This window comes from Sciurus vulgaris (genome assembly GCF_902686455.1).
Source record: "Sciurus vulgaris genome assembly, chromosome: 3".
Lineage (NCBI taxonomy): Eukaryota > Metazoa > Chordata > Mammalia > Rodentia > Sciuridae > Sciurus > Sciurus vulgaris.
In genome coordinates, this window is record NC_136463.1 from 174,066,553 (window position 1) to 174,138,641 (window position 72,089).

The 72,089-nt window shown below is 42.3% G+C and overlaps 1 protein-coding gene across 1 annotated transcript; it reads left to right on the top strand.

The window, feature by feature from the left end:
* The first annotated feature begins 1,670 nt into the window (after positions 1-1,670).
* MOGAT1 (monoacylglycerol O-acyltransferase 1) lies at positions 1,671-43,050 on the top strand. Its single transcript, XM_079131911.1, has 6 exons — positions 1,671-2,280; positions 20,453-20,631; positions 21,289-21,493; positions 25,942-26,116; positions 26,607-26,806; positions 42,878-43,050. The coding sequence occupies exons 1-6, from the start codon at positions 2,187-2,189 to the stop codon at positions 43,030-43,032; spliced, it is 1,008 nt and encodes a 335-aa protein (XP_078988037.1). The 5' UTR covers positions 1,671-2,186; the 3' UTR covers positions 43,033-43,050.
* The last annotated feature ends 29,039 nt before the right edge of the window (positions 43,051-72,089 follow it).

Below are 72,089 nucleotides of genomic sequence, written 5' to 3' on the forward strand. Positions count from 1 at the left end.
TACCACAGTTTCTCTATCCATTCATCCATTGAAGGGGATCTAGGTTGGTTCCACAGTTTAGCTCTTGTGAATTAAGCTGCTATAAACATTGATGTAGTTGCATCACTGTAACATGCTGATTTTAAGTTCCCTGGGCATAGAGCGAGGAGTGGGATAACTGGGTCAAACAGTGGTTGCATTCCAAGTGTTCTAAAGTATCTCCATACTGCTTTCCAGAGTGGTTGCACCAATTTGCAGTCCCACCAGCAATGTATGAGTGTTCCTTTCCCTCCACATCCTTGCCAAAACTTACTATTGCTAGTATTCTTGATAATTGCCATTCTGACTAGAGTGAGATGAAATCTTAAGAGTAGTTTTGATTTGCATTTCTCTAATTAGAGATGTTGAACATTTTTTCATGTATTTGTTGATTGATTTTATATCTTCTGTGAAGTGTCTGTTCAGTTCCTTAGCCCATGTATTGATTGGGTTATTTGGTTTTTTGGTGTTAAGTTTTTTGAATTCTTTATGTATCCTGGAGATTAGTGCTCTATCAGATGTGTGTGTGGTAAAGATTTTGTCCCATTCTGTAGGCTCTCTCTTCATGTTACTGATTGTTTCCTTTGCTGAGAAGAAGCTTTTTAGCTTGAATCCATCCCATTTATTGATTCTTGATTTTAAAGAAAGTGACTCTTTAAAGGAAAAAAATCCCCAAACTTAAGATTTGTATATAAAAAGTTACAAACACCCCCAACCTGGTTTTTGGAGGACCTTTGCAAAAGTTAACATGGTAACATAATACCTTGTTAAACCTCAAGTTAAGGGAACTTCTTCAGGCACTTCTCTAACCCTCCAGTCTAGGTTTCTAGAATCTTCTAGTCAACCATGGTAGGGTCATGCTTACACTTACACATCCAGTTGTATAGTTACTTTACTTATATCTGTCTTTCCCCATGAGACATTGAGAAAAAGACAATGAATGACTCTGTGATCTGAAGTTCTTTGAAGAAGCCGCAATTATGTTAAAAATTCTGCAGACTGCTTGACCTGGCTGTGGGGATTGTAGAAAGAAGGAAGGTTTGTAGATCCAAAGCCAAAATTATCTTGGGCTATTTTAGACCCTTTAATACTCATTTACCTTAACTGTTGTTGACCTGACATTCTAGTAACTAATGGATAAACTTCCAGATAAACTTTTCAGAATGTATCACTAAGTTTAGCAGACATCTTTATTCAACCTAAGGCTAAGAATGCTAAAAGGTAACATTTGAAACCTACAGGAAAGCCTTCTCTGCTTTGCTGAAGCCGCTGCCTATTTGATTTCCCCACCAGTATAACAGGTAATGTATTTATGACTTTGTTTTGTTCTGTGACTCTAAAAGTTCATGTAACGTCTTCCGCCATAGAACATGTCACTTGGGTAACTTGAATCCCTGTGTTCCAAGGTCATGGTCATTCATATTTGGCCTTGGTAGATTTAACAGAGTTGTTATTTTACGTGGGCGCTTGGTTATCCAGCACATCCCCAACACCCAGAATGGCTCCTGGCACGTGGTAATTTCACAGTAAATGCGAACTGAATGCATGAACACATGAAAAGAGTCCAGAAACTTTGCAGGGATCTGAGGACACAAAAGTGAGAAGGCAGCTCCTGTCCTTCCCCCACGGAGTTTGGGACTATGGTGGGGACACGGACCAATAAAACTTAAGACCCTCCACTTTCCCCAGCTTCCCTGCGATTCCTTGAGCTACCATTCATTCATCCCGGAGGAAGGGGTGGGTTTAAGGGCGGATGCTGAAGCAAGCGCTCGGGGGTCGATCAGCAGAACAATGGTCAGATGCGGGTGGAGCTGCTAGGTCCTCGCCAGGTCTGCAGGAGCCCGCGCTGCTGAGTTCGGCCCGCCAGCCTCTGTCCCCTCCTGCGGTGCCCTGTGCCTACTCGCGCTCTCACCGAGACCGGTGCGCGCCGGCCAATGTAGCCGCAGCGCTGCGGCTGCTGCGGCCCGAGCTTGCGGGGGCGCGAGTGATTGGCAGCCCCTAACCTCAGCCCCGGTGCGTCCCCCAACCCAGGGCCAATATCTGTCCCCGCCCGCTCCTCTCCGCCCAGTTGGTGCCCCGCGCGAGGCCAGATCCCACCCCACACTTCCCGCCGGCGCCGGGGAGGTACCAGTGGCAGCGACAGGCGCGGTCCTCGCGGGAGAGGGAGCATGAAGATCGAGTTCGCGCCGCTCAACATCCCGCTGGAGCGGCGCCTGCAGACGGCGGCCACGCTGCAGTGGGTGGTCAGCTTTCTGCTGCTGGGTAAGACGACCGGGTGCTCTGCGCCGCGGTGCCTGGGCGCGTCACCTCACCCAGGCAGTCCCCGTCCGAGCCCTTGCTTCGAAGCTTCCCACTCTACTTGCCTGTCCCTTCTAAGCAGGCAGGTCAGAAGGGGGCGTTGGGAGCTAATGTGGGTCTCTCCTTCGGCTTTTTTCTCCTAGGAGAACCTCGTAGGAAATAACTTGTTTACCAAAAAAAAAAAAAAATTGTTTTTGAAGTGAGGTGTGTCATACCCTCATAGAATAAAAGTCACAGACTATAAATATACAGATGGGTGAATTTTTGCAACTATGTCCCGCTGAAAGTAGCCATGACCCATCAAGCTGTAGAGCATGGCACTTCAGCTCCTCAAAAGTTGGAAAACTCCTTTCTCGAACTGTCGATTCTTAAATGCGAAAATAATGCCTAGGCATTGAATCCTGTCTTCCCACCTTTAGGACAAATTAGCATTGTTAACTTTTCCGTGTTTATTATCTTCTGGGGACAGAAAAGTCCCTTTCTACAAGGAAATCACCACATATTGGGTTGAATTGTGTGGCTCCTCTCTGAAAATCATCTGACCCAGGAGTGTGTTCCAGGTGATTTCCCAAGTTAAGCCCACATATGCTGTTAAAGCTCACAAGCCAAACCCCTGGATGGCTCAGGGAGGCTTACCTGAGTGCTTCTTAATGTTTATTGTGCTCTTGGAGAAAAAGGGGGTGGGGTGGCAGCAAGAGGAATTATTGGGAACCCCCCTGTATGCAAACTTAAACTCTTCTGAAAGCAGAAAATCATCTGTGTGGTCTAAGATCATGACTTGCACACTGTTGGGACTGAATAATAAGCTCATTGCATTATAGACTTTTACACTTTCGAAATTTCATTTACATTTTGAATGTCTGGATCAGTGATTCTCAACCCTGGCTGCTGGTGAGAATCACTGAAGGAGCTTCTGAAAATAGAGACACTCAAGCTCCATCCCTAAAATTTCTAATTTATTCATTTCAAAACGAAGCTTGTGCATCAGGATTTAAAAACAAAACAAAACAAACAAAAAACTCTGCAGGTGGCTCTGGTGTGCAGTGAGGGCTTATGGAAAAGGTAATTTAAAACATTTACTCATTAGGCCCTTACAGGGCTGGTAGCATTATACTCCATTTAGCTCTGGCTCAAAGGACCAACGAGATAATAAGACAAACTTATTTAAAAAAACTTATTTAGTGCACAGTATGTACTTGGTGCTGTTTCAAGCACCTTCCACTATTATCCCTGTCATCCTCAAGGACAACCTATGAGGTAAGGACTATTCCTACACTCATTGTACAGATGAGGGAATTAAGAGGTCACGTAAATTGTTCAAGGTCAACAGTTAGTAGCAGGTGGAAGAGCGGGATGTAAGTCAAGTATTCTTCCCCAGGTCCCTGTTTCAGCCACTGTGTGCCTGCTTTCATGCAGTGACTTGACAGGGTAGCCTGACTTCCTCACTGATCATGCAGCAAATCTCTCAGAATTCACTGTCTTTCATGGTGCTTATCATTGATTGTGTTTTTATGTTATTGATCGTATTTGTATGTCATTGATTGTGTTTGTCTCTGTGGTTCTGTGAGAAAGGTCTGTCTGGGCGTTCGAGTCTACAAGCTCGGGAAGGAGCACCCAGCAGCAGAAGTTTTGCAAGAAGTTCTTGGTACGACTGTTTGCACTCTGTTGCCCAGGATAGGAGCTACCCACACTAGGAGTTCTAACTCACATAATCCTCGTAGTGACCTTGTGAGGTAGGGACTACCTTTTCCTTACGTTGCAAGGAAGAATCTAGAAGAGAAGTAGATCACACAAAGGCACAGGGCTCAGTAGTCGATGACTGAGCCCCACATGCCATATGTGACTAGATTAGTGACCAGAATGTGACAGGTGCTCAGGAAGCCATGCCAAATTTGAATCAAACTACAATGACTCTGCAGAGAATTCGTTTAAATGGTTTCATATCATACATTTGACATTCATATTACTAGGAACTTGTTGTTTAGTATATTTTGGAAGTTGTATTATGGAATTCATTAGAAAAGTAGAGACAAGGACATGAGTTCTAATAGACTCATTACCTTTGTTTATAATGACTTAATAATTTGCCCTATTTTATCTGTTCTTTTGCAAAAATATTTAAGAATGTATTACATTGTGATTTTTTAAGTCTTAAACACTTTAGTATGTATAGTTGAAAAAGTATTTTATATGTAACCATAATACTGTTGTCACATGTAGCATAGTTAACAAGTCCTGCTCAAAATCATCTAAGCCAAGTTCATATTCAGATATCCTATGTTGTGTCAAAATACATCTTTACTGGCAATTTGAACCTGGATCCAAACAAGACCCACCTGTTGCATTTGGTTTTATATCTCTTCATATAGAACAGTGCTAATCCATTTGCTTTCTTGTCAGGAATGCATTGAAGAAGCCAAGTCATGTATTCTGCAGAAAGATCACTTTGTGGATCTGTCTGATTGCTTCTTTGTAGTGTTACTTGTTCCTCCATCCCCCATATTTCTTTTAAAATGGAAGATGTAGCTGACAGAGAGGTATGTGCCTGTAATCCCAGCGGCTTGGGAGGCTGAGTCAGGAGGATAGAGAGTTCAGAGCCAGCCTCTGCAAAATTGAGGCTCTGAGTTACTCAGTGAAACCCTGTCTCTAAATAAAATACAAAATAGGACTGGGGGTGTGTGACTTAGTGGTCCAGTGCCCCTGAGTTTGATCTCTGGTACCCTCCCCCACCAAAAAACAAAAAAAAAAAAAAAAGGAAGATGGAGCTAAATGTTTGATTAGATTTAGATGAAACCCTTTTGGCAGGACTTCTAAGATGCTGCTGTGTGTTTCACATTCTGTCTCATCAGGATGCACATGGTGTCTGGGTGTCCCATTATTAGTGTCTGAGGTGGGTCAGTGGGTCCAAGAATGAAGCGATTTGAGAGGTGATAATGCTGTGAAGGAACCCTCCCCACTGGCCGTTGACCTTTCCCTTAGTGATTTTCATGATCCTTCTTGAATTGTTTTGATACTACAAAATGACAGTTTGCTTATTCTATCATTCTTTCTTCATCTATTAGCTAGAATTTCTGCAAGGATAATTTTTTTCCCTCCTCATATGGGGCCATTTGACTACATTTCAGTTCTTACAGGAAAGATAAATGCCAACTTCTTTCCATTTAATTGTGAATTTCAAAGTAAGGACCTGACAAAATAGTTATTTCCAGTCACAACAAGCAGTCTTTTGTTAACTATATATTAAGATCCTAGTTCAAATCCTTGAGTGCATCTTTCTTGCCACCATCCGAAAAGCAAATAGTTTTAAGCTGTTAGCACTTGGGATTTATTTTAAAAGAGTCAAATGTTTCATTTAGTCATGAAATCAGATACTGTTGCCTTGAGAGAAATGTTAAATACCTGTTATCCAATCTTAATATCCAAGAAATTGAAACATTGCTTATTAGTTTGTGAACCATTAAACCATTAAATTACAAAGTGGAAAACTGAAACATTTTTGTCCTTCTTCTACCTACAACCCCATGGCAAGTATTATTTTACTTATTTATTTTTTTATTTTTACAGCCTGCATTTTGATTCATTGTATACAAATGGGGTACATCTTTTCATTTCTACGGTTGTGCACACATATTTGTTTTTTTAGAAAAAACTAAAACTCAAGAAGTTTAAGACCACATATAAGTGGTGAAACCAAGATCTTTTACTGAGTGGGTTTGCTTACTTATTTAAGCAGCTTTATTGAGATATAATTGACATACACATTGCACATATTTAAAGCATATAATTTGGTAAGAAATCATCACCACAATATCACCATCATCCTCCAGAGATTTCCATACCCTTTTTTCCTGGGCCCCCATCCCAGGCAACCACTGATTTGCTTTCTGTCACTACAGATTAGTTTGTATTTATGGAGTTTTATGTAAATGGAATCTCATGGTTTCGTTTTTTTAATTGGACTTCTTTCAATTCAGCATCATGATTTTGACACTCATTCTTGTTGCTGTGTATTTCAATAGCTCATTGCCTTTTGTTTCTAAATAGTACTATATTGAAGGAATATATTTGTATTTGTCCATTCATCTCTTGGTGAATATTTAGATTGCAGCTTTCATGAATTATACTGCTTGTGAATTGTACCACCATTGCCCCTGGCCCCTGGATTTTTAGTCTGCACCAGTGATTTATCTGGATGTCAGTAGCATGCTGTTTTGCTAACTATAGCTTTGTAATTTCTGAAATCAGGTGGTATTAATCCTCAAACATCTGTGCTTTTTTTCTGGAGTTGATTTGATTATTCTAGGGCCTTACAATTTCCATATGCATTTAGTATCATCTCAGTTTGCACGTACACACACACACACACACACACATACACACACACAAAGCCTGCTAGGATTTTGATTAGAATTAAATTTTTGGTTGGAATCAGTCTATAGATTAATTTGAAAGAACTGACATCTCAATGATGTGACTTTTCTACTATATGGTTTTATTTATATTGAGTTTTCAAATTTCAGAGCACATTTAAGAATCACCTACGGATTTTTGTCAAAGTGTACATTCACAGATGTTTTGATTCTGTGGATCTCAGGGAGAGCCATTAATTTTTTAAACCTTTTAGTTTGAAATAATTTCAGAAATAATAATTACATAAAATAAAAATAATACTGTTACAAAAATTCCCATAATGTTTAATCCAATTCCCTAAATGCTCACATTTTGCAATGTTGCCCTGTCCCCTGCTCTTGCTCTCTGTTCCTGTCTCTTATCCCTTTCCTCCTCTCTCCATATCCTTATTTTCTGAACTCTTTGGAGTAAATTGCAGACGTGGTTTCCCTTACCTCTAAGTTCTTCAGTATGTATTTCCTAAAGTCAAGGACGTCCCTTACCTAGCCACAATACAAACAGCCTGATCAGGAAGGTAGCCCAGCTGCAGACCTGACCTTGTTCATGTGCCAGCAGTTGCCCCACTAATGTCCTGTTACAGCAAAGGAATCCACTCGCTGTAGTGCATCATCATGCCTTTCAGTCTCCTTTAATCTGGATAATTTGGGGGGGCATTGTAACATTCCCTTGAGTTATAATAGAGTCCTAGACTTGGGTGCACTCTCACGTGCCCCTGTGTTGTGGACTGTCTCCATGGCTTTCAGGTGGTGGCTATACTTATTCCATCGTTAAGCTTGGAAGCTTTCTGAAATACTCAGACCATGGGACCAGTTTTAACTGTATCTTTGTTAGGATGTATGTGCCTTTTTTAAGGCAAAGAAGTGGGTCAAATGCTGGATTTGCTGTAAAACAAGAGAAATGCTATTCCCTCTAAGTAATGCTTTTTAAACATTGTGTGGATTAGGCCCACCTGTTAGGAAGATGAGGCTGCAGAATTCTGCAAAGGGATTTGAAGTCTGTCTTTTAGCGCCATCTGGACAGACGCGGGGCTGGGTGCAGTGTGCACACCTGTAATTCTGCCTACGCAGGAGACTGAGGCAGGAGGCTTGTCTCAAAAAGGAGGTGGTGGGATGGTGGGTTGGTGGTACTGGGTATTTAGCTATTTGGTTCAGCGATGAAGGGCCCCTGGATCAATCCCCAGTACCACCCCCTTATACACACAAACATACAAACATACACACACACACACACACACACACACACACACACATAAAAAGAAAGAAAAAGCAACTCTAGAAGATAAATTCTCTTAAAATAAGAATTTTAAAAATCAGAAGAATGTTACATTTTTGTATTCAACAGATGGTATTAATTAGTGTTTTGGAGTATAATGCTTCTAGGAATAAGAATGAAAAGAAGTGCTAATGGGTTTTACTTGCTTCTGCATTCCATTTACTTTCTGTGTTTTATGTTAAATGGTTAAAGGAACTGTAGGAACAATTTTTAAAACTCCTTGGATGAGAATCGGAAGGATAACTATATGAATTACATATTTTATTATTATTATTGTTGTTGTTGATACTGGGCTTGAACCAGGGGTGCTTTACCACTGAGCTACATCCCTAACCTTTTTATTTTTCATTTTGAGACAAGATTTTGCTAAATTGCTGAGGTTGATCTCTAACTTGAGATCTTTGAGCCTTAACCTTCTGACCCCTGGCCTTACAGGTGTAAGTCACTGTGCCCAGCACCAGATAAATATTTTAAATTATTTCTTAATATTGGTCACTATTTAATGGAAACAAATGAACTTTTAACAGTTTTCATAATGCTTTTCCATGATGCAGGCTGCTCATGGGAATTTAATAGAATCATTTTAAAGATATGAATATTCTTATATAAGTAGACTTGTTCTGCAAGGTTGGTTTGGTTTTTTTCTCTTTGTAGAATCATTTTATTTCTTTTTAAAAAATTTTTTCTATTATATAATAATAATAATAATTCATGCTATCTATTAGAAAAATTGAAAAATATGTAAGAGTTTTTAAGTGAGACAGTTACAGGGTTGGGGCCTTCCAGGAAATTGAAGCAGCATGAAGGCCCCCCCTTCAAACCCCATTTCTTGATATCAAATCAGAAATATTTCAGACATGTCTTTCAGAATAACAGGCATGAATTTATTGAAGGAATAGGAAAAGGGAAAGGGGACACTCTTCAAGGGAGAGAGTGGGTCCTCTCAGAGAGGAGAAGGATGGTGTGCCTCTTTGCACTCCAGTTTTGTTAAGGGTCCCAGAGAAGTTTCCAGAGAGTTCCACCCAGGTCCACCTCTTGACTTTTGACTGACAGCAAGATGACATCAGACTTTGAAATCCCCACTGTCATGACCATGCTGTGAGTAGTTCTGATTGGATTCTTAACCATAAATTCTTGCAGATTTTATCATTATGAGGAATTATCCTTATTTCCCTGAGTTCCAGAATCTGGTCTGTGAAAAGGGTCACAAAAATCTCTCCCATTAGGGTAATTTGGTCTCCCTTTATCAACATTATTTGGACCTGCATTTCTCTTGCAGATAACAGGTATCTTGCTGAGGAATGTGACATATTCTGTCACTTAAGCCAGGCAGGGCTGCAGGTAAATTGCTTCTTGGGAAAGAAAGCCTGTGGGGTCAGCATGGTGGGCTTAGTTTACAGAATTATTCCCTCAACCTCTTGTTCCCACCAGGCTCATCTCTCTGTTCCCTATCAAGACTAGAAAAATTTCATACTCTAGAACTAACCATAGTTAAAATTGTGGTATATTCCTTTCCTTCTGTTTCCCTTTTTTTTTTAAATTTTATTTTTATCCAAATAATGTGTGTACCTGAGAAGAAATCAGATAACACACTGGGTTGACCCATATGAAACTGGTGTTTAAAAAAGTCTCAAGTAGCCAGGTGTGGTGGCACAGGCCTGCAATCCCAGAAGCTTGGGAGGCTGAAGCAGGAGGATCATGAGTTCAAAGCCAACCTCAAAAAAAAGTGAGGCACAAAGCAAGTAAATAAAATACAAAATAAGGCTGGCTCATGGTTGAGTGATCTTGAGTTCAATCCCCGGTACCAAAAAAAAAAAAAAAGGAAAAAAAAAAAAAAAAGTCTCAAGTAGTCACTGGCAGCTAACTAATAACTAACATTTATTAAATCTTTTCAATAAGCCATAATTATTCTAAAGACTTTCTGGGTATTTCATTTGTATTTAACCAATTATTTTTTCATGTTTTAAATACCATTGGTTAAAAATTCTTTCATTTTTTTTTAAATTGTAAACAAATGGGACACATGTTGTTTCTCTATTTGTACATAGACTCAAGGCATACCATTTGTGTAATCATAAATTACATAGGGTAATTGTTGTTTGATTCATTAAAAATTCTTTAATATTTTTAAAGCAGTTTTACGTTCACAGCAACATTGAGAAGAAGGTACAGAGATTCCCACCCATCCCCCACAGAGCTGGCTTCCCTCACTGTCAGCATCTTCAGTTAGAGTGGTACGTTTGTTATAGTTGCCAGATCCATGATGGCACATCATTACCACCCCAGATCCATGGTTTACGTTAGAATTTGTTACCAGGGGAGTTCCTGGAGAGGAGGATGTGACTTGGGACCAATGGGGTCCTTGGTACACTTGATGTAGAAGAGTTTCAGCAGGGATTAGTTACAGGCACAGATTTATTTAGGAAAGCAGATACACATCCAAGGGAGAATGTGGGCTCTCAAGGGAAAGATGTTTTGGAGGCTAGAGTAAGACATACACACTGGAGGGAGAACGCCCGCCATCTTGGGAATGTGAAGGAGCATGTTGGCTACCCACAGATTGAGAAGCCTTTGGGATAAAGCAGGGAATACACGTTGAAGGGAGAATGCTAGCCGTCTGCAGAGGGGGAGACAGTAACCCCTTGGTGGGGTGTTGGTATTTATAGGGGGACAATTGCTCAGGGCTGGACCAAAGTGGCATCAGGCAGAGTATACAGTTTCATGCCAGTTTTCTCTGTGCTTGTTTGAGCATTGCTTATGTTCCTTTTTGCAGGCAAGGACATGGGTCAAGAGCAGGGGCTAAGGACTTGGGTTGGGCTGCTCACTGATGCTTTTTTATTGCATTTCAAAAATTCATGGACATGTGCATTCCAATGGCTCATGGATGCTTCTCTTTCAAGGCAGCCTGTCTCCCTAGGTTCCTATCTCAGGTTCATTTGCTGTTGTACATTCTGTGAGTCTGAGTAACAGATAATGAGAGTACCCTTGAGCACAATACACCGTAGCGTCACTGCTCTAAAAACCCTCTGTGCTTTACCTATTTATCCTTCCCTCTTCCCTAACCTCTGCTAACCACTGCCCTTATTAGTGTTAGGGGTTGCTGGCTCGCAGGTAGCTCCCAGAGAAATGCTCCGCAGACATGAGAACTCACGCAAAAGACTATTTATGGGGACGGATAAGGTCCGCTCGGGGTGGAAAAAAGAAAAAAGAAGAAGGAAATGGCGTATGGCTTCTCCCAGATATTGGAATTTTGGGGGCTGGGAGGAACCAATGGCGGTGGTGAATTCTTGCAGACTGACTGATGGACCAATAACATGTTAGGACCTACGGTGGGAGGCAGGAAGGTGATGGCAGCATAAACCAGAAATTCCTATAATGTAAGAGGCAGGCAGAACTCAGACTGACAGGTGATGGGGAGGTGGGAAATTCCTGTAACGGAAGAGAAGGATGGCTTTATACCTTACGATTAGTGTCTCCATAGTCTCACACTCTCCAGAATGTCATGTAATTGGTGTCATACGGTATGAAGCCTTTTCCACATGGCTTCGTTTACTTAGTAATATGCACTTAAGTTTTTTTTATGTCTTTTCATGGTTGATAGCTCACTTTGTTTTAATGGTGAAAATATTCTAATGTCTGAATGTAACAGTTTGTTTATCCACTCACCTACCTTTGCAGAGCAATGCTTTTAAATTTTTGAGCAAGTCCGGCTTCTTGTCAGTTCTTTCTCATGGATTGTTGCCTTTAGTTTCATATCTAAAAACTCATTGCCAAACTCAAGGTCACTTAGATTTTATCCTATGTTATCTTCTAGGAGTTTTATGGTTTTGCATTTTATATTTAGATTTGTCATCCATTTTGAGTTGATTTTTGAGAGCCAGGTAAGCACCCCTGCCCCAGCCTTTCTTCAGTTCTCCATATATCAACAGGACATCTACAGTTCAATTCTGGCTCTCTTTCCGGAGTTAGCAATAGATCCTATAAGCTGAGAGCTCAGTCCACTAGGTTGCACCTGCTTCCTGTGTCAGTCTCAAGTTCAGGTAATGACCTGTGCTTCTGACTGGCTACAGACTGGGGGTTCAACAACTCTCTCCTTGAACTCAGTCATTTTCAACGATGGTTCACAGAACTCAGGAAAACACTCAACTTTTGCCAGTTAATTACAATGGATGTGGAGCTGGGCCATGCCACTGTGTTAGCCTGTGTGCTGGATGCATTCACCAACCTGGAAGCCCTCTAAACCCAGCACTCTGGGAAATTTTCTGGAGACTCCATCATTTAGGTACAATTGGTTACTCACTCCATTTCCAGCCCTTCTCCCCTTACTGGAGGATGGGAGTGGGGCTGAAGTTTCCAAGATTTTAATCCTGGCTTGGTTTTTCTGATAACCAACTCCACCCAGCAATTCACCAAGAGGTGCCTCTTTAGAATAAAGACATTGCTATCACCAAGAAATTCCGGGCATTAGGAGCTCTGTGTCAGGAACCCAGGTCAGAGTACAAATATTAGAACAAAAGATGCACCTGACACCCCTCTTGATCAGGAAATTGCAAAAGTTTAAAGAGCTCTATGGCAGGAACTGGAAAGAAAACTAAATATATATTTTTATTATATCACAAATCCCATGCTGTAGTTACCAACAGGGAATTATACACTTATAAATTTGTCAAAAGGTAGATCTCGTGTTAAGTCCTCTGATGATAATAAAATAAAAAATTAAAAAACATGCTTGTGGCTGGACACAGTGGCGCATGCCTGTAATCCCAGTAGCTGGGGAGGCTGAGGCACGAAGGATCGTGAATTCAGAGCCAGCCTCAGCAAAAGCGAGGTGCTAAACAATTTAGCGAGAACCTATCTCTAAATAAAAATATAAAAAGGCCTGGAAACGTTGCTCAGTGGTTAATTATCCTTGGGTTTAATCCCAAGTGCCAAAACAAACAAACCTTCTTGTTGATCGAAACTCACCAACATTTTGTTATTTTCTTTCCTTGTCCCTCTCTCCTCTCTCCTTCTCTCCTTCCTCTTTCTCTCCACACATATAAGACTTGCAATGCTGATGAAAGTAAGAAATTTGAAAGTAAGGAATTAAATTGTAATCACTGGGCACCATGGCACATGCCTGTAATTCCAGCGGCTTGGGAGGCTGAGGCAGGAGGATCGTGAGTTCAAAGGCAGCCTCAGGGGCTGGGGAGATAGCTCAGCTGGTAGAGTGCTTGCCTTGCAAGCACGAGGCCCTGAGTTTGATCCCCAGTACCACAAAAAAAGATCAAAGGCAGCCTCAGCAACTTAGTGAGGCCCTAAGCAACTCAGTGAGGCCCTGTCTCTAAATAAAATATTTGAAAAAGGGCTGGGGATGTGAGTCAGAGGTTAAATCCCCCGGCCTGACTGGGTTCAATCCCTGGTACCAAAATAAAAAAAAAAAAAAAAAGGAAAGAAATTAAGTTGTAATCATCATGACATTTCATCTCTAAATTCTGTAATATGTCTCTTGAAAACAAGAATTTTCTACACAAATCTAAATCATTTGGGCTGAGTATGTAGCTTGGTGGTACAGCAGGTACTTAGCATGTGCAAAGCCCTCAGTTTGATCCCCTTACACTTTTTGGTTTTAATCTTTTACAACATTGCTTTCCTTTTTTTTTTTTTTTTTTTGGTACCCGGTATTAAACCCAAGGGCACTTAACCACTGAGCCATACCCCAGCCCTTTTTATTTTTGATTTTTTATTTTGAGACAAGTTCTCACTAAGTTGCTTAGGGCCCCACTAAGTTGCTGAGTCTGGTATTGAACTTCTGATCCTCCTGCCCCGAGCTGCTAGGATCACAGACCTACACCAAGGTTGCTTTCCTTAAACCGCCTCAACCAATTACCTTGTAGAAAGACCCATCTCTGCCTCAGGCATGGTGGCACACACCTGTAAACCCAGCTCTCAGGAGGCTGAGACAGGAGAATGGAAGATTCAAGGCCAGACTGGGCAACGTAGCATGACCCTGTCTCAAAAGTAGCTTAGTAGTAAAGTGCTTGCATTTGATTCCCAGTATGGCAAGCAAAAAAAAAAAAAAAAGAAAAAGGAGAGAGAGTAATCCATACCTGACTAGATGATGGGGTATATTTTCCATTACATCATGTCAGGAGGCATCATATAATTTTGTCTCTTTGTTGGTGATGCCAAATTTAAGGATGGCATGTAGACTTTGGCTGAGCCTTATTTGTTTTGTACTTTTGCACTGTTACAGTGATTGGGACATTGCAGCACTATTCAGAATAGCCCAACTATAGGAACAACCCAAATGTCCACCAACAATGTATGAATGAACCCGCAAACTGGTATGTTCATACACGGGAACATTGTTCAGCCATACAAGGGAATAAGGTACTGATACACACTACATCCTGGGTGAGCCTCAAAACTTGATATAAAGTGAAAGTTTAAAAAGTCACACAATACACGCCATATATGAAATCCATGTATGTGAAATATCCAAAATAGGTAAATCCATTGGATTTTCTTCAGAGTGGTTAATTTTATGCTATGTGAGTGACACCTCAATAGAAATTAAGTGAGGCAGAATCTACAGGAGTTAAGTGGCATACAAGTGATTAAGAGTCTGATTTATGATTTTTTCATCCAGAATATATTAAGTCAAGCTAGCTAAAATTCAAGCCTTCATTTCAACTTGGCTTGTGAATCTGACTGATTTAGAAAGGTATCAACTGGAGGATTTGAAGAGTATTGATTTCACGCTAAGTGAAATAAGCCAGACTCAGAAAATCAAGGGTCAAATGTTTTGCTCTGTGGAAGCTAGAGCAAAATAAAGGGGGAGAAAGGCAGAGGGATTGAATACCATAAAGATACAGGGAAGATCAGCGGAGTAGAAGAAGGAGGTTGAGAGGGAGGGAGGAGGGAATGGGAGTAAGGCACCAGGGCCTGCAGCGGAGTAGGTCCAAGTCCATGCACGTGTGACTGACGAAATGAACCCAACTCTTAGGTATGCCTGTAGTGCTCTAATTAAAAAGCCAAAAGAGGTATCAAGCTCAGTGTTTAGAATTATTTTTTATTAATGTGTTATAGTTAGACATAATAGTGGAATTCCTTGTTACGTGTTTATACATGCACATGACCTGATTTGGTCTATTGCAACCCCCAGTGCCTCCCCTTTTCAGCCCCCTTCCCTCCTCCAGACCTCTTCCTCTACCCTATTGCTCCCCCTTCTGTTTTCATGAAATTCACTCCTCTTTCTTTTCTATTTTTATACCTTTATTTTATTCATTGTGTTTATTTATGTGGTGCTGAGGATCGAACCCAGTTCCCCACACATGTGAGGCAAAATGTTCTACCTCTGAGCCCCAGTCCCAGCCCCTTCCTTTTCTTTCCTTTCCTTTTCTTTTCTTTTCCTTTTCCCCCCCTCTGGAGCTTCCTTAATTTGAGAGAAAATATATGACCCTTGACTTTCTGAGTCTGGTTTTTATCTTACTTAACATATTGCTCTCAAGTCCAATCCATATTCCTTCAAATGACATAATTTTGTTCTTTATGGCTGAATAAAACTCCATTATGTATGTGTGCTGTATTTAAAAACCCATTCATTCATTAACGGACACCTCATCTGGCTCCATAACTTGGCTATTGTGAATTGTGCTGCTGTAGACACGGGCATGCATGTATCACTGCAGTAGGATGACCTTAACTCTTCAGGATGAATACAGAGGAGTGGGAAGCTGGATCAGATGATGTTTCCATGCCTAATCTTTTGAGGAACCTCCATACTGATTTCTATAATGTTTTGGAGTTGACTTCTTCACCTTCTCTTTGACTTCCAATTGAGAAGAATCCTGTTACCTTGAATTGCTTAAAGATAAAAATAGGAAATAGAGGTTATCAAATTATCTAGTTTTTATAACATTTTCTTCTTTCAATCCAATTTAGAATTAAGGAATTACAAAAACTTATGCAGGTTCTGTTTCTGTTATGCAATATGAAGGAATAAAGCAATATGTGGAGCAGGAGTTTATTAGGAAAATTCTAGATACTAGACTCTCAAAGCATATCAAGTGACAAAGAATTTTCTACTCACTGATCCAGCATTTATTTTTTATCCCATGGAGGTATACCAAACTGTGAGGAAACTTTATTTGGGATGTCATTTATGAAGCTCATTCATTAGATGCTCAGATAGTAATAATTCAAAACTAAGAGAATGGTTGAATTATCTCTGATAATCATTGGAATGTTGATCAGTCATTAAAAATAAAATTTAAGGAAAGATTATAATACCAGATTTATAATACCAAACAGCTAATGTGAGATTACGATAATTGATAAAATGCCAAATGAAAAATAATGTTTGATCTGCTATGGTAAAAAAAAAAAAAACAAAAAAAAACATAATTTGTTCATAAGAAAAAAAAAAAAAAACCAAAAGGAAAAATTTAACATTTCTTTCTGCTGGATGACAGGAATCTGGCTAATAGTCTGTCTTCTTCTACTTTTGTGCATTTTTCAAATGTACAATAGTAAACACGATTTTTGTAATAGTGGCCCCAATTTTGGGGCACTAGCTATGTGCCAGGCACTGTGCAGCCTTAGGTCATTTACTGTCTTGGCAGGCTTTGGAGACATGCTGTGATCAGGTAAAGGAATGAAGGTGGAGAGCTAAAAAGAAGTTGCCCCAGGCAAATTCTATAAGAGGTGAATTGTTATGGTTTATAAGTGAGGTGTCCCCCAAAAGTTCATGTGTGAGACAATGCAAGAGAATTCAGAGGTGAAATGATTGGGTTATGAGAGCTTTAATCTAATCAGCATATTAATTCACTGGCAGGGATTAACTGAGTGGCAACTGTAGGCAGGTAGGATGCTACCACATTAGCTGTTTGGTATTATAAATCTGGTATTATAATCTTTCCTTAAATTTTATTTTTAATGACTGATCAACATTCCAATGATTATCAGAGATAATTCAACCATTCTCTTAGTTTGGAGGAAGTGGATCTTTGGGTGTGTGCCTTTGTGTTTATATTTTGTCCCTGGTGAGCAAAGACTCTCTGCTTCCTGGTGGCCATGTCCAGAGCTGCTTTCCTCCTCCACACCCTTCTGCCATGATGAGTTGACCATCTATGGACTGAGACCTCCGAAACCGTGATCCCCAAATAAACTTTTCCTCCTCTAAAATTGATCTTGTCCGATCTGGTGGTCACAGTGGCAATAAATAAATAAATAAATGAATGAATAAATAAATAAATAAAATAAAACTGACTAAAACAGTAGTCCAGTTCCAGATCCACATTGTAACTATGACAAATGTAAATCATATAATGAACATTCCAGAGATATACAATGTATATTCAACTAGTATTTGTGTGGTTGGCTTAACACAGTATTGGATTCATTCTTGTCTCTGTGATTGAAATTAAGTCAATTTTCTTTGGGTCTCAGTTTATTCATCTTCATGGTAAGGAAAAGATTAATCTCCCATTTGTCTGACTCTTTATGCTCTGAACCTGCTTATGTACTTGCAATAAATACTTTCATGTAGGGGTGGGTACTGGGGAATGAACCCAGGGCCTCACACATACTAGGCAAGTGTTCTACCACTGAGCCATGCCCCCAGCCATTTTTATTTTATTTTGAAACAGTCTCACTGAATTACCCAGGCTGGCTCCAACCTTGTAATTCTCTTGCCTCAGCCTCCTGAGTAGCTGGGATTATAGGCATGTGCCACCCTGCACTAAAATAAATACTGGCAAGTCCACAATGTTTTTATAGGTGGGATAGTGTGTTTTTGTTTGTTTGTTTGTTTGTTTGTTTGTTTGTTTTTTGTTTTTTTAAAGATGAAGTATTTGGATTTAGGCATTAGGCAGATCCAGGTTCAAATCCTTTGGATACTTGAATTCCCTGAACCTCAGTTTCCACAGCTATAAAACAGGGGCAGTGATTTGTACCTTGAGGGTTGTGAGGAGCAGATAGGAGTCCCCAGGTAAAACGACAGGAGGTGGTCACCACTCAATAGCTGGCCTTTCCCTCCTCGGTTCTACCTTGGCTCACCCGATATAACTTTAAGTACAGAAGACTGAAGTGTGTATATGTTTCTTGTAAATTCTTGGCATATGTCCCTAAAGTAGACAGAAGACCAACCATCACTGGTAAATCGTCCACACTCAGACCTGGGCAAAGGGAAGCCAGTCAAGAAAATGGAATGATCCTCCTAGGAATGCCAGCAGAGGTCACTCTTTCAGCCTTGCTTCTGGGCTCATGGAAACTTTCTTGGAAGTTCCAGAATGCAATAAACACCCCACAGAGGTATGGAGGACATGTACTTCCTTGACCTTCCACCCATTCTGTGAACCTTTAACACACGGTGGATAGAGTAGTCAGTCTCCTGACGAGGTTCACTTATATATTTTGGTTAAATCCAAACTGAAATATTTTGACTTTTATGTATTGAGAATCATAAATACATGTTCTATTTTGGGTATCTACCTATCTATTCATAGGTAGATAGATAGACATACATATATGCCCAAAACACACACACACATACACACACACACACACACACACATATACACATTATAAATATAGATTAGTTCCTTCTTATTCACAGTTTTTGCTTTTCATGGTTTCAGTTACTTATGGTTAACTGCAGTCCAAAAATATTAAATGGAAAATTCCAGAAAGAAACAATATGTTTTTAAATAACTATTATAATATTTGATCTAATTATCCTAGCTTATTAATCTTTGTTAATCTCTTACTGTGCCTAATGTATATATTTAACCTTATCATGGGTGTGTATATATACAGGAAAAAGCATTGTATATGTAGGGTCAGTACTAACTGCGGTTTCAAGGTGCTGTTACTTAGCTACTTGATGGGTCATTTGAGAACAGAGGAGACAGGGAGTGGGTAGGATCTGGGAACAGAAGCCAACACTAGATTGGCCACTGCAGTGCATAACAGAAGACATAGCTGAAATGGCACGCTTTAAAATCGTAGTTCAGTGAGCACTTGCAATATACCTGGCTTTGTGTCTTCGTGTCCTTTCTCTCTTTCACTGATACATTTCCTTCTACAAACATTTTCAATTGTAATACATAACACAGACATTTTTTAAAAGGTGCAGCTTAACCTAGTGGGTGACTTTAAGTGGACATTCTTGTCACTACTACCCAGGTCAAGTTTTGTCAGTTTTTGCTCCATGTATTTTTATTGCTGTTCCTGCAGTACTGGGGATTGTACCCAGGGGGACTTTACCACTGAGCTGCATCACCAGCCCCCTTTTTCATGTTTATGTTGAGGCAGAGGCTCCCTAAGTTGCTTAGAGCCTCACTAAGATGCTGAGGCTACCGTGGAGCTTGTGATCCTCTTGCCTCAGCCTCGTGAGCTGCTGGGACTATGCAGCCTGCGCCACTGGGCCCGGTACGCTGTGTATTTTGAAGCTATGATATTAAGTGAGAAAAAAAAAGTTAGAATTGCTCTTTCATTATAAAAGTGGAAAGAAGTCATATATGTTGATATCTAAAGAGTTCTTCATATGCTATTTTTGTCTATGACAATAGAATTCCTGAAAATGAAGTTTGTCGCTATCATGTGCCATCAAAGAGAGAATGAAGGTGGGACAACAGTATTTTTTTTTTTTTTTTTTTTTTTTGTTACCAGGGATTGAACTCAGGGGCACTTAACCCCTGAGCCAATCCCCAGCCCTTTTTATATTGTTTTGAAATAGGTTCTTGCTGAGTTGCTCAGGGCCTCACTAGGTTGCTGAGGCTGCCTTTGAACTCATGATCCTCCTGCCTCAGCTTCTTGAGCTGCTGGGATTATAGGTATACCCCAACACGCCTGGTCAGAGGACAGGATTTCTTGTGTAGGAAGTCCTCTGCACACCTCCATTGTTCATTGGGGTGGTGATACAGGACCATGGCGGGGGGCATGGACCTTGAATTCAGACAGATCAACCTCTTGTATGTTGTGTGACTTGGGCAACTCACTTCACCTCTCTAAGCCTCTATTTTCCTTTCTGTAGAAAGAACAGTAAAGTTATTATGGCCAGGTACAGTGATGCACAGCTGTAATCCCAATGGCTCAGGAGGCTGTGACAGGAGGATTACAAGTTCCAGGCCAGCCTCGGTAACATAGGAAGACCCCGTCTCACAGTGAAAAAGGCCTGGGATGTAGCTCAGTGGTAAAGCATCCTTGGATTTGATCCCCAGGACCAAAAGTATTTCGAAAGTACTATGACTACTTTGTTGGTGCTGTGACTTTGTGAGGATTAAGTGAAAATATCCAGAGTTCCTACTTGGCATAGAGTAAACATCAAACAGATGTTAAACAATACTGCATCACTGCTGTCTTGTTATTAGCACACCTGAACCAAGGCTCAGTTTGATGTACCTGGTTGCAGTACAGGGAACAGGTACTAACTGATCCTGATTCTGTGAGCCTTTTCTCTTTCTTACAGCTCAGATGTGTGTTGGAATCTTCGTGCTACTGATCATATACAACTATTGGTTTCTTTACATCCCTTATTTGACATGGCTTTTCTTTGACTGGCAAACTCCAGAGCAAGGAGGCAGGAGATCCAACTGGGTCAGTAACTGGACTGTTTGGAGGTACTTTAAGGACTATTTTCCAATTCATGTGAGTAGCATTGTTTTTATAAACTGCTATATTGAGTTTGGAGAAGAGTGGAAATTTGTTCATCACCTATATCTCAAGTTTTTCCTTTTCAGCAGGAGTGCCTGAGTTCATTTTGTGCTTCTATAATGGAATACCAGAGACTGGGAACTTTAAAGAGAAAAGAAATTTATTTTTCACAGCTCAGGATTTTGGGACATCCACTATCAAGGGGCCAGCATCTGGCAGGGGCCTTCTTGCTCCATCATTCTGTGACAGATGCAGAAGGCTGAGAGGGCAAGAGAGAGTCAGGGGAGTCTCATCCCCTGACCACATGGCCGTGCCTCCAGCACTGCTGCACCGGGGTTAGGTTCCCCACACACGTGCTTTTGGGGGCACACGTTGAAACCTAAGGAGGGAGAAAGTCTGCTGTTGGGCCCAAGTTGCTAAATGAACTTTAAGGTGCAGTGACACAACTTGAAGGCTGTATATGAAGGGACCTGGGTTCAGAGGATATTTTAGAAAATCTGAAACAGTTCTAACCCAGGGAACGAAAATGAGCAACGTTCTCCATTTCCTCTTGACACAAAAATGAATCATGTGTTCTTTTTTTTTTTTTTTCCTCAATGGAAACTAATCCGGGGTGTCGTATGTCTTTATCTCCATGTGAATGTGTTGTAGCTCAGGAAAACTTGGGATTTGGATCCCAGTCACAACTACATATTTGGGTTTCACCCCCATGGAATACTTGTGACTGGAGCCTTTGGAAATTTTTGTGCCAACTACGCGGACTTCAAGGAGCTGTTTCCTGGCCTCACTGTGTATGTTCACATGCTCCCGTGCTGGTTCCGCTGTCCTCTCTTCCGAGAATATCTGATGAGTAGCGGTAAGTAGTGGCAGGTCACTGGTCCTCTAGTGCGCCGCGGTGGCAGAAGCACACAGAACGCTCACTTGGGTTCACTTGTTCTTAGAGTAAAATCCTGTGTTCTTATCCCCATCTGGCACCTCACATGCTGCCTGCATGTCCCTCACCTCTGCTGGACTGTAGGTGCCAGGGACATAAAGCCCATCTTCTGTTCCCTCACAAGTATCTAGCATGGTGACAGAAACACAGGAACGTTGGATAAATATTAATCCAATGAAAGAATAAATTAATGAATGCATTTTGTATATCCAGATGTGGGGAAAAAACAAATCACAAAGTGAATAAGTCATACCCTTGGAAAGGCACTTGATGTACTTTAATGAATATTAAAAATGGACATTGTCCTCCACTGTGTCTTGAAGTAATGGCAGTGATATAAACTAAACGTACTCAAGGTGCTTCTTTGTTTTCCTGGATTAAATGTAACTTGGCTCAGAAATAAGAGCCCTGGGGCTGGGGGTACAGCTCAGAGGTGGAGCATTTGCCTGGCATACTCAAGGGGCCTGGGTTTTATCTCCAGCACTGTGAGAAAAGACAGGAAAGAAGGAAGGAAGGAAGGCATTCTACTCTGCTACTCTGAACCAGTAGAATGTGCCTTGATCATTGAAACCATAATCCTACCAGTTCTGAGAATAAAATAAATCTGAAATGTCATAAAGATACTGTATAAGTCCACGCAGAAGCCTAAGGTTGTGTTGCTAGGTCTCAGTTCAAATTCTTTGTTTTTCCAACTTTAGGAACCTGTTGACCAACCATGAACGACAGTAACAAAGTGTTTTATGTTTGTGGACATTGTATAGGATAATTATTATTGTCTTTGTAGTTCCTGGATTTAAAGAAAAATGGGCAGTTTTTTTGAAAAATTATTTCAGGATCAAGAAGTGGCATGTTTAAGGATATAATTTTCCATGACCTTCCAGATTTTCCAAGTTAATGTTGTCTTTATCTGGTAGGAAATTAGTTCAAGTTGTTTCTCTTTATGAGTTTGTAAGCAGAACAGTGTCCATCGTAGGCTATTGAGTGCACTAGGGGGCGCACCAACCCCTCAAGCTACCAAGTGATCTGATCTCTGGTCTCTAGGGGGCGCACTCACCCCGCCCAAACCACCACAGGGGCTGGGTGCCTTTGCTCCTTGTTTGGCAAGCATTTGGTTAGAGTTTTAAAACAGGAAGAAAATTTAAAAGACATTTTTAAAATTTCAAAAAAGCACAGAAACGAATTTGCAGTATACTGTTTGCCCATTCGAAGTATAACCACAGGCGAATTTGAGTCGTGTAGTTGAGAGCAGGTTTGGGAAATTCCTGGCACCAGAGAGACAGGTGCAACCCACTCTATGGCAGTGTCAGACACAAATAGTCAAACTCAGAGTCTCTCCATAAGGTGACCCGCAGCCTCTGCTATTTACTAAAATGAATGACTGAGATGAAACCTGTCTGCTGTCCTGGTCTATATTGTGACATCTTCCTTTTTGCTACAATGTTCAATCTCTCAAGTCAGTGGAGATTTAGGCTGTCCTTGTCTCTGAGTAGATGGTCCTCAATACTGCCTCCCAGCACTGGCTTCTTAAGACAGTGCAGGGCCTGAAAAGAGCTTCCTTCTCTCAACCTGTCTTGGTGACTGCCCTGTATGGTTGGTGAAAGATAGACAGACGTGTGCACCAGACTTCATGTCACAAGGAACCCATGGGGCTTCAGAGGTCCTCACTCAAGGTGTCTTAATCAAGAAGTTTCTGTGGCTATAAGTCCTTTTCAATTCCACATCCAACCCTTTCCTCTTGGCCCATCTTGGTGTGTCAACACTCACTTGTGTGTTTCAAAGTTTGTGTATGTTTGGTCTACCCCATTAAGTCTGGGCAGGTCGCTGGGATCTGATCAACAACAGCCATATATGTCATGGAGAGGATTTTAGATTTTATCTTGTAGGTAAGCCACCAGGAACTTGTCAGGGATTTTGAACAAAAGAGGGACCTGGTTGAAGTTTGTGATACAAAGATCATTCAGACTGTAGCTGGTAGATAGGTCCGAGGGCCTGAGCCTGCAGACTGTAATGAGAGAGGCCTACTGTGTGAAGAAGGGGAGCTGATAAGGGCCAAACCATGACTCTGACTGGAAGTACAGGAGAGGAGGTCAATATGAAAAATATTTGATAGTCGCCAAGAATTTTGTGATCATTGTCAGCATTTGGCATGGCACCGGGCCTGTAGCAGGTGTTTGATAAATGCTTTTGAATGAGTGAATGAGCCATCACTTTAAGTGGGAACTGTAGTGCTCAGTGGGCTGCCCAGCGAGTGGATGCGGCGCAGCAAGTCTGCAGCTGCCGAGGCAGCACTCTGCCCACGGGAACCCGCCGCCGGGTGTGGCCTGGCGGTGGCAGGCAGCAGGCAGGCGCTGGGTTTGCCCTGCAGTCTGGCTCTCACCTCCAGCCTCGGGCTGCCTGCGACCTCGTGGGGTTCCTTCCTGGGTGGCCAGGTGTCGGACAGGCCTGCCAGGAAAGGCAAGAAGGCATGACAACACCCCCAGCTGTCAGTCTGCCATCCTAGCCAGCCATTGATCCACCTCTCAACTTGTGCTCGGCAGCCATTGGCTTAATCCCTAGTCGGAGAATTTTAACTGCTCCGATTGGCCGATGGTCCTTCGCCTGGGAAATTCAACTACTTAAGCGAAGCTCCCCACGATGCTCTCTAGCGCGCACACACTCTCTCTCTCTCTGTCTCTCTCTCTCTCTCTCTGTCTCTCTCTCTCTCTCTCTCTCTCTGTCTCTCTGTCTCTCTCTCTCTCTCTCTCTCTCTCTCTCTCTCTCTCTCTCTCTCTCTCTCTGTCTCTCTCTCTCTCTCTCTCGGCAGGGCGGACTCTGTTCGTCTGGCTAATAAAATCTCCTGTGTGAGTTTCCGCGTCTGTAGTGGTTTGTCTGGGCGCCTTTTCACTTTTCAGGAGCCAGTATGGGAGGAGCTGCATTTCTGACCCAGGCTCTGGATAGAAAGGCCCCATTCACCTTGATTGGTGATGCTGGGAGAGGAACCACGTGGAGGGAGAATTTAATGCTTGGGTGTGCAGGCTTGGAGGAGAAGGAGTCTTGCAGTTGACAAGGCGGAGATATCCATTGGAGATGTGGGCCTAGAGGCCAGGAGGGCTGTCTCCCAGGAGATGGATTTGGGAGAACTCAGCACACCCTTGGTCGTTGAGTCCATGGGTGTAGATGAAGGTAGAAGACACGAGAGACAGCGAGAGAGCTCTCAGATAGCAGCCTTGAAAATTAGCCTGAAGACAGGGAGCCTGTCAGGTCCTGAGTGTGTCCAGAGCACGCTAGGAGCCTCCTGTCTGGGAATCCAGAGGCCCTGTTTGCAGTGGAAGAAATGCCTCAGTTGCCACTCAGGCCACACAGAGCAGATGGCACACTTTGAACTCACTGAGAGCTCAGCACACCAGGACAGGTCGGGTTGATTCCTCTGACCTGTCACCCTCTGCCTCTGTCATAGTTTTACACCCACCAAAAAGAACCACAGTAAAATGAGTACATAATTTCCTTTAAGAGATGAAGTACGCTGTGTCTTACTAAAGTTAGTCTGACACATTTTGTTATGACTAAGTGGATAAAACCTGCAGTGAAACAGACCTGTGAGTCAGGACTGTTTTGTATTTTCATCTTTATTCCTTTCTGTATTTTCCTCCAAGAACCCATAGTACATATAAAACCTGAAATCTTTAGTTTTTAAAATTACTGGATACGTAGACTGAACAATTATCTGTCAAAAATGAACTATATACATTTAAAGACTGACTTTACATTTAGAGCCAGAATCTATATATTTTAAAATCATTTCAACATCTGTCAAGTGATGTAGTTTACTTCTCCAGTGTCTGAATTTTTAAAGTGATTTGCTATGAATTCAGGTTTGGAAAATAAGAATCCATACAGAAGATCTGGAAACAGGCCATTGTGTGTTCAGAAGATCCACTGCAACCTCTTGGGAGATAGACTTTTTATTTCTGTGCAAGGCCCTGCTAGGCAAGACCAAGGCCACCACATTTAACCGTGCAGCGTGTCTACTGAACAACTCCTAGGCAGTGGAGGGGGGGGGCACACCTTTTATTTGAACTGTACAATAAATGGAGAGCTGTAGAGTTGAGTCATTAGTGCACAATTGACCTAAAGAAGTGGTAGCCCTCATAATGATCAGGTGACATTTTGAAGACCAAACCCATTCCCTGCCTAAATGTAGATCTCATAAATGGAACAAATATGTTACCAAAGATTTGGCTATGAAAAAATTTACAAACTTGCAAAGTGCCCCCAAGATAAACACTATAGGGATAGTTGTTAAATGTCCACTGTTGCCCTAGCATATTACAGAAATGTTTTAAGTTTTAAAAAGAGATAACTGATTACATATGTGCTTTTTTTTCACTAAGGGGCTGTTTCAGTGTCTAAGGAAAGTCTCTCCTATGTATTGAGCCAGGAGGGAGGTGGAAACATTTCAGTCATTGTCCTTGGGGGTGCCAAAGAATCACTGGAGGCCCATCCAGGAAAATTGACTTTGTTCATCCGCCCGAGGAAAGGATTTATTAAAATCGCTTTGACTCACGGGTAAGAGACTTTTTGAAGGTTAAGACTTTATGAACACAAAGAAGGAAGGTAATTTTTCTAGCCCTTAAGGACTTCCTCCAAGTTGATTTTAGAAGAAAAACAGGTGCAGATGTTTTGGGGAATGGAACACAAACGTTGTACGGAGGTTGCTCAGTTCCTTGGCATCCAGGAACTAACAAGGACAACAAAAAACAAAATTTGCACACGGTGTAAATTTCCCACAAGAGGAACAAAGTCCAATAAACAAGAAGCTTCCTGAAACCCTGACTTTCTATAGAATAAAATTCTGTCACTGGGTAGCTTGCTACATCACTCCCTTCAAGTGTGATGCAGTTTCAGTTCTTTGAACAGGAAGTTACCTACATACAGTATAATGAAGAATTTTTAGGTTTTTTTTTTTTTGTTGTTGTTGTTGCAAACATCAGCTGGGCTAAATAAATCATTCAAATCTTTCATCTAAAATTCTTCTCTTCCCCTTGGTTATTTGCAGGGCCCATTTGGTCCCAGTATTTTCTTTTGGCGAAAATGATCTGTTTAAACAAATTAGCAACCCTGAAGGTTCATGGCTTCGAACTGTTCAAGAGAAACTGCAGAAGATCATGGGGTTTGCTTTGCCGCTCTTTTATGCCAGAGGGATTTTCCAGTACAGTTTTGGTCTACTACCCTATAGGAAACCTATCTACACTGTTGGTACGTACATAAAAGGAATAAAATTGTTTCCTTACTTTAAGCAGTGCGAGTTGTTACTGAGGTGCCAATGCAAGACAAGTGGATTTGGATATGAATTTCCTAAAATAAAAATTGGCAGAAGTTGTTTGAGTTTTAATTACAGTATGCATTTTATTTATGAAATGACTTTTCCAGTTGAATGGGAATGATTGCTTTCAAGAATACCACTAGTGAACTATAGGTAGAACAGTTTTATGCCACTAAGTCACACAGAAATAAAATTTCTAATACTCTCTAAAGAATCAATTTCTCGGGCCTGGAGTTGTGGCTCAGTGGTGGAGTGCTTGCCTAGCATGTGTGAGGCACTGGGTTTAAATCTCAACACCACATATAAATAAATGAATAAAAAATGAAGGCCTATCAACATCTAAAAAATATTTTTAAAAAAGAATCAATTTCTCCGTACCAGCTATAGCATACCAATTCTTTCATTGAACAAGTTACATCAGGGTCTATTAAATGAAGAAAATTTCTATATAATACATGTCTTCATTACATTTCATGTAAGCATCAGTTTCTATAGCAAAGGCACTTTTTTGTGCAACTGGCTATATTTATATGTATTCTGTATTTTATTTTTAAAAGTTACACATTTTAGGGAATGGAGTTGTTGAGAGGAAGGTAAAGATCTAAAAGGACAGGAGCAGAGCTAGGTGTGGTGGCTCTTCCTATAGTCCCTGTATCTGGAAGGCTGAGGCAGGAGAATGGCTTAAGCCTAGGAATTCAAGACCAGCTTGGGCAACATAGTGTAACCCTGCCTCAAATGAATGAATGAATGAATGAATGAATGAATGAATAAATAAATAAATGCATAAGGAATGACTCCAGTTGGGAGGAGACTGGTGAATAAAATTAAAAAAAAATTAGCCCTAGCAGAATTAACCCAAACTAGATACTTTATATGAAACTGGAATAATATTTGCTCCATGGATTAAATGAAATTGAAATATAGTGACTTTTTCTTTTTTTACATCTATTCCACTGGAGAGGGGTTTTCACTGACTGTTTACATAGCTTTGCAGTTCACATGCCATCACGTGATGCTGTCTTTAAATGCTGTGATAAACTCGGATGTAATTTTTACAGCCTTTTGGATAGTTAGTATATTAGGAGCACTGAGATAAGTTTAAGGTTACAACTGTATTCTTCAAGATCAGCTGGCTACATTTCTTTGGTATAATATTAATTGATCATTTTTGATTCCTGTGTACAAAGTTCTATTACTGGTGTGGGGGAGACTATAAAGGAAATTTTGAAGCACAATTTTCAGAATGAAAAGATTAATTAGATAGAACTAGATATGTTCACATGAAGTAAGTTGTAATTGCTGAAAGCAAAGTGTATTTTGTTGAATTAATTGATCATGATTGGGATAAGCATTTTTAAGTAAAGTGGTTTGTTGTTTGATATAGTCAGGTTATGACTTTATTAACAAATGAGGAGTTGGTCAAGGGTCAAATGGAATTATTGAATCAGAGTTAGTTGTCAAGACTGGAAAGCTAGCTGGGTGTGCTGATGCACACCTGTAATTCCAACAGCTCAGGAGGCTGAGGCAGAAGGATTGCAAGTTCAAAGCCAGCCTCAGCAACAACAAGGCACTAAGCAACTCAGTGAGACCCTGTCTCTAAATAAAATACAAAGTAGGGTTGGGGATGTGACCCAGTGGTCCTGTGCCCCTGAGTTCAATCCCCGGTACCAAAAACAAAACAAAACAAAAGACTAGAAAGCTATTGCTCTTGCATTTGTTCATGCTCAGCCAATGTGCTTCTTTTAAAACCTCAGAAAAAAGGACACTTCCTTTGGTCAATCCCTCTACTTACCCTGAAACAATTACTAGTCTGCAGCATCCCCAGTATCCCATTATTATTTGAAGCCCTTTGAAAATCAAGTTAAGAATGTGAACATTTAGGCTCATTGTCAGGCACCTATCATTCTCCATTTGCCTGCCTCTCGCCTGTCCATCACCTGCCTTACACCCTATCCATCACCCAACGCACGAGGTTCATCTCCCGATCATCCGACAACAGTCAGCAAACTGATCTCGGACCACCAGTGGAGCACCAGCTGCCTGCTGTTGCCTGGAAGTTCACTGTTACAGTACCTGCAGGTTGGTTACACGTGGCTGCCACCATTTTGAGACAACAGCCAGGCCCCATAGGACTCCCAGCCAGACTGATTAAGCCCCGTCTCCAGGATCCCTCAGCCCGACCAATCACTCCCTGCCTCTGGGGCCCTCACATCGACTAACTGCTCCCTGCCACCAGGACCCCCAGACCAACTGACTGCACCTATCACTGGGACTCCAGACCGACTGATTGCAACTGGCCTCCAGGATCCCACAACCACATCAAACACACCTGAACTCCGGGACCCCTGCCTGACCAATCGCATCCCGCCTCCAGGACCTCCTGCTGACCACGGCCACACCCTGTGCTGCAGCTCCCCTTTTGCCAACACATTTTGAAGCCAGAGCGGCCATCTTGGATAATCCTGGAAACCTGAGCTCCGATCTTTAGGTGGGGCAAATCCCATCCTGAGAGCCTGCTGGAGGCATGAAGCTCATTGTCAGGTAACTCTCATGCATCAGGCTATTGAACACTGGGAGGTTTCATTACTATATGACTGTTATACTGTAGATTTTCTTTTTTCTTCTTATTGAAAAGGTTTAAGTTTTTATTTCTTTACTTTTCTTGCTCTCTTTTCCTTTTGTTTACCTGTTCCCTCAGAGTCTCTTTCTCTCTTTTTTGCATGCTAGCATCCAATTTCTTCTGATTACACTCTTACCCTTTCTATTATCTAGAACTTCTGTATATTCTTTTCTTATCCCATTAACAGCCACATTCTACATCCCTCTGCATCCTCTTTGTCCTCCATTTGAAACTGCAGACCTTATTGCAAATCTGTTTGTTTTACTGAAGATAATATATGAACTCATTCTGTTTATTATGATAATTTTGTTATTGTTCTCATAGGGGCTATTTGGTCTAGGATTGCATAGTGTCTGAATTGGGCACTGTTAATATTGATCTCCCCTTAAAGAAAGGTTTTTGGAAACCTATAGGGCCACTATAAGCCTATAGGGGGAAATCTGTAATACCCCAGATCTGCACTGCTAGAGGGGAAGATACATGGACAACATGAAAAAATAAGGGAAGAAAATGATCCAAACAAATCTAGATTCTATATTAATAGAATCCATTGACAGTGTGTTAGAAGAAATGTCAGAAAAGGACTTCAGATTATACATGATTAAGATGATTCGTGAAGCAAAGGATGAGATAAGAGAGCAAATGCAGGCAATAAATGATAATACCAATAAGCTGAAAGAGCACCTGCAGGAAGCAAAAGATCATTTCAACAAAGAGATAGAGATTCTCAAAAAAAACAAAAACAAACGGAAATCATTGAAATGAAGGCAACAATAAACCAAATAAAAAACTCAATGGAAAGCATCACCAAAAGACTAGACCACTTGGAAGACAGAACCTCAGACAATGAAGACAAAATATTTAATCTTGAAAATAAAGTTGCCCAAACAGAGAAGATGGTAAGAAATCATGAACGGAATCTCCAAGAACTATGGAACATCATGAAAAGACCAAATTTAAGAATTATTGAGATTGAGGAAGGCACAGAGATACAAACCAAAGGAATGAACAACCTATTCAATGAAATAATATCAGAAAATTTCCCAAACCTGAAGAATGAAATGGAAAATCAAATACAAGAGGCTTACAAAACACCAAATGCACAAAATCACAACAGGTCCACACCAAGGCATATTATAATGAAAATGCCTAACATTCAAAATAAAGATAGGATTTTGAAGGCCGCGAGAGAGAAGCATCAGATTACATATAGGGGGAGACCAATACGGATAGCAGTAGACTTCTCAACCCATACTCTAAAAGCTAGAAGGGCCTGGAACAATGTATTTCAAGCTCTGAAAGAACATGGTTGCCAACCAAGAATCCTATACCCAGTAAAACTTACCTTCAGATTTGAAGTAAAATAAAATCCTTCCATGATAAATAAAAAGTTAAAAGAATTTACAAATAGAAAGCCTGCGCTACAGAATGTTCTCAACAAAATATTCCATGAGAAGGAAATGAAAAACAACAATGGAGGTCAGCAAAGGGAGGAACTACCTTAGAGAAAAACCACTCAAAAGAGAAACCAAGCCAACTTAAAAACCAAAAATAAGCCAAATGACTGGGAATACAAATCATATCTCAATAATAACCCTGAACGTTAATGGCCTAAACTCATCAATCAAAAGACATAGACTAATGGATTAAAAAGAAAGACCCAACAATATGCTGCCTGGAAGAGACTCATCTCATAGAAAAAGACATCCACAAACAAAAGGTGAAAGGATGGGAAAAAACCTACCACGCACATGGACTCAGTAAAAAAGTGGGGGTTTCCATCCTTATATCAGATAAAGTGGACTTCAAGCCAAAGTTAGTCAGAAGGGATAAAGAAGGACATTTCATACTGCTTAAGGGAAACATAAATCAGGAAGACATAACGATAGTAAATATTTATGCTCTAAACAATGGTGCATCCTTGTACATCAAACAAATCCATCTCAATTTCAGGAATCACATAGACCACAACATAGTAATTCTGGGTGACTTTAATGCACCGCTGTCACCACTAGATAGATCTTCCAAACAAAAACCATCCAAAGAAACCATAGAACTCAATAACACAATCAATAACCTAGACTTAATAGACATATATAAAATATTCCATCCATCAACGAGCAGATTCACTTTCTTCTCAGCAGCACATGGAACCGTCTCAAAAATAGACCATATGTTATGCCACAAAGCAGCCCTTAGGAAATGCAAAAAAAATAGAGATACTGCCTTGTGTTCTATCAGATCATAATGGACTGAGAATAGAAATCAATGACAAAATAAAAAACAGAAATTACTCCAACACCTGGAGACTAAATAATATGCTATTGAATGAAACATGGATAACAGAAAACATCAGGGAGGAGACAAAAAAATTCTTAGAGGTCAATGAGAACAACAATACAGCATATCAAAATCTCTGGGACACTATGTAAGCGGTACCAAGAGGAAAATTCATTGCATGGAGCACATTCCAGAAAAGAATGAAAAGTCAACAACTAAATGACCTAACATTACAGCTCAAAGCCCTAGAAAAGAAGAACAGAATAACAGCAAAAGTAGTAGAAGACAGGAAATAATTAAAATCAGAGCTGAAATCAATGAAATTGAAAGAAAAGAAATAATTCAAAAAATTGACAAAACAAAAAGTTGGTTCTTTGAGAAAGTAAACAAAATAGACAAACCCTTAGCCACACTAACAAAGAGGAGAGAGAAAACTCAAATTACTAAAATTCGTTTTGAAAAAGGAAATATCACAGACAAAACTGAGATACAGAACATAATGAGAAGCTACTTCGAAAATCTGTATTCCAACAAAATAGAAACTACTGAAGACATTGACAAATTTCTAGAGACATATACTCCTCCCAAACTGAACCAGGAGGACATACACAATTTAAACAGATCAGTATCAAGCAATGAAATAGAAGATGCCATTAAAAACCTACAATCCAAGAAAAGCCCAGGAACAGACGGATTCTCAGCCGAGTTCTACAAGACCTTCAAAGAAGAACTCATTCCAATACTTCTCAAAGTATTCCAGGAAATAGAAAAGGAGGGTACCCTACTGAACTCATTCTATAAAGCTAATATCACCCTCATACCCAAACCAGGCAAATACACATCAAGGAAAGGAAATTTTAGACCAATATCCTTGATGAATATAGATGCAAAGATCCTTAACAAAATATTGGCAAACTGTATCCAAAAACATATTAAGAAAATTGTGCACCACGATCAAGTGGGGTTCATCCCTGGAATGCAAGGATGGTTTAACATCCGTAAATCAATAAATGTAATCCATCATGTCAATAGACTTAAGGATAAGAATCATATGGTTATTTCAATTGACACAGAAAAAGCATTTGACAAAATACAACACCCCTTTATGTTCAAAACACTAGAAAAAATAGGGATAGTAGGAACATACCTGAACATTGTAAAGGCTATTTATCTAAGCCCATGGCCAACATCATTCTTAATGGAGAAAAACTGAAACCATTCCCTTTAAAAACGGGAACAAGACAGGGATGTCCTCTTTCACCACTTCTATTCAACATTGTCCTCAAAACTCTAGCCATAGCAATTAGGCAAGACTAAAGAAATTAAAAGGATATGAATAGGAAAAGAGGAACTTAAGCTGCCACTATTTGCTGATGACATGATTCTATATTTAGAGGATCCAAAAACCTCCTCCAGAAAACTTCTAGACCTCATCAATGAATTCAGCAAAATAGCAGGCAATAAAATCAACACACATAAATCTAAAGCATTTTTATAAGCAAGTGACGAAACAGCTGAAAGGGAAATGAGGGAAACAACTCCATTTGCAATAGCCTCAAAAAAAATAAAATACTTGGGAATCAATCTATCCAAAGAGGTAAAAGATCTCTACAATGAAAACTACAAAACATTGAAGAAAGAAATCGAGGAAGACCTTAGAAGATGGAAAGATCTCCCATGTTCTTGGATAGGCAGAATTAATATTGTCAAAATGGCCATACTACCAAAAGTGCTATACAGATTCAATGCAATTCCAATTAAAATCCCAATGATGTACCTTATAGAAATAGAGCAAGCAATCATGAAATTTATCTGGAAGAATAAGAAACCCAGAATAGCTAAAGCAATCCTTAGCAGGAAGAATGAAACAATACCAGAACTTCAACTCTACTACAAAGCAATAGTAACAAAAACGGCATGGTATTGGCACCAAAATAGACAGGTAGATCAATGGTACAGAATAGAGGACACGGATACAAACCCAAATAAATACAATTTTCTCATACTGGACAAAATTGCCAAAAATATGCAATGGAGAAAAGATAGCCTCTTCAACAAATGGTGCTGGGAAAACTGGAAATCCATATGCAACAGAATGAAACTAAACCCCTATCTCTCACCCTGCACAAAAATCAACTCACAATGGATCAAGGACCTTGAAATCAGACCAGAGACCCTGCATCTTATAGAAGAAAAAGTAGGTCTGATCCTAAGCTGTCTCTTGTTGGCTTAGGATCAGACTTCCTAAACAGGACTCCCATAGCACAAGAAATAAAAGCAAGAATCAATAACTGGGACAGATTCAAACTAAATAGCTTTCTCTCAGCCAAGGAAACTATCAGTAATGCGAAGAGAGAGCCTACAGAGTGGGAGAATATCTTTGCCACTCATACTTCAGATAGAGCGCTAATTTCCAGAATCTATAAAGAACTCAAAAAACTCTACACCAAGAATACAAATAAGCCAATCAACAAATGGGCTAAGGATATGAACAGACACTTCACAGAAGAAGATCTACAAGCAATCAACAAACATATGAAAAAATGTTCACCATCTTTAGTAATAAGAGAAATGCAAATCAAAACCACCCTAAGATTCCATCTCACCCCAATTAGAATGGCGATTATCAAGAATACAAGCAACAATAGGTGTTGGGAATAGGCGAGGATGTGGGGAAAAAGGTACACTCACACATTGCTGGTGGGGCTGCAAAATAGTGCAGCCACTCTGGAAAGCAGTGTGGAGATTCCTTAGAAAACTTGGAATGGACCCACCATTTGACCCAGCTATCCCACTCCTCGGCCTATACCCAAAGGACTTAAAATCAGCATATTTCAGAGATACAGCCACATCAATGTTCAAAGCTGCTCAATTCACAATAGCCAGACTGTGGAACCAACCTAGATGTCCTTCAGTTGATGAATGGATAAAGAAACTGTGGTATATGTATACAATGGAATATTACTCAGCTATAAAGAATAATAAAATTATGGCCTTTGCAGGTAAATGGATGAAATTGGAGAACGTCATGCTAAGTGAGATAAGCCAATCTCAAAAATCCAAAGGACGAATGATCTCACTGATAAGCGAATGATGACACATAATGGGGGGTAGGAGGGGTGCAAGAATGGAGGAAGGAGGGACTGTATAGAGGGAAAAGAGGGGTGGGAGGGGTGGGAGGGGTGGGGAGGAAGGAAAAAATAACAGAATGATTCAAACATCATTACCCTATGTAAATGTATGATTATGCAAATGGTATGCTGTTACTCCATGTACAAATAGAAACAACATGTATCCCATTTGTTTATAATAAAAATTAATTAAAAAAAAGAAAGTGAACATTTCATGAAAACTCATCTGCCATGATTTTAGTCTGAATGAGAGTTGGATGATAGACAGCAGCCAGATGGTGAGAAGTCAACCCTCCCCACTATGCACCTAAAGGATTTTGTTTACTCAAAAAACAGCAGACATTGAGGATAGGCTATTTACCACTGCAAAGCTATGTATCGAATGCTGCAGAGAATAAAGCACAATATGAAAGCAATGTTTTGAACTAAGCTCATTTCTGTTTTGAATCAATGCACTGAAAACTGAGAGGCCTTTCTGTGATGACTTTCTGAAAGAGCTGTCTCTATCCCACCCCTGGCAGGATGCAGGCAGCAGCCAGAATGGCAAGTTATTCTGTGACCCCTTCTTCTAGTTAATTAAGAGTTTATTAACTTAGGTAATCACTACCTCACATCATAAGAAATATTATTTGGATTTCATGTTGCCAAGTGTGTACTACTGTTAATTGTTTTTAAATTTCATGCTAAAACATTTCAAATATCTGAAAGTCTCATGAGTAGTGAAATCCATGCCTGTGTTCCCTTCTCCTGGACTTTGCAGTTGTTAACATTTTACCATGCTTTTATTTCTATGTCATAGTGTTATAAACATGCTTTCTACTGCGATCACTGTTTGAGCAAATGCAGACCTCGTGCCCATTTTCTCCTAATTACTGTGTATCTCTGAAGAACAAGAGTGTTGTCTTCCATGACAGCAGGACAGCTCGGGAAAGCTAGCATGGCTGAAGTGCTACCAAATAGTGTACAGTCGATGTTCAGATTTCACCAAATGACCCAGTAATTTCCTTGCTAGCAGTGGCTTTTGTTTTTGTTAGTCTTTTCTTTCCTTTCTTTTTTCTTTTTTCTTTTTTTTTTTGGTTGGCAAGGAACAATATTTTTTTCCTGAGCAGGATCAAGTATGACACTTAATTTACACATCTCGCTTTAACTTCTATAAGCCAAAATTGTTTTTCATCTTTTATTTTTTATTTTTTGTCTATATGGCATGAGCAGTTTGGACAAGAATAACTGTAGAGTGTCCTCCACTGGGGGTGGCACATCAGGACACATGCTGTCATTCTGTCTCATTGTTGGTTGTATTTATTTTGATCACATGGCAAAAGGTATTTCCCTGGTTTCTTTACTGCAAAGAACACATTCTTTTTCACTTTATTATTTTCAAGGAGTCTGAGGGTGGTATTCCTCAGAAATATGTGATTATCCTGCCCCTCACTCAGTTTTACTTGGTAATTTTAATATCCATTGATAATTCTGCTTGAGTCAGTTATTACAGCCATGTTGCAAACTGGTGATTTTCAATCTCTAGTATTCCTTCTGGATTTATTTGTGGGCATTTTACCACAGAGAAGAGCTTGCCCTCCTCCCAGCCACCCGCTTCCCCATACTAGGGATTGAACTCAGGCAGTCTTCTCCGCTCTGTTAGCCTAAGCCACAGAATGGGCTCCGGTCCCTTCTCTGGCCTCCAGGTCCCCGCTGCTCCTGTGAGCTCATGGGCCCATCTTCTGAGTATGGATGTGATAGAAGTGTTTATTTCATTTTATTCTGTAGCAACATTGGAAGCATATAAACAGCACCATTGAGAAATTGGTTCTTTTCATCGATGAGCACGCCATGGCTGCTTTCTCTGAACACAGACTCCTGCTGCACTCAGATTGATAGTGACTTTAGGAAGACATTTATTCTGCACCCGTAGGACATACAGAAGGAAGTGGTGTGGGCTTTGAGGTCTGACTCCCAGTAGACTTTTGAGTTTCATTTATCTTCTCTGAGCCTCAGATTTTTCAAATATAAAAGAGGAGATAAGTATAATTGTCCTGTCTTCTCTCGGGGATCTTCCGGGGAGTAAATGTCATGATGTGTGGGAAAGTGCCACCTAACTCTAGTATCCGCAGGTATGGGTTGGTACCCAGAGCTGGAGCTTCCTGTCCAGCTTGTCGAGAGCTTTCAAATGTGTTTAGCTTTGCTGGGGAAGTGTTCTGCCAAAATGTTAATCCAAATCAAATCATGAGGAAATAATCAGACTAATCCAGATTGTGGGACATCGTATAAAACATCTGGCCCAAACTCTTTAAAAATATCAATGTAATGAAAGACAAAGGGCGGGGATGCTCAGAGACACACAACAGCTGTCGTGGATTGGGGGAAAACAACTATAAAGATGTTGAGACAATTGAGAAAGTTTGAATGTGGATTAAGTGCAAAATAATACTGTGTGGAGGTTCAGTTTCTCAGGCATGATAATGGTGGTGTTATCTGGGATACTGTTTTTCTTAGGTAATGTAGCTATTTAGGGATGATTCACATGATTGAATCGTTGATGCCCACAACTTACCTTCAAACACTTTCACAAAGATAAAAATAATCATTTATATGTGTTTACATATTTATATGCTCATATGCATAAAGTGCTGGAAATTGTTGAGTCTAGATGGGGTATGCAAGTGCTCATTGTAGCGTTCTTTCTGTAAATTTGAAGTTTTTAAAAATAAAAATGACAGGGAGGTATTATGGCTTGAATATGAGGTATCCCCTGCAAAGCTCCTATGAATGCAGGAATATTCAAAGGTGAAATGATTGGACTGTGAGAGCTGTAACCTAGTCAGTCCATCCTAGTGTGAATGGACTAACTGGGTGGTCACTGCAGGCAGGTGGGGCGTGGCTGGAGGGGGTGGGTCACTGGGGGCGTGCCCTGGAAAGGTGCATCTGCCCTGAGGCCTCTTCCGCTCTGTTTCCGGACCCTGCCATTAGCTGAGCAGCTTTCCCCGACTTGGCCCTTCCTGCACAAAATGCTGCCTCTCCTTGGGCCCAGAATTTTGGTGTCTGATGTCTGTGGACTGAGACCTCTGAAACTCTAAGACCCAAATTAACTTTTCCTCCTCCAGGTTGTTTTTGTCAGGTGTTTTGGTCACAGCGATGCAAAAGCTGATTAAAACAGGATGGGAATGTGTTTAAATAAAACTGATTTGAAACCCCATGAGAACAAAAGTAGTTCATTATCGTTCAAATCATCATATTCTGATGGAAAAAAGTAGGCTAAGGGATTTTCTGAACTAGAAGGAAAAGAAGGGGAACTTAATTTAAGCCTTAATTATAAAAGGGATAAAAGGAGAAAAATATTATGTTAAGGAGACTCATTAGAGGAGGCAACACTTTATCTCCACCTTCGTAGGATCTCCAGCTGGGCCTGAGAATCCCCTTGACCAAAGTCAGGTAACAGAAAAGCATCCAGATTTTCACATGTACGTGGGAGCCCCCATGGGAAAATGGGGAGCCCCCATGGGAAAATGAAGACTGACCCCCCCAGAATTGACTGAGCCCGCATGCCTGTGAGCTAGGTTGAACAGACAGGCGATTGTGCAAAAGCTAAAACATACGCAGAGAATAGAGGAAGGTAAGAGTTGCTTTAACAAGTGTTTTAAGAAGGCTGAACAGATTTCTCCTGGCCCCACTCCCCACTCCGGTGATAAGAATATTTCTTCTTGATATAAGGAGGGCATCCTTTACATGGTAGTTTTATTTCCTGCTTTTGGGAAGGAAAGGGGAGATCAGATGTCCTTTTTACATTGCAAAAATACCTTCTGCATTTTAAGGGTTTCTAGCAAACACGATATGTTTGGGGTGGTCTTTCTGCCACCCTTCAGAGCGCAGGACAATGTTTTAAGTGTTCAGGGAATGTCCATGTGGATATGTACCTTAGGCACACACATGGTGCACAGGTTTGCACCAGGCACCTTTTGGGACTCCACCATGAGCCAGAGGTTGGATTTGAACTCAGGTCTCATCTGGCTCCCACATGTCTACTGTTTTCACAGCCCCACTTGCACAAGCCCCTTGCCTGTTCTGTCTCCAGCCATACAGCATTTTAAGAGAGCAGTCCCTACATAAGACAGAGTCGTAAACTCTACGGAATCTTTTAACTACAGACAAATAGAACAGGGATTTATTTTTTATTTTTATTTTTTAATTGTGAAAGACCTACTCTTTGCCTCTGTGGAAACAAACTCATGCCCACGGCCAAGCTCTTGGCCAGCTGTGTACACTGAGGCCCACCAAGTTCCTCATCCTCCATCCTAGGTAACACAGAGCAAGCACCCTAGATACTGGAGTGAGACAGTTGGGTAAGGCTGGAAATGCAGAACTGATCTGGGTGCAGCTGGAAATGGAAGCAGTGAGCTGCCAGCTGTACAGAGCAGGGAGACACAGCAGCAGCTCTGGTTCCTGCTCTTCCACAAGTAGGCATTGGCTGGCTTTTCCAAGGCAAGGAAGCCGCATTTCCAGGAACAGCCTGGTGCAGCTGGTTTTTTCCTTTGTGTTTCAAGGAAAGATTTTGCAGCAGTTTGCAAATAACTTAGTCTATGTTGAAAGCTTTTTTTTTTTTTTTTTTTTCCTTCTCCACAGTAGTAAACAGTCTCCTTTTTGCAAAGAGAGAAAATTCTGGGGTTTTTTTTTAATAGTTTTAGTTGTAGTTGCACATTAATTTTTTTAAATTTATTTTTTGTGTGGTGCTGAGGATGGAACCAGGGCTTCACCACATGTGCTAGGCAAGTGCTTTACTACTGAGCCACAACCCAGCCCCAAATTCTGGTTTTTTAAGGGTTTCAGGGACACTTCTTGGAATATCCCAATATGTGATCATTCGGTTCAGAACAGTTCCAGGTGAAGCTTTTCACGTGACCCTCAGCACTGGAGTCAGTAAGAGCTGAACTGCAATGAAACTTAGAACACACCCGCTTCTCCAGGGACTGAGGCTCCCAAAAATTTGAGTATTGGGCCTGAAGGCTTAGGGCTAAGTCACAGGAGAGCTGGATCTGAAGCAAGATAGGGGCCTCCGAGCCAAAGCTCTGATCAGCTGTTCCCTCCACCGGCCCTCCCTTCTGCCGAAGGCAGAGTGACCCCACTGAGGCCGTTACAGGAGGGGGACCGGAGTGGCCCAGCTCATTGCCTTTTGGCCAGAGCCCATCCCTCAAGTTTTCCATTTTTGACACTATTTGGGTTCGTGATGGTTTCCCTTGGCCTAGCTAACAACCTCATTGTTCTCTTTTGTGCAACAGGGACAGTAGTGGCAGCTGACTAGGTTGTTTGTGGATTAGTTTAATGACATCTAGTAGACCCTCCATAAAGCTTAGCTCTATTTCCAGGACAGGTACAACTTAGCTTCAGAACAGCTAGAGTGGAACTGAACTTAGAGAAGGAAATTGTTCCCTCTCCTCCAAGTTTGGTGGTTTCCGACCTCTTTTCTGCCAGATAGCCTCCCTTGAGTTCATTAGTCAAAACGAGATCATGATGAGCAAAGTTTTGTTTTGTTTTCTCTGGTTTTATCCCTAAAAAGCAACTGAGAAAGAGTTCTGACCCTAAAATCCACTTTTGGGTTAATTTAGTAATAAGAGGCAGGCGTGCTAGTTCTAATATTAATTTTTATGTATGTACTTAGGAACTTCCAGCACCTCCGTTTCTGTACAAGGAAATACGAAAAAAATCAAGTAGACTCTGTCCATCTTACAGCTTAAAGGGAAAAGTCTTATGTTAAAGTCACTATATACAGACACACTTGAACTTTTTGGAAATATCTGAAATACCATAAAATTATTTAATAAGAAAATAACAGAACCAAAATTAACTGTAGGAAAGTCTGAGGAAAGATGATTCACTAATTCAGAATGCACAGCTCCTAATTAAAGTAATCTGGGAGCAACACATTTCATCCTCTTAGACCACCTGTCTCTCTGTTAATCCCTTCCCACCCTGAAGCCTTGCACTGACCTCTCACTGGGATAGTTTCCCTAAGAATAAACCAGCTATTTCTATAAAACCACAAATTTGCTAGTAGATTTGCATGGAGATTTCTCAAAATCTTTTCCACAAAGCTCAGAGCTGGAAGGATGGTTCCAGATCAAGTTCTACTCTTTTATCCCATACATGTGAAAATGAAGAGCAGAGAGAAAGTTACTTGCTCAGTGCACTTGCTGATGAGCTAAGAATAGACCCAGACTGACCTGGTGCTTGTCCAACACCAACTCCCAGTTCCACCTCCTCACCACACCAGCCTCTCCTAGTCCATATTTCCAAACACTGCTGACAGCACAATGGTTGTTTCCAGTTCCTTAGGCTGAATTAACCCATTAAGTTCCAGGTTTTCAATTCTGTGACTATTTCAATGAAATTGACACAGTTGCATTTAAATGGTTTGGAAACCATAATCTAGAGTTTACTTATATTATATGATAGTATAACATAATTACACAATTATATATTATATACTCTAAGTTTTTGTAGGTGTTCCACATCTGGGATGATGAGTTATAAAGGACTGATGACTACTGCTGTGTGACATACAAAATATAAAAGAAAACTGTGCATGGGCTTCTGGAGGCTATCTCTGGTGAAATACTTAGCGGTTTGAAGTTATTAATGCTGCCATAAGGGTGTGTGTGCCTGTGTGTGTATCATTTCCTTCTCTGTGCCTGCAATTTCTTCCTGCTCTGTTACTTTCGCTCAGTTTTCTATTAATTACCCACCTTCTGTTATTGGCATGAATCTGAGCCCTGTATGTAGTAGCATGGGGTGGCTAGCGTAAGACAAAGGAACCCTCTCCATTGTATGTTCATTTCATTATTTACAACCTCATGTGTTGATCTCATGCCCGAGCTAACCAAAGGTCAGAAATAGCCGGTTGCTGCTGGCCCTGTGGTTGACCATCCTGCCCCATCTTCAACCCTTGGCATCAGTAGCAGCATCAGACCAGTAGGAGGCGCAGTAAGCGCAAGCCCCAAAGTACTGCGCATTTTTATATTCTCTACAAGTGAGATGTAAGTTACTTAACACATAAACATCTTTTAAAATATGCATAGAAGTTACAGGATTCATTTTTAATTAATTACTATGTTTTAAATTATACAGGCAAAACATAAATATTCTGTTACTCGTCATAAATTCATATAATACAGGTAAAAAGGATGTTCCCCCATCCCTACCTCCTCACCTACAGGGACAGTTAGCATCTTTCCACACTGTTTTTCTATGCACTAAAGACATTAATGCACTTAGAAATGTGAATTGTTTTTCATAAATAAGATCATGCTTTATTTTACAACTTATTTTTTTCCACTTAACACATTTTGCTCACTTGTGTGTATACACAAACTTCATACTTGTATTATTTTCTTTTTAAAGAGGTTGGTTTCTAGGACTTCACTGAATGAATGTTGCTTGGTTTACTTAATATTTTTTCCATTGAAACTTTTAGTTGCTTTGTAGATTTCCCCTATTACAAACAGCGAGTGCGTATGACTGTAAGTGTTTCTGTAGTGCAGGTCCTTAGCTGTGAAGTTGCCTACGTTTTAATTATTTAGGAAGACATTAGAGGGAGTCAGGATAGGGGGATGCCACATGACGCGAGGATTTCTCGGTCAGTAGTAATGGCAGCACTGTGGTCTGGCTGACAGCTGTGCCGGAGGGAAGATGCCGGTGACGTGGACACCCAGCTATGCACTCCTACCTCACAGCTGCAGTCAGCACAGTAGCCCTTTGACACCAGGAGGCTGACAACCCAGAGGCTGCTGGGAAGGAAAGCCCTGCGCTTGTTAACCAGTGGGATGGTGGGACCGCTGCAGGCAGCCAGTGAAATGAAGGAGGGACTGGAGGGAGTGGCCTGGGGATTCTGATTGGCAGGTCTTCGCACAGCTGTCCACTGGAAGCAGGCGGCTGTGTGGAGTGCTTTTGGCGCCTCATGCATGATGTATCCTCTATTTTTGCAGTTGGCCGCCCCATTCCCGTTCATCAGAATCTGCACCCAACCCCGGAGCAGATTGAAGAGCTGCATCAGACCTATATGGAGGAACTAAGGAAATTATTTGAGGAGCACAAAGGGAAGTACGGAATTCCAGAGCACGAAACTCTCATTTTTAAATGATTTTGCTCTTCTAAGGCATAAGGGAGGACAAGAGAACATCCCTTTGAGAGAATAAATACTTTAAATACATTTATTTATTTATTTTTTTCTTTATTTATTTATGGAATCAAATTTGCAACTGGAAAGTATCACTTATGGTGACAAATCTTGATGTTTTATCTGGGATAGATAAAAATGTGGTAGATGACTATAGGAAAAGGTTGCAGATGACTAAAAGATTTAATAATCTTCCCCATGTAGGGAGAATAAATCATTTTACAGTTTATGAAAAGGTTTAGAATTGTTCATGGACTCAAATAAAGAAAGTAACAGCTTCCAAATGTCATTACCCCTTTCACTAATGATTACAATTATTTAAGGGGGTGTTTTCATTAAGTGCAACAGCTGTGGTTCAGCACAGCTGGAGCATTTAGGATACAGTGCATAAAATTTTGCCAGATAGAGTTAGAGGAGATAATTTTTATTTTCTGTTCAAACAGACCATTTGTTAGTGAATAATATTTTAAATGCTTAGATAAGTTGATCCTTTAAGATCATTTTTATATAATAGTCCAACATTTTTTTGCCATTTTGCAGGATGAGTTTGCCACAAGGAAACCCTTGTGGACAAGAGCCTTATCTCATTTTTATTCATGCTTAGAAACATGTTTTCTTGCTATAAACGGGGAAGTTTATTTGGGAGACACGATTTTATATATGTTTTAGGATGTTGGAGATTTGAAGAGGTTTTCACAGTAATAGAAACACTTTAAATTTTCTTCCCAAATGGACTTTTCATTGTACAACAAGCTCTGGAAGAAGGCCCCCCTCTTTGGTGAGAGATATCCAGTTCACAGCTGACTTGGGCTGAGTCTTCTCTGAACCAGAATGAGCAAGGATCTTGTTGTCTTTCCTGCCTCCTGGTGTCTTCCTAGTGACACTTAGTAGGCACAAAATAAATAGTTGTTTGATGAAGGTATGTATAGTTAACATGCAATCAAACTTTGCTACAATGTGATGAAGCTCTAAAGCTATTCCATAGAATGTAACCTGTTATAAGACCCACCTTCAGAAGAAGATCATTTGCTGTCTGATTTTCCTGCACCAGTGATGGACAGGGCTGTAGGCTGCGTAGAAAGGAGCAGGTCAGAGAAGGATTCTGATAATTAGCCACTAAGTGTTAAGTAGCTGGTAAGTAGAAGAATGTCTTATTTCCACTCTCCCTTTGTTCCTAGACCTAGTTTATGTACCTCCTCTGTCCCAGGTGTTTGTAAGCAAGCTTATCAGGTTGCCTTCTGACAGATTGGCAATGCAGCTTCAGGTCCCGATTTTGAAAACATTAAGCTCTGATCTAGAATCTGGATGGGGCTGCCTTGAGCAGGAAGCATTTTACACACAAGAAAGTGAACTTTTTCAGTTGTTCTATGGGACAATGACAGTATTTTGGCCTGAATTCCTTTGACTTCACATGAACTGAACAAGCCAGGAATCTTTTGACCCATGACCTTGAAATCAGTTCAGGTTTTTGTTTTGTTTTGCTTTGTCAAAGCAGGACCTTTAAGTTAATACAAACCCATGAATTTCATCCCTTTGAAGAAGTTTATTAAAAGCTCATGACGCATGATCACAGAGGTATGAATTTTAGTCTCACACTGAGCAGCGAGGAGGCCAAGCTGGCCGCCCGTCATGAGATAGCTTATCTAGCAGGCAATTGAAGCCCAGGCTTAGTCAGTCCAGAAGAGGCACTAGACGTTCTCTCTCATGAATTTATCTAGATTTTGCCATTTAAAAAAATCTAGACATGAGCAAGTTTAATTTTGGCTTGCATAATATGTTTTGCAGGGGGCAGGGTTATTGATTCGCTTTGTAGGGTCTTCAGAAGTCCAACCCAGCCATGCCAGGAGTCATTTCATATACTCAGGGCATAGCTGTAAATTCCAGATAGGCCCACAGATTGCAAGTGAATTTTTTTGTAAGAATTTTTGCTATTAAGTGAAGGTGGGTCATAGATTATATTTGCTAGTATGGTTCAACAGAGATGGCTTCTGTTATAAAGGTTCCCCATCCATTGTGTATTTGCACATAAATTTTAAACAGCAAAGCAAAACAAACTCAACAACAAAAATAGCCCCGGTGCACTGTAAGAGAATCTGGGCCTATTGCCTTGGGAAAATATGCATGTACGCTGTTTGATGTGGACTTTTCTTTCCTCTCTGTTGCCCTTGCACACTGGGGGCAGGCTGAGTCACTTCCTTTGTCTTGCAGTTAGGAGTTTATGAGACTGTCCCTGGTCAGCTACCTCTGTTATGCTCACGTGGAAGGCTGCAGCTTCACAGCTTCTGAAGGGCAGCCAGTTTTGCTACTTACAGAGGGGGACCCCTGCAAGGGTGCTAGATAGTTCACTGCACCCTTTGCCACTGCTGTGAAGACAAAGTGCGCATGCACCAGGGAGGAGGGTGAGTCTTTGTCAGGCATAGGGTTAACAGCAACAGCCCTCCTTTCAGTAGGAGGAATGTCTCTGTCACTGGAAGTGTGGAGGTGGAGTCTGGTTGCAATAGCCACACTTCTGGAACTTTCCATCTTCTCCAAAGGTTGTGATGACTATGAAAATGGTTTAGGGTACATTTGCTCTATATTCCTTCCCTCTGACAAGATGCACTATTGGTGGGTTTTGCTAATTAGTGGTTTGTTTTTGTTCGTTGGTTTCCACTAGCCCCAAATGGCATATTGGGCTACTGAAATAGCCTGTAATATCATATTTGCATTTTAAAGCTAATCAACATAATATGTGCTTGTGGGCCCGGAGGAGTCATATCAAGTGCAGGGGCATATCATTCTAAGGGGAAAAGCAGGGCAATTTCTAAAATAACCAACCAGTTGCTCTGTTTTCTCCATAATGGTGAATACAGAAGCTTGTCTCTATATGTAGAATGAAGGGGTTTTATTGTAGTTAATCCTTCCTAAACACCTCCTGCTTACTGCCTTGATAGCTTACACTCAAAGGAGAAATATGGAATCAATCCATATTTAACTTGTGGGACTATGAGTTTCTCGGTAGTCGAATGTGTGTCTGGTTTGCACTTGGATCCTGTCCCCAGCAGAGCAGGCCTTCAGCAATCTCTCAGTGAACACCTTGGGCACTAACCTGGACGCTGGGTGGCTTGTGCCAACATATCTAAGTTGTAGAGCTAGAAGGCACTTCATGGTCTAATTCCTCCTCCCGCAGATGCAGCAGCTGAACCCCTGTGAGGTTTAAAGCAGATTGGCACCGACTCTGCGTTCCTATTCGGGTATCCTAGATTAAACAGGAGGAACTGCTAGTCCACAGCCACTGCTTAATAAACCCAGGAATCCTCCTATAAAACACAAGTGTCAACTAGAAGCAAGGGATTAAAGGACTATAAAGCAAGCTCTGTCTTCTTGGTACTGAGAACATTTTTCACCACACTGTTGACTTTTCCCTTTTGCAAGAGCTATTTTAGTGATGTGAGCTGGGCAAAATCCAAGTTTCCAACATTTGTGGCCACTAGAGCCTGATGTGTTGGAGTCGCGGGTAAGGCAAGGTGCCCCGTGCCCGGGGCCACTGAAGGACCCAGGAAGGGGTCTTCCCTGGTGATGCTTCATTATTAGCAGAGCCCACAGCAATCCCGATACTCAGACAGGCAGTAGAGCCTCTGTCACTCACTGACAGCCCCACGCCCACAGTGAGTCTGGCTCTTGCACTTATCCAGCTGGATAATCACAGCCGCTAGATCCTGGTTGAGAATTACCTTAGGCTTTCTTGAGACTCGAGATAAACTTGACATTCCTGGTATTCCCAAGGGCTGCGTAATTCTCTCCTATTTCAGTTCCAGATCAACTGGGAGCCATTTCTTCCTCTTTGGATTCCAAATCTTGCTGTGTGCGTGTCGGTGATGTTGGTGTGCCCAGAGACTGTTACTCTCCAGGATTTAGTTTCAGAAGGCCCTTTTAACTCTGGTCTCTTACTACCTGGCTGGGGGCCTGGGCTCTGTCTTTCCTATGTAAATAGTTAGGAGTGAATGATCTTAAGGTCTCTTCTGGCTCTGGAAGTCTAGAGTCTGCACGGCACTTTATTGTCACAGTAATAACATCTGGTGGGAGATGCAGGCTTATCTGATATTTCTGCCTTTTCCACTACCAGGCTTCCCTGTTCCTGTTTTTCTGGAGAATCTGGTGAGCTGCCATGAGACCCAGCAATATTCTCAGTGTTGCCATTGAAATTTCTCCAGGATCACAGTAACCTTTAGTCATGTGTTTCTAAGAAATAATTTAATTCTCTAAGAATAAGAGAAATTTAAGAGGCTTCCTCATTTATATCATTCAAGACTACAGAATAACAGGTTATTGCTTGCTACATTTTTTGTAGGAGATGGTGAACTTTAATACTTTGTATATGGTGTGTTTCCTTGAGCCTTTATTAGTGCTTAGTTTCTAGGAGTTTTGACCAATGAGTGTGCCCAAGCTACACGTGCATGGGTATGGTTTTTAACCTGAATAGAATGTTTTTCATTTCCCACATCTTGGCATGGCTGAATGAATTTAGGCTTGAACACTAGTGCCAGCGTGCAGAAAAAATTATGAGCAATGTGAATTCTCATTGAGAGTCAATGCTTTTGCTGGGCATGGTGGCACACACCTATAATCCCAGTGGCTTGGGAGGCTAAGGTAGAAGGATCGCAAGTTCAAAGCCAGCCTCAGCAAAAGCAAGATACTAAGCAATTAAGTGAGACCCTGTCTCTAAATAAAATACAAAATAGGGCTGGGGATGTGGCTCAGTTGTTGAGTGCCCCTGAGTTAAATTCAGGTATCAAATAAATAAGTAAATAAATAAAGCCAATGCATTCAATTCTTTGGATGGAATAAAAGAAAAACAGAAATGGGGTGAGCAGAGCAATTGAAAACAGCAGGTGCACAGGAATGAAACAGGAACAGACAGCAAGAGGAGATGAAGTCAGGAAATGTGGGGTCTCGTGCTGTTGGGCCTAAGATCGAAGCTTCCCTGATTCAGAAATATTCAAAAGCATGTAGAAAGATTGATTGGTTACAAATCAAGTCTATCACTGCTAATAGATGTGGGCTTTTTTTTTTTTTTTTTGTACTGAGGTTTGATCCCAGGGGTGTTTAGCCACTGAGCACATCCCTATCTCTTTTTTAAATATATTATTTAGAGACAGGATCTTGCTGAGTTGCTAAGTGCCTTGCTAAGTTGCTGAGGCTGGCTTTGAACTCGAGATCCTCCTGCCTCAGCCTCCCACCGAAGCCAGTCTTTTGCCCAGCTAGCGTGAACTTTCTTTTTTTTTTTCTTTTTTTGCGGTGCTGGGGATCGAACCTAGGGCCTTGTGCTTGCAAGGCAAGCACTCTACCAACTGAGGAGCTACATCCCCAGCCCTGTGAACCTTCTTTATGGGCAATGAAAAATATTCCAAAATTAGACCATAGTCATGGTTACATAATCCTGCAAATATATAAATCACTTGACTACTTCAAATGGGTGGGTTTTAGGATATGTGAATTGTATCTCAATAAAGTCATTATATAAAATCAAGTCATATACTCACCAAAATAATGGGAGAAGCTAAAAACTAATTTTTAAAAAACTGGATCAAGAGTGAAATTATTTCCGTTTAGATGTATCCCACTTTGTACAATAGAAGATATGCCTTGACTTTTGAGACCTCTTAGCATTTCTGAGGTCATTATTAAAATAAGTGTTTTTAGTACTCTTTGAAAGTATTTTATTGGCTAAAAATCATGATGTTGTGTTACTGGGCAAGACTCCTTTCGACTGTAACTTTCCCAATATTTTACTAACACTGCACCATAATTCAAAGTGTAGCTTATCATATAAAAATGGTATTCAAGCCTGGGACAGTGACACAGTCCTGTAACCCCAGTGACTCCAGGGGCTTAGACAAGAGACACAGATGTAGAAATTTTAGTCATATTAGGATTTAAGACAGATTCCCAGGTCAGCCTCAGCAACTTAGTGAGACCCTGTTTCAAAATTAAATAAATAAATAAATAAATAAATAAATAAATAAAATAGAAAGGACTGGGGATGTAGCTAAGTGGTAGAACACCCTTAGGTTCAATCCCCAGTACTAAAACAAACAAACAAATGGTATTCAATACGTTTGACTGTCCGTAATGTGCCTGTTACAGGGCTAAGTACTTTACCTATGTTATGATATTTAGCTCTTAAAATGGCCTTTTGAGGTCACTGTTATTTTTTTCCTCTAGGCAACTGGGGCTCAGAGGGTTTAAGAACCCTGGTGGTGGCTGGTGGAGCTGACATAAAGCCAGGTCCTGTGACCAGGTACCATGCTCAAGGTGTAGGACGCAGGTGGGGTCTTACTAGTTTGGCAATCGCACATTAAATTAGCAGTTGCACACTGAGTGATCACACATTGACTTACTGTGTGGTTCTGGATAGAAATCTTTCACTTATCAATAAGAAGGTGAGAGACAGGAATATCAAAGTTTTTTTTTTTTTTGGTTACTGGGGATTGAACTCAGGAGCACTGAGCCACATCCCCAGCCCTATTTTGCATTTTATTTAGAGACAGGATCTCACTTGAGTTGCTTAGCACCTTGCTTTTGCTGAGGCTGGCTTTGAACTCTCGATCCTCCTGCCTCAGCCTCCTAAGCTGCTGAGGTTTCTTACAGGTGTGCCCCATGACACCCTGCTAATGCCAAGGTTCTTTTTTTTTATATTTTTTTATTTGTAAATACCTTTATTTTATTTCTTTATTTTTATGTGGTGCTGAGGCTCGAACCCAGTGCCTCACTCATGCCAGGCAAGCACTTTACCACTGAGCCCCAACCTCAGCCCCATGTCAAGGTTCTTTACAGGTTCATCTGGGTGTGATGCTCTCCTAAAGCCCTTTCTTTTCTTTATATTTTTAAAATTTCTGCATGATTGTTTCATGGCCATTTTTAGAAGAAGAAATAGAAATTAGTAATGATACATATTAAAAACATCATTTATATTTTTCAAAAACAGTTCAGATTCAGAGATCAGCAAGCTTCTCTCATAAAACAAGGAAACATTGCTTTAAGAGAATATAATTTTAACCAGAAGAAAATGCTGTTGTTTCAGAATTATAAGTGTGTGAAATTCAGAGGGTGTTTCAAAAGCAGAAGGGTAGCAGATGCCTTTGAAATTAAGCATAGTGTTCCCCAATGCCTGATTTTAATTTCCAATTATCTACTCCAAATATTTAGAAATAAAGATATTGTTATGTAATAGTATAATGATTGACAGAGGTACATATGGGTGCCGGTTATTTTTCTAGTGCCAGGAATGCTAGCTGTTGAGAAGTTACTGCAACTTTGGAATGCAATCCCAATATTTTAAATATTGTAAAAGTAGTACCTGTTTCTTAGTAACTATCAGTGTGTTAGTCGAATATGTTATAATGCAGAGCTTGATCTATGGAGGAAAAAATATACAAAATTTCTCCTTTGACAGTGAAAGCTATTTTTTAAAATTTAAAATTTATTTTTAACTGATACATAAAAACAAAGATTGTACATATTAATGGGGTATGATGAGGTGTTTGGATACGTGTGTACATTGTGTAATGTTTAATTCAAGTTAAACATATATTTATCTCCTCAAACATTCATCATTTTTTATGGTAAAAACATTCAAGCTCCTAACCTCCAGCGTCGTGGGCTACACAGCACATAACTGGTACACAGCCTGCTGCGCAGTAATAGCACACCAGCACTTCGAGATCCTAACTGAACTCAGTACCGTTGATCAGCTGCTCCCCATCTCCCCATCTCCCCTTCCGCCCCTCAGGCCAGCCTCTGGGAACCATATGGAGAGAGCCTTAAGATCATCTTTTACAATGGTCTCAACTTCTATGGGATCGACTTTTAATATTCGACCTCGGGGTGAGGTCAAGGGTACTTTCTGTCTTTCTGTCTGGCTTACCTCATTTAGCATCCTGATCTCCGGGTTCATCCAAGCCATTGCAAACGACAGAATTTCATTCTTTTTTTCTAAAGCTGTTTCTGAAAAGCTCCCTGACCCCATACCCAGTGGACATGGAGTCCATTTTCAGCATCAGGAACAACACTTGGAGTCTCTTTATTCAGTGGCAAAGTGTTCAAAAGGCCAGAGCAAAAAGCATTTCATCATTAGACTAATTAGTTTGTTGTCAAAATGAAGCCTTTAAAAAGGACACCTGTTAGGTTAAAGTTTTGATTATTTTTTATTACTATATAGCATTAACTGGATAAAGTTCACTTTTTTTTTTTTGCGGTGCTGGGGATCAAACCCAGGGCCCTGTGCTTGCAAGGCAAGCACTCTACCAACTGAGCTATCTCCCCAGCCCCTAAAGTTCACTTTTTAAAACAATATATTATTATTGTCTTTTTAAATCTTATTTTATTGCTGTTCTGGGACTCAAACCCAGAGCCTTATGCATGCCAGGCAAGCACTCTACCACTGAGCTACATTCCCAGCCCCCAAACGGTATTTTAAAATTTATTTTATTTCTCACATGTGTATGTATAGGTGTGTGTTTCTGTGTTAGTCTACTTTTTGTCCCAGAGACCAAAATACCTGATAAGACCAACTTAGAGGAGGAAAGGTTTATTTTGGCTCACTGTTTGAGACGTTCAGTCCATGATTAGCCAACTCCATTGCTCTGGGCATGACGTGAGGCAGAACATCATGGCAGAAAGGTTTGAGAAAGAAAGCTGCTAGCTCATGGCAGCCGGGAAGCAGAGAGAGACAGACCGCAAAAAGCCAGGGAAAATGTAACCCTGAAGGGCACGCCTCCAGTGACCATGCCCCGCCTGCCTACGGTCACCACCCAGAAATTCATTCAAATCCTCACTCCATCAAATGGATTCACCCACAGAAGTGGATACAGCTCTTAGAAACCAGTCATTCCATCTCTGAACTCTGGGTGGGGTGAATCCTGCATTGTCTAACACATGAACTTTTGGGGGGGGGACACCTCATATTCCAAAATATAACACTTTCCAAGTATCTTTTAACATTTTTCTGCATAAGCCAAATGCCACATGTTCCAAATTAAACAACAAAAACAAAACAAAACAAAAAATTCCCTCTGTTTGACATCTCCTGTCCACTTTCAGCTTTCCAACAGCGACTATAAAAATTCTGAATGGAAAGGAAATTCAGTCTTCAGTTTGACCTGGCATGGACATTTATTTTTTGTGATGCTGAAATTAAAAAGTGCTGTAATTTCTCTTAGATTGGTGGGTATCAGGATTATAGAATTTGTAATTTGAAATTACTGTAACTTTAAAATAATAATGAATCCACGGATGTAGAAGTTTTAGTCGTATCAGGATTTGAGCAGGATTTGCATAAAGGGTTTTTACATTCAATATTTGTTTGTACATTATACAAAAATATTACATATTTATACATTGTGTATACTGTTATGTACTAGTAGATACTATAATGTATATAATATGATATAGATGCAAATGGAGATAAGTATGGATATAGGTAGACAGAAAATATATACATAAAAGTATATATTTTGTGTTTGTATTTTCATTACTGTTATCAAAATTATACAAGAAAATTTTAAATCACTGGGAATAAAAACAAATGTGATTTTAGGAACTGATAGTACTTTGAGGGGTATCAGGGATTGGACTCAGAGGCATTAAACCACTGAGTCACACCCCCAGCCCTGTTTCATATTTTATTAGGGTCTCACTGAGTTGGTTAGCCCCTGGCTGTTGCTGAGCCTGGCTTTGAGCTCTTGATCCTCCTGCCTCAGCCTCCCGAGCTACTGGGATTACAAGCATGCGCCACTTTTAAAGATGAACTTGACTCATGTTGTGGTATATCGTTGATGGCCGAGTGATGCTCGACCTTGTTCCCACGGGAAGCAGCACACTTGCTTTCCCATCCCAGGCTTCCAGCACAGCTGCGTCTTAGCAGCTCTCCAGCTCTGTGGGTACTGGGCCAACATCCCAGGTAGGAAGGACTTGAACAAGACATCCACCTACATTGCTCCTGGTTTTTCCTTTCTCCGTTTTTTTGCCTCTTTACTTCATTTTCTGTTTTGTCCATGATCTAAGATAAAGAGAAATGAAAAGAAAGAGACGGGGGAAAGTTGAATTGCAAGAAGCAACTTAGGAAGCCCTATTTTCTGTCAGATAAGGTGAAGGGCCATGAAAGTAGGAAAGAGTCCAAAGGAAGAGATGGGACTGTGTTGAGAAGGAAAGGCAGAAGGCAAGAGAGGAAGGCATCTCATCTTTGCCTATTTTATATTAAACATTGTACATGAGAGAACTTTCACATCCCACCCCACAGTGTGTCCGACTCAGGTGACAGGAACTCCTTTGGTGCTGCCTGAGCACAGTGTGATTTCAGAACTGGTTCCCCACTGAAGGAAGGCGTGGGCTCTGACCCCTTTCCTGGCAGTCTGAGGCAGCGATTCCTGCATGAGAAATGGAAACTCTCTTGGCCCTACCAGGCCGCTGTGATGAGCATCTTTGCTGTTTACCTGATGCATTAGTTTGCTTTTTGTTACTACAATGAAATACCTGATGCAGACTAACTTTTAAAATAAAAGGTTGATTCAACTCAGTTCTGGAGATTCAAGTGCATGATGGCAGCCTCCGCCTGGCTCTAGCGAGGACCCCGTGGAAGATGGCAGGCGCCTCACATGCGTGAGACCAGATCACATCTGGAAACAGGAAGTCAGAAAGTCTGGGTGGGGTGAATCCTCTATTTCTTACCTGCGAGGCTGAAAGTTATGAGAGACCCTTAACGTCCATTTTCACCCAGTGTTTTACCAAGTTGACTGGTTGTTGCAACCTGTTGTGCAGGTGAGGTGACCTTAAGAACCATGTCCTACCACTGCTATCATTGAGAGTTTTATGAAACAAACCATCAGGTGAGATGTTTATATGTCAGAGCTTATGCAGAGCAATGTGTCCCAATGGTCATTTGTGGCCAGAGAAAACACTTCTCATAAAGAACTCTTGATGCTGAACTTTGGAATCTCTGAAGCTCTTACCACATCCTTCTGGCCTGTCTTTATTATAGGGTTATTTCCCTTTCCGCATCTTGATAGGCTTAGGAACTTCCCCTGGGTCATTATTTCAAAGGAGAAATTTTTCTTCTATCTTGCCGGAGATTGCTGTTTGCTCTGGGCTCTTGTTTTTGTGAAACATGGGGACACAGTGACTTCAGGCTGATCCCCTATCTGAGGCATGTAATGTGTTTTCTGATCATTCCCTGAGTTCCATCAGGGATGTTTCTCTGCCAGAATTATTTGGCGGAAATCCACTGAAGAATTACTTTCAGCTTTGTTTGTGGTTACTGGATTCAATTGGAATTTCCTGCATCTTCAGGCGATTCAATCTTCTCCCTGAGGGACGGCGTGCAAGGTGCGTTTCTGTCAGCAAATGCAGCAAGAAGGCTGGACGTGGCATGGAGAAGGTGCTCCGTCCGGGCCCAGCTCTTCTGAGCACGCTCCCCGTGGCCTTGCAGTTTGTCACAAAGAGCTGACTCCATGAAAAGAACCAAGGCAGGGTGGGGGCGCACCGTGTGCTGCCTTCTGGGCTCCTATTTAAGAGAGGATCTTGCAGGAGAGTGAAGCAAGTGTCCCATGAGTAGGAGCAGCCCAGTGCTCTGGGCCTGTGTAGAGATTCACTCTGGCTGGGCATCAGGAAGGGAGTCCTGTCCTGGACTTGCAAGGGTGAGGAAGACTTTAGGGAGCAGCGCGGGGAAGCTCAGGCCAAGGAGTCAGGGGAGGGATGGGCCTTGCTGCACCTCACCTGGGAATTCACTGGTTTTCACAGAGAGGACTTGTGTCCAGGGAACCTTCTCGGTTCCAAGCAGAGAGGGACAATTGGTTACCCTGGGCATGAAGACATGGCCCTGGTATCCAATGCCCAGCTGGCAGCTCTCCCTATATTAGGAGGGTTGGCAAAGATGCAGAGTAGCTCTTATTTATTTATTTCTGGCTTAGCCCTCTATCCTGTGATACCCCAGATTCCCCAGTTACTGGGGTTCAGTGTGACTGATGGGGTCACAACTCTGGAAGGGCTCCATACGCTTGAGCAGGTTTGGCCATGTTTCCCTGAGGGGACTGCATGGTCCAAGTGGCCTTAAAATCAAGGCAGCGGTGAGACTCAGGGGCTCTTCTGTGATTGTAACCATCTTTTCTGGGCCCTAGATTCTCTTTCGATAAGGAGAAAATGTCTCCTATATTGGATTTCTAACGTTTTTAGAAATGTGCCCAGACCTGTGACTTTTAAAACTTAACATATACTTAGAGGAAATGTTAGGAAATGCCCTGGTCTTTACATAGCATTTACTCTAAGATTTATTTTGTTTTGTTCTTTTACTTGTTATAAACACATATTTAAGTCTTACTCATTTATATTTTGTTCCCAAAAGGACCATAGATGCTTGCCACTTACGAAACTTAGCGACCATGAGAATTGAATTTAGGAATATCAAATTCCATTTGAGGATTCACTCGATAATACTCAATAAATTTTCTCTCCTATGCCAGAGATCCTCTGAGTAGCAGGAACTAGCCATCACTCATGCTTCTTCGTCTCTGCCACAGCAAGTGAGCGCACCTAATCCTGGAGTACAGCTCCTCAAACTTGTTCTCACCTCCCTCTCACTCCAAGTACCTTGGCAGCTCCAGTGTGGCTGAGGGTGAATCCCCTCAGTTGCAGTTTGAGATTATGTGGCCACAGTCAGATCCCTAAAGAAACAGATAGTGTCCCATGAGAAGCATCTGTCCAAGTTATTCTCTTTCCAGTGACCATTGTTGAGTCTAGGGTTAGAAAAACCACAGACTGCTGCTTCAAATCAATTCCAGTTTCAGAAACAATGAAGCACTGGCCTTTCACCGACAAGGCCAGGCATGTATGGGATAGGATACTGCAAAAAAAAAAAAAAAAAAAAAAATGTCACCAGAGCCCCAGACACCACATCTGTGTTTAGGACAGGGAGGAGAAAGGAGTTCACTCTCCCTTTGCACTTTATCAGGAACCCCTCGTCTTTCCATCACTCTCCCAGATCATCCTTGACGTCTCAATGGTTGGAAATGGGTCACATGGGTCACCCCCAGTTCTGAAAATGGCTGGGAAAGAATGTGTCTTTCCATTATGTGTTGCAGGGGTCAGCAAGCTTTTTCTGTAACGACTGAACAGTAAATATCCCAGGCTTTGCAGCCATTTAGTCTCTTAGAACAACTCAAGTCTGATGTTATAGTGCAAGAACAGCCATGAGTAGGAGAAAGATGAACGCCTCTGGATGTATTCCAATATAATTTTATTCATGAAGTGAATTTTGAATTTCATGAAATTTTTTTTTTTTTTTTGGTACTAGGGATTGAACCCAGGGGTACTTAACAACTGAGCCACATCCCTGGCCCTTTTATTTTCTATTTTGAGACAGTGTCTCTCTAAGTTGCTGAGGCTGGCTTTGAACTTGTGATCCTCCTGCCGCAGCCTCTGGAGCCACTGGGATTATAGGCATGCGCCATCGTACCCAGCTGAAACTCTCCTTCTTAACAAAGGAGATTTACTGAGTTACATAGAGGAAAAGTCTAGGAAAGGAGGCCCGGACCAGATGCTCGGATGACATCACTGGAATGCAGTCTTGCTCCAGCCCGCCTCTCTTCTCTCCACTGTGTGGACTTCACTCTCAGACTCCTTCACTGTGGTAAGGGGGTCACCAGCAGTTGCAGGCACACACGTCCTATCACGTCAGTGTTCCTGGAGGAAGAGGAACTTCTTTTTTTCCTGGGATTGTGTCTAAGGATTTGGATCATGTGTCCACCCCAGACCTCAGTATGGTCAAGAGATTGGAATATGCTGACTGGCCTGGCCTGGGCAGTGTGGTTGAGAGCACCCCGCTGAGAGCTGGGGTATGTGGGGTTCATCAGTCTGTCTGAACCACATGTACCGAGCACAGAGAAGTTGTTCCAGACAAATACATTCTGGAAAGACAAAGACAGCCGTCCTCCATGATGATATTCATATTTGATTTTAACAAAGGAGTTAAGAAGAGACGAGAGAAACTCAAGAAAAAAATGAATGAGGGAAGAAAATCATGGGACTGTAAAGAAAGCATTTTAATGTTAAATGGGAAAAAAGCCAATGGTTCATAATCTTGACAATGTATCAGAAAAGTCCAGAGTTTAAAAATTTTTTTCTGCCCATACCCCAGACTGACTGAGCCAGGATCTCTAAGAATGGGGTGTGAGATACGGCATGTTTTTAAGTCACCCTCGGCGATCGCAGTGCTGTACGCGCCTGAAGAGCCATGGAAGATGGAAAGGGGTCACAGCTAAGCTGCAAAGAGCCTTGAACTCCAGAGGCCTCACCAAGCTCTCTTTTCACAAAAGAGCGTGGAAGGGAATGGGCCAGAGTCGCAGGAGCCTCTGCTCTCTGTTATTCCAAGAGCCAGCCTCCTTCCGTCTTAGGGCTCTACCATCCCACAGGACACTGTCCTCGGCCGCGAGGTTGAAGGGGACTGCTACCCCAGGCACATTCCAGTCCATGGGAAGCAGAGAAGACCAGAGAGGCAGAGTCTCATGCTAAGGCCCAGAAGTGACAGGCATCAATTCCACTTTTGTTATTTTGTTTTTTGGTTATTTATACTTATTTACTTATTTTAGTTGTCAATGGACCTTTTCATCTTTTTTAAATAAAATGAGGCATGTTAATATTATTTATTTATGGTGCCGATCGTTGAACCCAGTGCCTCACACGTGCCTGGCACGCTCTCTACCACTGAGCCACAATGCTGGTCCGATCCACTTTAGTTATTTTGGTCTGAAGTTGGTCACAGGGTGCAGTGCTATGGTTTGGATATATAGTTGGAGTGTATACCTCACATATTTGTGTACTGGGAGCTTGGTTTTCAGGGTAGCATTGTTGAGAGGCAGGAGACTTTTAAGAGGAGGGACCTAGTGGGAGGCTTTTAGGTCATTGGGGCTGTGCCCTCTGGAGGGACTTGGGTGGTTCTCTTGGGACCTCTAGTTGGTTCTTATGAGAGTGTTATTGTAAAAGAGTAAATCTGACCATGCCCTGGTCTTTTTGACTTCCTGGCTAGCAATGTGAGGTATGCCTACAATGAGATGATACAATCATGGGGTCCCTTACCAGGGCTTGTGTCTTGCTGTTTGGCCTTTTAACCTTTACTTCTGTGTCAAATAAACCTCTTTTCTCATGTATTCTGTGATAGTAACAGAAAATGGACTAATACCCAGTAAACTGTAAGGGAGGCTGGAAAGTATAAATCTAAGATTTATGTTTTGCCTTGTCTCTAAACATACACACATGCACAAATAGCAAAGGGAGTATATGCTCAGCTAAAATTGAACACCTAGATAATATTAAAATATTCCTTTCTTTCGGTTAAACATCATAAACTGAATGCTTGTATTAATGTTTATTCTTTAATGAAATTCCACCAAAATGATAATAAAGGAATTAAATTGGCAAAAAGTCAAAGAGAACAGGAGAGGAGTAAAAGGAGAAAGAGATGTCAACAGGATTTTGCAAAAGGGAAAACAAATGGACAAGTGGAAGCTGACTTGGCAGAGCAGACACTTAATGCCAGAGGGAACCCCAAAGGAAAGCCCAGTCAGAAGTGAGCCGATTTCCTTGCAGAATGTCAGAAAGACTGAGTCATGAAAGATGTCACCTATCTCTGATGGCTGGGGGTGGGCCACCCAAAACAGTGAGGAGTGGAAAGTCTCTTTAGGCTCCACAAGTTTGTCAGTCTCCTACCTGAATAGAGCTCGGGAGTCCTGCTGCTGGAAAGTCTTGGGACCTCTGAGCTGTGGGACACCAGGCCCAACTGAGGAACTGGAAGGAGTGAGGTGACCTTAATGCAGATGGAGCAAAAATCTTGACATTGAATGGTGAGTTCAATAACTCCCTTACAACACTAGGTTCTCACAATCCTGGGCAAGTAGTTTTATACTCCCATGATAGAGCACTGGAGGATTCCTCCCTGAGGAACCTGACCAGCTTAAGGGAGAAGACCTGCCAGAATTGATCCTTGTGGGTTCTCATCTGCCACACTACAATGAGCCCACCAATGGACAAACGGTCACTCAGCCTTTAGTAATGGATATTCGAGAAAATCAGACATTTTAAGAAAGCCTTCAATAGGAGTGTATCTACTAAACAAAAATAGAAACAGCAGGAGAAAATGTCAAAAAATAGTAATTTGTATTTTTGGAGAGAGAGTAGAAAAATTTTGTGATAGTCAAACAAGAACAGAATACAATATAAAAAGGAGCATTTATTAAAATCCAAGCGACATACTATATGAAGATAATGGACAGAGAGGGAAAATAGGTGTACAAATATGTCTGGAAGATAGATCATCATATTGCATGAGGAGAAAGTCAACAGATGATGTCTGTTGAAGTCAAGAAGAGGCAGTTTAATTGAGCCACTTAGAAATATAGATATAAATACATAAATAAAAAGTTCAATGCATTGGCAATTATTGACTCTGGAAGCAAGAACTAAGGGTGAGGTAGAAGACTGGTACTTTTCGTGGTAAGTCAATACTATATAACTTATTACTGCATGAATGACATTAAAGTATATTTTAACATTTTTGTGGGTTTTAATATTTTACTATGTATGTGTATATATGTACACACACACACACACACACACACACACACACATATATACTTGAATGAAATACTCATATCCCATATCTCAAAGATTAGTTTCCTATGAGATGTGGAAGGATAAGAGTTAAAATCTCTATGTGAAGTCATTAGAAGAGTAGCACTAATACATTAGGGGACTCAGTATAGAAGGAAACTCGTGGACTAAAAATGTGAAGGCATTTGAAATAATCCTGGAACTTTCAGGAGAAAAGGGGGAATTTCTATTTTTAAAAAATCTGGCTGGGTGAGGTGGCGCACACCTGTAGGCTCCAGAGGCTGAGGAGGGAGGATCACAAGTTCAAAGCCAACCTCGGCCACTTTGTGAGGCCCTAAACAACTTAGGAAGACCTGTCTCAAAATAATAATAATAATAATAATAATAATAATAATAATAATAATAATAATAATAAAATAATAATAAATAAAGGGAACTGGGGATATGGCTCAGTGGTTAGGTGCCCCTGGGTTCCATATCCAGTATCTACCCCCCAAAAAAGAAAGAAAAAAGAAATCTGTGCAATGGCACATTCCTGTAATCTCAGCAACTTGGGAGGCTGAGGCAGGAGGATTGCAAGTTCGAGACCAGGCTCAGGAGCCCTGTCTCAAAAAAAAAGGGGTGGGGGGGTGACTGGGAATGTGACTCCGTGTTAGAGTGCCCCTGGGTTCAATCCTTAGTACCACCACCAAAAAAAGAAAGAAAGAAAGAAAGAAAGAAAGAAAGAAAGAAAGAAAGAAAGAAAGAAAGAAAGAAAGAAAGAAAGAAAGAAAGAAAAAAGAAAGAAAAAATCTGAGCAGATCCTCGTAGACCAAGCTGTCAAAGCCTAGAGCAGCAGGTGTTCTAGAAAAGGCAGATGCTCTATTTTTTTTTTAATTTTGTTTTATATTTTGGTGATAAGAAGTCAACGCCTCTGGGTAATATTGGGAAATGGAACCTTCCTTTAATTGTAGGTTACAACCATAGAAGCTTTGCAGAGCTGGGCATCCCTTCCCTGCCGGTATCCCATTAAACAGGTCAACGTGCGCTTTCTCGGGGTTCCCTTTGCGCTCCCCAGTTCTGGCCAGTAAGATACAGGGGACTCTGCTCAGGGGCTTTGGAAGTGATCTCCTCCCTGATAAATGCACAGGGAGAGAGGTCGTGCCTCCTGCTTTTGAACAGTGAGATGATGTTACTTTGGAGCTCTCTCTGGCCATCTTGCAAGCCAAGAGGGCAATTTCTAGGAAATGACAAAGACAGCCGTCTGAGGGCCTGGCATCAGTGAATCCCCAACCAACACCTGGCTCCAGCCTCCCTCTGTGCAAGAACAAGAAACCCCAGATTTCAAGAAAGTCTGGTGTTCTGATTTTCTTAGTCAAAATCCTTTCTCCTTTCACCCTGGGTTCACGTATGTCAAGGATACTTTTTCTGAGTGAGAATAGGCCATGTCCCCTGTAGCACTGGAACGAAGGGAACTGAAATGAGTTATTCATTTGCCTGGACACCATCGTTTTGTGACCTTGACACATTTGTGTGAAAGTGTAGCAGCCTCTCAGGGGCCGTGCAGAGCTGCTCAGGGGTGCGACAGGGGGATGCATCTTTGACCACCTCATCCTCAGGGATTGCCAGAGAGGACCCGGGGAGCCAGAGTCTCTGGGGCAGAGAGAACTCCCCCGAGGCACCGTGAGTGCAGCGAGTAGAATGCACAAGCGGCTGTGCTTTGGGGTTCCACAAAGGCATGTGTCCACGTGCCTTAGCTTTCTTGTGCTTCATGGGAACATTCTGAAGTTATTGTTTTTATTTCATATCCCGATGTAGAAACTGAGGCTTTGTAAACGGAGCGCCCCAACCGGCCCAGCTGTAAGGTGGCAGAGTCAGAACTTGGAACCAGGTCCCAGGCTCCCTCCCCTGCCGCAAGGAGAATCGGCCGCCGACTGTCCCCAGCTCTCCGTGCTCCTTGTGCCTGTCCCTCGAGTCCAGCTGACAATAATCGACTTCACTGGCCAGTGGGGTGGGAGGAGGCAGCCAGTGGGGTGATGTGATGTCAGGATGGCCCGGCCACCCCAGAACTGAAGGCCGGGAGGAGGGAGGCTCGGCCAACTGGAATCTCTTTCTCTGTGGACTGTGAAGATGTGACAAGGCCCGACGAGCCAGGCAGAGGACAGTGGCCGCATTGTTCTGCTGGACGGAGCCGAACGCACTTCCTCCGCGTGTTTCCTTAGCCTCCTGAACTCCGCTGGGTGGCACCACGCTCGTCCAGGGCCAGCTGCTCCTGGTGGGGCGGAAGGGGGAGAGCTGCTGGGGTTTTTTAACTTCTCGGGCTGTTTGGTGGCTCTGAGCGTTGGGGCTGCCGCTGGTCAGAGTGACCACTTGAGAACCAGGATGCCGGGGCTCTGGCAGAGATTCAGAGGCATCTGGGGAACCCCAGGGTGGGCTCATCTCTCTCCTTACACAGATACGAAAGCAGAAGCACAGGCTGAATAAATTCCCCCAAATCACAGAAGGAGCTAATGACAGGCACAGGAAAGGGATGGAGTTCTCTGCAGGCCAGCTGAGCCAGCTGGTGTGAGGCTGGCCCCAGAGCTGGCCACTACCTGGGTGTGGCACCTTGACCGAGAGACTTCACCTTTCCAAGCTGGAGTTTTCTCGTCTAGAGGGGAGCGCTCATCCTGGAGAAAGTGGAGAAGTCGTTGAGGTTATGCATGTAAAGGGCCTGAGCACACAGGTCAGGCTCAGCATTTGCTGTGTTGGTACTGACTCCCAATCTCTATTGGTACTGACTCCCAGCCTGTGTTGATACTAACTCCTGGTCTTTGTTGGTACTGGTACTGTCTCCTGGCCTGTGTTGGTACTGACTCCCGGTCTGTGTTGGTACTGACTCCTGGCCTGTGTTGGTACTGACTCCTGCACCTCTGTTGGGTGCTAATAGCTAACTATGGAAATCACAATACAGAGCATTCCATTTGTCAAAGTTCATAGCTCTGTATACCAAGAAAGTACGGGCCTTACTATAAGTTATTATTTAATAAACCTGAGTTTTGTTTTCTTTTGAAGCATTTGTCCTCTGAAAACTATCACGCCTCCTTTAAAACACAGAGCACCGTCATTTAAGCAGACCCTGACACAAATTATAGCTGTCAGCTTAAGTCAGGAAGGCCCAAAGTATTAGTTGAGAAAACTGGATTTTTTTTAAACCAAATTTTAATATGAGTGTAGGCATAACTGAGGCCAGCTTGAGTGCAACTGTAGATATTTGCCCAGAGTGTTGGTTAAGGATTCTAAAATCTCAGCAACTCATTAAAAAACAAATAAAGCCCAGTTCTGTGGTTCAGCAAAGCTACTTTGTTTGGGTGCTTTAAAGGAAATTGCTGCTTTCCCCTTGTAGTTTATATGCTTTTTGATGCCCAAAGACCTCAGCGGTTTCCACAGACTCTAGATGATTGTCTGCAGCTTTGTGAGGATAGACTTTCCAACGTTCCTTCTCTTGGGCAGATGTTGCCAGCATCCTCTGGAGTCTTGTGACAGTGGGAACAGTCTAATGGCGTCATCGAGAGCCACCCTGCCTCACAGTTGTCTGTGAACCTAGCTATTTCCTCCTCTGGGTGTTTATCTTTTTGCGGTCAGGGGCTGGATCTGAATGATGTTCCGTTTCCTAGTCGTTCTTAGTAAGGATGAAAAAGCCAATCAGTCATTATCAGCAACCGATAAGGCAGAATTAAGCAGTGGCGCATTGTTTTGCAGAGAAACTGAATAAGCCTGGAGAGAAAAGACAATGACCCAACGAACAGATGCCGTTCTACCCTGGAGAACCCGTAGAAGCAGAACAGAGAAATAATGGAGTGTGGCCGGGGCAGATGGGGTGTGGCAAAGAGACCGTCTCCATTATTATTTTTTAGTGAATGCCTGACTGAATCTGTCACGGGGCACCTGGACGGTCCTTGTGTTCCTGTGACTAGCGTGCTCTGGAAACTGTGTCTGAGTATCAGTTTCCTCCTCTGTACCATGGAGGGATGGAAGTCCCTGTTACATCATGCCTACGTGCTTCTGGTCTCAGGACCCACCAAGTGTCACCTCTCTCAGTCTCCATGCCTCAGGCAGGGTGAACCCTTGGCCAATCCTGCCAGCTGATCGAGGGGATCGATGAAGTGGTTTGACTTCGACGTTACTCATTTTGTAAACTTTATTTTTTAATTGCTACATATGAAAGTAAGCCTCAGCCAAGCTCCTCTTTAGCACAAATTCCAAATTTGCAGTTTCCCAAGTTGCAGGTTTTGCCTATTAGTTGGGAGCGTTTTTCCATTTTACATCATCGATACCTGTTCTGTGAATTGCAGAGATTTTTTTTTCCTAGGTGAAAGGGAGGTTTAGAGACGATCTTATCCAGATTCTAAATCCGGCGTCTCTAAACCTATGAGCTTTAAATGCCCCAGGAACCACCCGAGTAGTCTTCAGAATCTGTCCCTCTGTACTGCTTCCTGACTTCCCGTCATGAAAAGCATGTGTCGCCACTTAGATTACCATATGCATTGCCTACGCATGCCCAAATGCACGTGTGTCTGTGCCTGAGCCTCCCGTTCTGCTGGAGCGTGTACAGGGCTCCACGGTACAGGGCTCTGAGTCCCAGGAGGACAGCAGCTAGTCCTGTTGTGCTCACCCCTGCACCCAGTGTGGTGGGGCCTGGCACTCCGTAGGCGCTCAGTGAATGTTGGTTGACGAATGATTGTGTAAGCCCAGGTAAGTCTCAGTTCAATATCACATTCCCCCAACTCACAAATCGGATGCCCATATCTTTGAGCGTCTGTAATTTCTGAAGTTTCTAGAATAAAACCCAGAAGGCCACAGGGATGTATCCTGAATACACATCACACTGCCCAGGATGTTTGCCCTTTCACCCCCCCACATCCCATGCAGGCAGATGCCTTGAGCTGCCCCCCATCCTTCCCCAAACTCTCACACCGGTGAGAATCTGTCTCCCCCATTTCTTCTCTTTTCCTGCTGCTCCCCATGTATCTTTTTAGTTGACATATGATTCACGCACCATAAAATTTACCTTTCTAGAGGGAGGAATTCAGTAATTTTTTTAGTATATTTACGACATTGTTCATCTGTCACCATCAAGTACAGGATATTTACATCATCCTATAAAAAAACCCACCTTTCTTAGCAATCCCTCCCTGTTATTCCTTCTCACACCCCTGGCGACCACTTGTCTACTATCGATGGCTATGGATTTGCCTATTCTGGACATTTCATGTAAATGGAGTCACATGATTTGCGATCTCTCGTGTCTGGCTACTTTCACTTAGCATAACGTTTCACATTGCACCATGCATCAGTACTTTGTCCCATTTCATGACTGTGTAATATTCCACTATGTGAATATACTCCATTTGGTTCATTAATTGATGACCTTTGGTTGTTTCTACTTGTCAGCTATCACAAACAATATTTCTACGTCTATTTAAGTCCAAATTTTTCTGTGAACATGTGTTTTTAGTTCTCTTTGGTATGTACCTAGGAATGGAATTGCTGGGTTGTATGGTAACTTGGTATGGAACTTTTTGAGGAACTGCTGTATCATTTTCCACGGCAGCTGAGTTTCACATCCCCACCAACAGTGTATCAGGGCTCCAGTTTCTCCACATCCGTGTCTAATACAGTTTTCCTTGTTGTTGTTGTTTTGTGATACTAGAGATTGAACCCAGGAGTGCTCTACTGCTGAGCCACATCCCCAGTTCTTTTTATTTTTTATTTTTAGACAGGATCTCACTAAGTTTCTGAGGTTGGCCTCAAACTTGCAATCCTCCTGCCTCAACCTCTTGAGCTACTGCAGTTATAGCATGTGCCACACTGAACCCTGCTTGGTTTCCACATGCCTGCCAACACTTGCTGTTTTCCATCTTTTGAACTGTAGCCATCCTAGTGGGTTTAAAGTGGGAGCTCATCATGAGTTTTGGTTTATGTTTGCATAATGATCAAAGAAACTAGTGATACTGGGTATCTTTTCATGAACTTATTGGTCATTTGTATACCTTTTTGGGGGGAGTTTGTCTATTAAATTCCTTTGCCTTTTTTTTTTTTTTTTTTTTTTTTGAGTGAGTTTTATCTTTTTATTGTTGAACTGGTAAGAGGTCTTCATGCATTCTGGATACAAGTTCCTGGCCAGAAAACTGACTTGCAAATATTCTCTTCTATTCTTGTCTTTCTTTTTCTTTTCGTCCTTTCTTGCCTTTCCTTTTCTTCGTTCCTTTTCTTCCTTCCTTCCTTCCTTCCTTCCTTCCTTCCTTCCTTCCTTCCTTCCTTCCTTCCTTCCTTCCTTCCTTCCTTCCTCTCTCTCTCTCTCTCTCTCTCTCTCTCTCTCTCTCTCTCTCTCTCTCTCTTTCTTTCTTCTTTTTTTAAATTTCCAAGGTGCTGGGGATCAAACCCCTAGCCTTGCACATACCGGGCAAGAGGTTTTTCATTTTCTTTGTGGTGTCTTCAGAAAAGCACAAGTTTTAAATTCTATGAAGTAAGTTCTGTCTCCCCTAGATCTATTCTTACTTACCTTCTGTTAGCGCCCTGACCTTTCTTCGGTAAATGGATCTAGCCTCTCTTGTTACCTTCAATTCTCCTTTCCACATGTTACCCTGGCATTCAGAACAAGGGTTCTGAGGAAAGTAGAGAAACACAATATCTTCTTTAGATTTCAAACGATGAGGTGGGGGAGAGCCTGTCACCTCCCGTATTTCCACGTTTTGTCCCTTACAGATATTAAAAAATCCAGAAGCACAATATGCATTTTTCTGAAGGTCTGCGTCAGTAGACTTACTGCAGTGGATTTCCAAGGCTGTCCTTAACACTTAGAATATTCAGGAATATGAGTGTGGCCTTGCTGTCTCATTTTTCAGGAAAAGGACACTTGACAGTTCCATAGACGGCTCAGGTTCCCTTATGCCCCTCGACCCTCCCCACCATCACCCACCCATCCGTACCATGCTGCATCCGTAGATGTTATGTATAATATATAAATATGTACATGCGTATAGTGCGCATATGAAAGTGTGTATATTTCGTATACATACAAATGCATAAAGTGTTCATCTTGTTAAAACGCAGTTCCTAATTCAGTTGGGGCCTGAGGACATGCACTTCTGACAACTGCGCTCGTTAGTGATGGCAACCCTGGTCCAAGGCGCACCTTTCAGGAATAGTAAGGACCTAATCCTGTGCTGTCCATTGCTGGAGGCTGAGTCACCCGAGCCACACTTCAGTGCTCAGTGGACGCATGTGTCTGTGCTGCCATATGGGAAGGTGGAGGTGGTTTGTTTGGGGATATGGCCTCAGGGAACAGGAATATGCAGCGGGGAGAATGAACTTGGAAGAGGAAAGTTAACAAAATATGGGCCGCTGAGCTTGTTGTTGCTCCGGCAACTGGGGATCATCCCATGAGGCACCCCCTGGGGAGTCTCAGAGATGGGGTTCAGCATCGTCTTGCTGAGGAGGGGCAGGACCAAGGGCTTCCCCTGTGAGGAGTTGTAGTGACAAGTTCAGTTGTGCTGTGCACTGAGTTTCTCAGGAGCTCAGCAGGAGTCCTCACAGTGAAGCAGGGCAGCTGGGAGTGTGTGCCCAGCCGAGGTAACTACTGCAGCAACAGTACAGCAGACTACAAGAGCAAGAGAGACCATGGAAGTGCAAGCTATCCTCCGAAAATGGGATCTCTATAGCGTATTAGTATGTTACAGGGAGATAGTCAAGAAAGCATTCTATTTTCTACTGCTAAAATATTCAAGAAGAGCCTAGCCTGGTCAGGGATGGTGGTGAGGTCTGTAATCACAGCTCCTCAGGAGGCTGAGGCAGGAGGATTGCAAATTCGAGGCCAGCCTTGGCAACTTAGCAAGACCCTGCCTCAAAATGAAAAAGAAGAAGGGCTGAGAACATGGCTCAGTAGTAAAGTGCCCTGGGCTCAATCCCCAGACCATAAAAAGAAAAGAAATGCTTGGCACATAACAGGCGCTTGGCAGATGTGGGTACCTCCTTCCACGCTCTTCTCTCCTCCTGCGTCTTCCCTTCTGAAGTGTCCAGCATTGGGTGATCGAAACGTCACCGTCTGTCTGAATGTAGTCACATGTCAGCAGTACCAGGAATTCCTAGCACGCCTCTTGTGAAGAGTGGAACACAATCCTGCCAAGCCTCTGCCCCTTGAAGGGAGTCAAGCACCCACACTGTGACGCCATCCTGCTGGGGAATCCTGGGGAGCCTGGGACACCGCGTCCTCTGCAGCGTACACAGGGCGATCTCAGCCTGGAGGTCCGAGACCAGGTTTTTCTGTAATGATCCAGCCAGTGGCATCAAGACACGCACGATTAGGGGAGCTGACGGTGGTGTACCCTAGAGGCCGAGCACCATTACCCAGGAGAGAAGGCAAGGCCCCTCTGCCATTTGACTCCGAGAACGAAGGCTGCGTCCTCCCAGCAGAGCCCAGCAGGCCACTGCCTCCGGCCTCCTCGTCCTAGGCTTCCTCTCCTGCCCTCACTCGCACGCCTTGGGCAAGGAGGAAGCCTCAAGCCCAGCTGCTCCCTCCTACTGGAACCAAGGCGCTCCAGCTGCCTTCTAGCAGCTTCCCGCCTCCAGCGGCCCTCAGAGGACCCTGGTCCTCCCCGTGGACCTTTGTACTGGGAAGAGACCACACCCGTGGGAGGGCTTACCTGGCAGGACCAGCTGCCCCCAGAGCGGCTGCGCCCCCTCTCCCCTGGGTCCGCCCGTCTCCCTCCTGCCTTCCCGGCTGCTTGGCTTCCTCGCTCCTTTCCCCCCTCCGCTGGTCTCCCCCAGTCCTCTTTGGTTTCCCTCCCGCTGGCCTCTTCGCGGGTCACATTTCATACTCTCATCCGTGATCCTGGGGACTCGACGGGTGTGGATCCCTGATCAGAAAGACTGGGGACGACACAGACCCTCCTCGTCAACTTCATCCACAGGCCAAGGGGAGGTGGGATGAGGACTGTTTTGCAGAGATGGGCGACACGTGTACATACAACCCTTAGGCTGACTGTACATCCAGAAAAACACACTGCCTGGCTCCACCGTCACCTCGGCGGGTCGTGACACCAGCTTGGGGTCAGGCCAACAGGCAGAAGACCAGAAGCGCAGACAGAGGGCCTCCATCTAAACTGCTCCCTGGCCGAGTTCTCAGTGGCCGAGGGTTGAAGATGGAAATTTTCCTGTGTCAATACCAGTTTGGAGTCTTTTGAAAGATGAGAGGCCCTGGGAGCGCTGGGTCTCGGTCTCAGGTGACGAGCTGCAAGCCCTTGTGCCCCGGCAGGGCCCCGTTCTCCAGTCTCCCCAGGGAGGAACCCGTGGCCGCAGTTCCTGACGTTCCTGCCTGGTCCTGGGAAGGCGCTGGGAGATCTGTGTTCTCCGGTCCCTCAAATCTGCCAGGCAAGGCTGTGCGGGAAGGAGGTGGAAAGAACAGGTGGGGGGAAAGAGCCCCCTCGGCTTAAAAACGGGAAAACGTGTGTGTGCAGTAAAACATCCGTGACTCAACTTTACTGTGTTCACCGTTTTTAGGAGTTCAATCTGGTGGCATTGATTACATTCACCTTCCTGTGCCTCTCAGCACTATTTACAAAGCATTTTCATTACTCGAAACAGAAAAAAACTTGGTGACCATTGAGCAATGACTCCTCATATCTCCCTCCCAGCCTCTGCTAACCACCAACCTACTTCCTGTCTTCATGAATCTGACTCCTCTAGGCATGCCGTGTTGAGTGGAGTGCTACAATATTTGTCTTTTTGGTATTTGGCTGATTTCACTTAGTGTCTTGAAGTTTCATTCACATTGTAGTTTGTACAGAACATCATTCTTTCCATGGCTAAGTAATACTCCATGGTGTAGCTGTGCCGTGTTTATCCATCAAGGGACACTTAGGTTGTGCCCAACATCTTGGCTATGGTGACTGATGCTGCTGTGAGCACAATAGTCTGAACATTTGGGTTGTTTTCAATTCCTCTGAGTACCTACCTAGGACAGGAATTGCTGAGAAAATTCTGTGATATTTGTAAGTTTAGCTTTTAGAAGAACCACTAAATTTCCCTTTGTGGCTGCTCCATTTTACACTTCCACCTCCAGGTTTAAATCCCCCATTATTTCTACTCTGGCAGAGTTAATGCCATTGGATTGTTCCTCCTTGTTTTTTTAAAAAAAGCAAGTACATTTTCACTGTTAGTTTCTCGAAAGACCGCCAGAGGAATCTGTTGACGTTAGTTTACCAGACCTGTTGAGGAAAGGGAGACGATACTTTGAAGGCCTTAGTGCAGTCTCACAAGGGAGAAGGGAGGAGGGCATCTACAGGTTTTAGGGCTTGGCCGTGGTGACTTTGAGGCACGTCTAGGAACATGTCTGTTGGGCAGTTTATAACAGAGTAGCTGTGGATCGTTGGCACCGTGAGGTGAGTCTTAAAGCCAGTCTGGGTGGGTGAAGTGTGAGTGTTGACATGTAAGCTCTTTTACCAGGTGTGCAGTCAGACCTACGGGAAAGGCGTTTACTTCTCAGAGCAAAGAGAGAAGTAGTGCTTGGAGCAAAATGTCAGGGCGACACACCCCACCCCAGCACAGAGAGGCAGAGGAAGTTAGGTGGGTTTCGGTCCTTGCAGGTAAGAGGGGAGGAGCCTTATGGCTTAAATGTCACATGTTCACTGAGCATGAGCCACACACAGGAGGGATGGAGTGTCAATAATAGAGCCGGGGGAGTGTTCAGATAGAAACTGGCCGTTGGAGCCAGTCCTTTAAACCTGGATCAAACTGGATTTCTGGACTCTTCATTTGAATTCTAACTTGGGGATACTTTTTTCAGCAGTGCATAAACCCTATGTCCACGAGGAGGTTTCCCAGAGTTCTCAGCGTTGCCAGCCATGGAGGACACAGGACTCACCTCTGATCAGGCACCAGCCCCACCCCACACGTCCCCTTTAACACAGCCCCCCCTTAGTGAAAATTGACCAAGAGCCCTGAGGAAAACCAGGCTGGCTTCACAAACCACCGCTTTGTTTTGGGAAACAGGAGAAAAGAGCACATTTGTTCACTTTAATCTGATGCATATTTGCATGTGTCACTGTGCCAGTTCTTATGAAACGATTTGAGTATTAAGATTCCTACGTTTCTAAAGAACAAAATCGGAATTCCGAGGTTTGATGAAAAAGGTCCAGAGCAGTGTGCTAGGTTCTTGTCTCCAGTAAAACTTCACCGTTGACCACGCTCACTTGAAACAGCTAGCGAAATGTTAAAGAAAATTCGATTCAGCAGAATTCCTCTTGGGAAAGCCTGGTATTTATCAGGAGGAAATATTTGAATAAGTCACTTGATCTGGGAGGGTGGAATCTCAAGGACAAGATTAAGTAACAACAGCAGCAGCAATAGTGACCGGCCCCGGGGGCTCTGTGCTGGTGACGTGCAAGCCTGCTTGGGAGCAGCTGGAGGAAAGCCACAGTCTCTGCCGGAAGGGGAGACGTGGCCCACCAGCCTGGTGCTGCCCGAGAGGTGGGAACGCTTTGCTGTAGGATGGACATTACCGTCTGGGCCACGGGCTCTCATCCTTGATGCTGACATTTTGAGCCAAGTCATTCCTGGTCGTGGAGGCTGTCCTGTGCTTTGGGGTGTTCAGCAGCATCTCTGGCCTCTACCTACTCTATGCCAGTAGCATCTTTCCCAGGGTCCTAGGTTATGACAACAAAAACCACCCAGACACCACTTCTTTTTAGTGTGGTCAAGTATACATAATATAAAATTGTCATTTTAAACATTTTTAAGCATATAGCTCAGTGGTTAACTTTAAAAAAAAAATCTATGATTTCACTAATAAGAAGATAGAAGTCAGCTGTCTTCTTGGAGCAAAATCACTCCTGGATGAGAACCACCATGTTATACCTTGGTTTTAAAAGAAGTCCACAGCCAGCGGTCAGATGAACGCTGTCCTCACAGGAAACAGGGATTAACTAGATGCTCTGCTCATCATTGGAGACAATCTACTTCTGTCTGGGTGCCGTAGGCGGGAGCCACGACCCCTGAGGTTCAGGTTTTTAATAAGCATCTAACACATTTAGCAAAGATGAGGAATCAAGAGCCAGATCTTATGGGGACACCTCATTTCTCTGTGCCCTTCGTCGACCTTGAACTTCATTACTATGGCTCTTCACCGTGTGCCTCGACACCTGCTTGTGTTTCTTGTTTGCTCTGTTAGCCTCCTGGCTCGTCCGTCAGCTCTACCGCCCAACACAAGGTCTACGGTATGCTCCGATTGCAGATCTGAGGTCAACCTGGGGAACTTTGTGAGGGCCCGTCTCAAAATAAAATAAAAAGGGCTGGGGATGTGGTCAGTGGTAGAGTGCACTTGGGGGCAATCCCTAGTAGTGCAAAATAAAAACAAATAAAAAAGAACG

Coding starts and splice junctions, on each gene's coding strand:
- MOGAT1 (XM_079131911.1), top strand. CDS start 2,187: ATGAAGATCGAGTTCGCGCCGCTCAACATCCCGCTGGAGCGGCGCCTG. Junction 21,494..25,941: donor AGAATATCTGATGAGTAGCG/GTAAGTAGTGGC, acceptor TTTTTCACTAAG/GGGCTGTTTCAGTGTCTAAG. Junction 26,807..42,877: donor GAAACCTATCTACACTGTTG/GTACGTACATAA, acceptor CTATTTTTGCAG/TTGGCCGCCCCATTCCCGTT.